The 72,089-nt window shown below is 45.8% G+C and overlaps 1 protein-coding gene across 1 annotated transcript; it reads right to left on the minus strand.

The window, feature by feature from the left end:
• Positions 1-14,750: 14,750 nt before the first annotated feature.
• Positions 14,751-42,072, minus strand: drg1 (developmentally regulated GTP binding protein 1). The gene is made up of 9 exons (XM_084324358.1): positions 41,878-42,072; positions 40,424-40,547; positions 38,231-38,406; positions 34,074-34,143; positions 32,844-33,013; positions 29,132-29,262; positions 24,649-24,816; positions 21,911-22,033; positions 14,751-15,146 (listed from the first exon to the last, which is right to left on the minus strand). Exons 1-9 carry the CDS (start codon positions 41,914-41,916, stop codon positions 15,047-15,049), a joined length of 1,101 nt encoding a protein of 366 aa, XP_084180484.1. The 5' UTR covers positions 41,917-42,072; the 3' UTR covers positions 14,751-15,046.
• Positions 42,073-72,089: the final 30,017 nt, after the last annotated feature.

Raw genomic sequence — 72,089 nt, forward strand, 5'->3', positions numbered from 1 at the left:
GAGCTCTGTTCCACATAGTGATCATACAGGATCTCTGTTCCACATAGTGATCATACAGGATCTCTGTTCCACATAGTGATCACACAGGGAGAGCTCTGTTCCACATAGTGATCACACAGAGAGAGCTCTGTTCCACATAGTGATCATACAGAGAGAGCTCTGTTCCACATAGTGATCACACAGAGAGAGCTCTGTTCCACATAGTGATCACACAGAGAGAGCTCTGTTCCACATAGTGATCATATAGGATCTCTGTTCCACATAGTGATCATACAGAGAGAGCTCTGTTCCACATAGTGATCATACAGGATCTCTGTTCCACATAGTGATCACACAGAGAGAGCTCTGTTCCACATAGGGACACCTTTTCACGGTTACCGTCGGTAGTGTGATAGTAAAGGGTTAACCTTCTGTAGTGTGGCAGTGAAAGGGTTAACATTCTGTGTATTGTCGCAGTGAAAATGGTTAACCGTTTGGTATTGCGGCAGTGAACGGGTTAATAGCAGTCACTGGGCAGTGTTGTGTAATCATGGGCATTTAATTGAATGCGTGTTTAGCCCTGTGAGTAAGTAACAGCATAGTATCCCATTAGTGGATGGCGTTTTTTTTTTCTTCCACCCAAATCCTACCTGTGTGGTCATCTGTGTTAATTATTTTAGTATTCCTTTTGAGTCGCAAACCATTTCCTATTATTTCTGTTGTGTGTGCCGCCATTTTGGCATTCTAGTCACCCCTGCTCAGCATCTGTAGGCCATGGTACCGCCCACCCATCCTGTTAGAAAACGGTGTTTACAGCTTCCTCGTTGATCGATATCAACCTTCATCGCTCTTCCGTGAAGTCTTCTGCGTTGTGTCATTTGTTGATGTAAGGCAATAGTTCGTTAGAATTCGATCCTCCCCCGTACTGGCTGTAATCACTGTTTCACCCCATTAATCCAGTCGAAAGAATGTACTGGATAAGTTGTCTCTTTATCATTAAAGGATGTTTATTTCCATAAACATAGCATCTCGTACAAAATGAAAGTCTTTGATGGTATGAGAAACTAGATGAGTAGATTCTATCTCTGTCTGCGGCCTGTCCTGTTAGCCGAAGCCTGTCTGTTAGCCTGTAGCTAGCGCTGTATACCGCGTGGTCTTTCCCCTCCCCCCTCCAAACCCTCTTTCAGAGAGCTGGGAGCTCAGCTAGCGGTGTGGTTCGTCTTTCTGTCAAAACTCATCTGGCTCCCCACCTGGAAGACTCACAGCTTAAAGTCTTAAAGTCTCTCTCTCGCGCGCGATGATTTTCTAACGTTGTCCCCCTGGCAACGGCCATCAATGGCTGACCCATATATACACATATAATTACTAGCTCGTCGACTATCTCTTCCTCTGTGAGTGACCTTGGCTCTCTGGCTTATTTCGTCACTATAGCAACCACTCTTGCTCCCTGCTACAGAGGAATGTCTGTCTCTACAGGGTCCGTTAAACAAATATCTATAAAGATATTTACTTTACATACATATCGTTATAACCATATGAAAACCAGTGATATCTTTCACATCTTACTGACTGCTGTGGCGACGTAGTGATAGGCTGCGTTGTGTTCAGGCCTCCGTTATACCTTCATCTGTTGTCCTGCTGCGTTACTGTGTTGGGAATCTAAAGAACCTAGTCTAGGTAAATTTTCTCGATCTGTGACAATGTCATTTGCCGTTTGCTTATATTGCATTATTGTCGTGTTTACTGTATATGAAAATGTACTGCTGCCAATTAGCCGTCAAGAAGGCAGACTTCATAACTGCCTAGTCTCGCAAGCAAAGACCTACGACTCCTGGCAACTCCATCAGACCAGCCTCTACAGCTTCTCTCACACACCCAGACCATGGACCGCGGAACCGGTAGGGCCAGTATGGCCATGGCCCTACCTACTTTGGGGTGTATCAAACATCAAACATTATGTAAACATTTTAATATATCAGCAAATACATTTACGTTCTTAATGTATTGCACTTCTGCACGCTTCCCAGGTTAATTTCCACTATCTGTAAGCCTACGTAAAAAAAATATGTATAAAAGAAAACGTGAACTAGTCTATCACAAGCGACAAATTCTGTTTCCTAATGATTGATTGGCTATTGTGTCATGTGAGCACACAGAGGTATTAGCTCACACTAACGTGCATCGTGGAATGTTCAGGAGGAGTAACAGTGACGTCAGCGATTTCACAGACGCTGTAGTGTCATTCATAACAACACTGGCTGATACTATCGTCCCCACAAAGAAGGCGAGGGTGTTCCCAAACCAGAAACCATGGGTGGACAGTACCATCAGAGCAGCCCTGAACTCTCGCACCACTGCTTATAACCGGGGCAGAGAGTCAGGAAACATGGAAGAGTACAAGACAACAGTCTACACTCTGCGCAAGGCTGTCAAACTTGCTAAGAGGACGTATGCCGACAAGATGGAGGCACAAATGGCACAGAATGACACAAGAGGCTTATGGCAGGGACTGAGGGCTATAACTGACTACAAAGTCAGCGCCCCCTCAATGGGGAGCGACGACGCCTCCCTTGCGGACCAGCTCAACACCTTCTATGCACGGTTTGGTGCAAACAGTGGCACTGCTAGCCCAACGGCTAGTGACGTCACTGGTGCGCCGGCTGTTGTGGGGGGGGGGGGGGGGGGGGGGGGGGGGCGCTCTCTCATTGACGGTACACAGTGTGAGAAGAGCATTTATGCAGGTGAACACCAGGAAGGCTGCTGGCCCAGATGGTATAACAGGACGCATACTTAAGTCCTGTGCCAACCAGCTTGCCCCAGTGTTCACCGCCATATTTAATCAATCCCTGGCAGAGTCGGTGGTCCCTGCCTGCTTCAAGATGTCTACCATCATCCCTGTACCGAAGAAACCCTCCCCAACATGTCCAAATGACTACAGACCGGTGGCACTCACCTCTGTGGTCATGAAATGTTTTGAGAGGCTGGTCAAGGACCACATTTGTGCCTCCCTCCCCAGTGATATGGACCCTATGCAATTTGCATACAGGACAAACAGGTCCACTGACGACGCGGTCTCCCAGGTACTGCACAGCACCCTCTCCCACCTTGACCGTCAGAAGGGGGGCTATGTGAGACTGTTGTTCATTGACTACAGCTCAGCGTTCAACACCATAGTCCCCACCAGACTGGTGGACAAGCTGATCGAGCTGGGTCTGAGCTCCGCCCTGAGCGCCTGGGTACTGGACTTTCTGAGTGAAAGACCCCAAGCGGTCAGGATGGGGGGTCAGACCTCCAACACCATCACCCTGAGCATCGGGTCCCCCCAGGGCTGTGTTCTAAGCCCCCTGCTGTACTCACTCTACACACACGACTGTGTGGCCAAGTTCAGCTCCAACTCCATAGTGAAGTTCGCAGACGACACAGTGGTGGTGGGGCTGATCTCGGACAACGACGAGAAGGCCTACCGGGAGGAGGTTGAGGTACTGGAACAATGGTGCCAGGACAACAGCCTGCTCCTGAACATTGGTAAAACCAAGGATCTGATCGTGGATTATAGGAGAGGACAGCAGGAGACGCACACACCACTGATGATTAACGGGGCTACCGTGGACAGGGTGAGCAGCTTTAAGTACCTGGGGGTCCACATCTCAGAGGACCTGACATGGTCAACACACATAGACACAGTAGTAAAGAAGGCGAAACAGCGCCTCTACCACCTGAGACAGTTAAGGAAGTTCAGAGTATCGGGGAAGATACTCCAGTCCTTCTACTCAGGAGCTGTAGAGAGCATCCTGACCGGAAACATCACTGCCTGGTATGGAAACAGCACGGCACAGGACAAGAAGGCCCTACAGAGAGTGGTGCGCTCAGCCGAGCGTACCACGGGTATTGCACTACCCCCCCTGCAGGTTCTATACAACAAGAGGTGCAAATCCAGAGCCTGCAGGATAATGAAAGACCCTCACCACCCCAATAACAGCCTGTTTCAGCTGCTGAGGTCAGGCAGACGCCTGCGAACCCCAGCTACTAGGACAGAGCGGCTTAGGCTCAGCTTCTTCCCCCAGGCCATCAGAGCCATGAACAATGAACATTGAGTGCTCAGAACATTGAACTATCCACACACAAGCAGACATGAACACACACACGACACGCACGCTGTGCACGCTCACACACGAGCAGCCACTTAACACTTTAACATGAGCGGGCACACACTCATGTCGCACACACGCACACTTATGGCCAAAGGAAAGGACACTTTAAATTAGAATAACAGGAACAGTGTATTGCACTACCAAAGCTAACTAGCATGTCCCATATGCTCTGTAAATAACTATGTACAGATACCGAGATGTCACTCCATGTTACCTGTTACCTGTTTACTGCACAATGTTGTTTTTTCATTTTTTGATTCTATTATATGTTGTACCACTGTATTGCACATCGTTGCGGGCAAGACCACCCGCATTTCATTGTATACCTGTATGCCGTGACAATTAAAACTCTTGACTTGACTTGACTTGATCCATTTCAAATAGCGCGCTAGCCGCTGACTGCTAAAGCTTAAGCAATAATAATACGTTACCATTGATTGAACGATGAAGCGTCGAAAAATAACTGATTTCTTCGGGTCAAAGTTAACCACCGTCACTCCAGCCAACGATGAGCTCTCTGAGGAACCAGCAGTAGAAGAATTTCCAACTGTCGTTTATCCAGCTAGCCCCTCTTACGTTAGCCTCACCCCAGCAGGACCAGCCGACAAAGAGCATCCCTCTGCAGTGCTCCTGCGGCTGCTGCTAGTGTTAGCACAGTTAGCCCCTCTGCTGCTAGTGTTAGCACAGTTAGCCCCTCTGCTGCTAGTGTTAGCACAGTTAGCCCCTCTGCTGCTAGTGTTAGCACAGTTAGCCCCTCTGCTGCTAGTGTTAGCACAGTTAGCACAGTTAGCCCCTCTGCTGCTAGTGTTAGCACAGTTAGCCCCTCTGCTGCTACTGTTAGCACAGTTAGCCCCTCTGCTGCTAGTGTTAGCACAGTTAGCCCCTCTGCTGCTAGTGTTAGCACAGTTAGCCCCTCTGCTGCTACCGTTACCAGCTGTTCTCGCAGGTACAAAACGGATACAAGGAGAAAGGACATCTCAAAGAAACCGGTCTGTTCATCCCAAGTGGTTCAAGGACCACAGATGGCTAACGTTTTGTCAAACAACTAAACAAGAGCAAAACTTTTCTGCACACAATGTCGCCTTTGGACAATGAAAGGACTCGGTTCGGGTTTAACCAAAACCAACGAGAATGCATTTTCAGTGCTTGGATTTCAGAATTGGAAAAACGCTGTACATTATTTTCGAAAACATGAGAGTATAGCAAATACCACAGAGGGAGGCCATGGCTTACTACCAGGTACACGTTTTATTCCCAGCAACCTAGCACAGGTGAGTGTTGAATTTCTTTTATCCTATGCAACTGGTTGACCGCCGCGTCACAATATTACGCTTTCTAATCATACTGGCTGGTTAAGTAATGCATTGCATATTATTTATGATACTATTTGATTAACATTATGCAACTGATTGACCGCCGTGTCACAATATTACGCTTTCTAATCATACTGGCTGGTTAAGTAATGCATATTATGATACTATTTGATTGTGACTAAATGTAGGCTAAATGTGTTACGAGCATGTGGCTTGGTTTGGGCGGAGGGAGTAACGTCACATAATTTTGGCCAATTGACCCTACCCATTCCAAATGCGTTCCGCGGTCCATGACCCAGACCCTCCATCAGACCAGCCTCTACAGCTTCTCTCACACACCCAGACCCTCCATCAGACCAGCCTCTACAGCTTCTCTCACACACCCAGACCCTCCATCAGACCAGCCTCTACAGCTTCTCTCACACACCCAGACCCTCCATCAGACCAGCCTCTACAGCTTCTCTCACACACCCAGACCCTCCATCAGACCAGCCTCTACAGCTTCTCTCACACACCCAGACCCTCCATCAGACCAGCCTCTACAGCTTCTCTCACACACCCAGACCCTCCATCAGACCAGCCTCTACAGCTTCTCTCACACACCCAGACCCTCCAGATGTGGCGGAAGCACTGGTTTCCCCTCCCCATAAGATAATCCCAATGGAAAAACATGCACAACAGATCGCTAACGCTGTCGTGTTCCCTGACGAAGACGGACAGGAGCACTTGGATTGGTCCCCGGGCGCGGCGCTCCCGGCTGCCCTTGGGGGGGAAGGACGACGGGATGGGAGGTGCAGAGAACATTTAGTCAGCGACTCAGTGCATGTGTGTGTTCCTCCAACATCCTGTCAGCTCTACCATTGAGTGAGACTCTCTGCTCCCCCCCTCAGATATGGCAATCTCAACTCTCCTTTCAGCCTCCTTCAACAAGCTGTCCCCTCACCAGGAAGCCTGCCAGCCGCTCAACACCCTGATGGATGCAGTTAGAGAAGACAGAGCCTGAGAGCTGCAGAGAGAAAGTGCAAAAGATCCACCGGAGACCAGGCCTGGACTGGCCATCTGGCATACCTGGCATTTTCCCGGTGGGCCGACGCATCTTTGGGCTGTTATGATTTGATAAAAAAAATATATATATATATATATATATATATTTATAATAAAAAAATATATATATATATATATATATATATATTTTTTTTTTTTTTTTTTTTTTTTTTGGTCAACGACCGGCCCACTACTAGGCTGGGACAGCGGCCCATTGGTACTGACTGACACTGGGCTGGCCCAATCACATCTCTTACTAAGCACCCCCCCACCAGTTGTGCAGGTACATGAGCTGAAGGCGTGTTTTTGCGGACCTCCCAAACTTTCAAACTTTAGACTGTTTTCTTTATACGTTTTTCTTTTTCTTTCTTTCTACCACAATACACGGCCACTGATGGATCCATGGGACTTGGTAAAGCACTATGGACCCAACTATGACCACTGATAAAAACGTAACTACACTAGCGTTATAAGAGCTAAACATTGCTACCTACAATACAAGTGCATTGGTTTAGTGCACTTCCGGTTGCCACTGAGCGGAAATGTTTGTGCGGACCTGTTCTCCCAAACTGGTAAGCAAATGACTGTTTTTACGCTATTTTCATTTTTACGTTACTATTATTATTATTATTATTTTTTTTTTTAAACATTGATCTTAACTGATCACTATGACTTTATTGCTTTTATCGTTATATATGCCTATAATTGTGTACAGCACTTTGAGCTACATGACATGTATGAAAGGTGCTTTATAAATACTTACTTACTTACTTACTTACTTACTTACTTACTTACATGACTGAGATGGGGCTGTGGTACATGACTGAGATGGGGCTGTGGTACATAACTGAGAGAGGGCTGGTACATGACTGAGATGGGGCTGTGGTACATGACTGAGAGGGGGCTGGTACATGACTGAGAGGGGGCTGTGGTACATGACTGAGAGGGGGCTGTGGTACATGACTGAGAGGGGGCTGTGGTACATGACTGAGAGGGGGCTGGTACATGACTGAGATGGGGCTGTGGTACATGACTGAGATGGGGCTGTGGTACATGACTGAGAGGGGGCTGGTACATGACTGAGAGGGGGCTGTGGTACATGACTGAGAGGGGGCTGTGGTACATGACTGAGAGGGGGCTGGTACATGACTGAGAGGGGGCTGGTACATGACTGAGAGGGGGCTGGTACATGACTGAGAGGGGGCTGGCTGGTACATGACTGAGAGGGGGCTGGCTGGTACATGACTGAGAGGCGGCTGGTACCATGTATTGTGCATCATTGTAGGTCAAACCATTAAAAAGGGCAAACCATTAAAAACGGCAGCCATTTTGGATTTTGGTCTCTCACAAATTGTCCCTGCCTTTTTTTTAAATACACCCCGGCTAAATTTGTTTATTAACCCTCCTAGATGACAAATCCATTGAGAAACTAAGTGCCACAGATGACCCAACTACTAGGTCCATATCGTATCATCATAATATTATTAAAAAAATCATTAGAATAAGGGTTCCCTTGATAAAGATGCATGAAAAGGCTGTATAATATACAACACCTGTAGCTCAACTGCAAAAACTGCTTTTTTGATTAGATTTGTATTTGGAAATTAAAAACACATCATAAAAACAAATTGACCAAATTGACCAATTTGTATTCCTGAGGATATCACCTAAAAGCATTCATTAAAACACTTATTTCCAAGGTGGTCCTTGATGGAAGACATAAAAACACAGCACATATAGACTATTCAACTGCAAATTGTTTGCTCAACTGCAAAAATGTATGCCTACATATGTATTAGCCTACAGGGAAAAACACATTCACAACAGGCAGCAAAGTTTATTTTCAGCCAAGTATGGTAATAACTAGTAACTATTAGGATATATATGGTATGGATTACTTACTCTTATAACGTATTACTATCTGTGGTAGCTCTAGTCTCCACCTACACAAATTGTTTTTGTGCTGTCCATTGATCATGCACCTTCACGTGGTAGGCACATTAACTGTAGGTCAAACTCCCCAAATTGATTTAATTGCCATATAAATCACATACAAAGATCTAACTATTACTCCTCTCTGAACATGAATATAAAACAAGAAGGTGATCTATTAACTGTGTAAACCTTATGCAATATTCATCATTGATATTTGAATACTTGAAATCTGTATGAACTGAGTAGTTAGTATCAAATGAAATAAGATGGAACAGCTCCATGCATTCATTGAATAAACAACTATTTGCTCATTACCAGTATGCTATTGTTTAAATTGTACAGCTTTTTGCACATCTTTGTCAGGGAATTCCAACAATTCTGGACCTGAATGTACCAGTTAATTGTAATCATCTCTCTCTCCTTATGTCTAGTCAAGCCAGGTTGTGGAGGAGAGAGACAGGGATGAACAGGCTATAGACTACGTTGCCCATCCTGAGCCTGCTATGATGCAGGTGTTTTTACATCACCACCCAAAACAAGATTCAGCCAAGAGCGAGTGAGTACACTGGTCCACTTGCACTGGTACACTTGTCCATGGCACTTACTACCCAGCTTTGTAGTGGTTTGGGGGAATAGTACAGTAGGTACGCATATTTAAGGGGACCGCAAGGATGGTGTACTGGTGGGTGGTGTCCGACTGATTATACGGCGACCGTCGGTTGTGTGATAGTAAAAGGTTAACCTTCTGTCGTGTGGCAGTGAAAGGGTTAATGACTTCCGGCCCGTGGCCTTAACCTCCGTGGTTATGAAGTCATTTGAGAGACATGTTAAGCAAGAGCTCTTGGAAAAAAGTTGTGTTGCCTGGACCCTTGGCAATTTGCATACAGGGCTAAGAGAGGAGTGTCTGATGCTACCATCACCTTATTGAACCTTCTATTTAAACTAGTGCTGTCAGGCGATTAAAACAATTAATCTAATTAATTACAGGATTTGTAATTAATTAATCTAATTAATCGCATTTTAATCGCATAACCATTTTATGCCTGATATTCTATATTCTATAATCATATTTCAAATTGCATGTGTCCGGATGGCAGAATTCAGTACTGTATCTACAAAACCTTCTGTTTAATCATCTTCCATCTATTAATTTGCTTAGATTTTTCAGGTCTGGTCAATTTGTTATTCACAGTCAAAGATAAAAAAAAATGTATTGATATTCTCATTTGGTTCATTACAATTTACTAAAAAAAAAAATTTCATTCAATCAATCACCGCGCAGATTGATTGATTGAATGAAAATGTTATCAACAGATTGCAGAATGGGTACAATACAGTACGGCTCAATACACACAATTGTTAAGGGGATGCAGACCAGAGAAAGACTTTCGTCTTGTTTACATCAGGGTCCCCCATTTTCAATTCATAATGAATTGTAAGTAAGGGTGCAACTTGCACCGTGCAATCCATTCGTTGTGGATCTAATTTCTGACACTGGGAATACATTCCCTGAGATTCATAGATGTCCCTAGAATCAGATACCAAGAACATGCAAATGGACCATATTAAAAAAAAAAGTCTGTAAATGTGTATTCTACATTCTTATGGAATGAATGAGATAAAATAAATATATTATCATTTTTCTTTTTCCTTTTTGTAATTCATTTTGAGTTAATTTTCATAACGTGATAATTTGCTGTGTAATTAATTAATCTAATTAACGCGATAAACTGACAGCCCTAATTTAAACACCTGGAAGTCAGCAAGAAACATGCTAGGCTGCTTTTTGTTGACTTCTCATCAGCCTTTAACACCATTCAGCCACACATACTAGTAGACATTTTTTTTTAAACAACTTTGGCTTAGACTCAGGTATTATTGGTTGGGTTCTTGATTTCCTCACAAATAGAACCCAGAGGGTACGGGTGAATGGGGAATTGTCTGGTGTACTAACATCATCCACTGGCTCACCCCAAGGTTGTGTTCTTTCCCCACTCTTGTATATCCTGTATACTAATGACTGTAGAAGTCAACATGCAAATAGTCACATCATCAAATTTGCAGATGGTTCTGTAGTTGTTAGTCTCCTGAGTGACAATGAGGCCAGCCATGGCCCAGTTGTAGATTACTTTGTTTCCTGGTGTGAAGAGGCATTTCTACAACTAAATGTCACAAAGACTAAAGACATGTGCATTGATTTTAGACGATCTTCACCAGCTCCTCAGAGTAGTGTCATTAATGGCCAGACAGTGGATTTGGTGACACTTATAATATCCCGGTTCCATTATTGACAATCGTCTGACATTTTAATACTGAAATGGTCTGTAAGGTCAGCAGCGCCTCTTCTGTCTAAGGAAGCTAGCCACATTTCAGGTGGATAAGTCCTTGATGATTTTGTTCTATAGGGCCTTCATAGAGTCTGTTGTTGTCCTTTGCTGCCATTTGTTGGTATGGAAACCTTGGCATTAAACAAAAGAATGCCCTTGACGGGATTGAGGGGGGCTAGCAAGATTGTAGGGGTACAATTCAGCCGTCTGGCAGGGTCTCAGGAAGGCGTCATCTGTTAGAGCAGACAGCCTCACCCCCTAAATCCGGAGTATCAATTATTGCCTTCCGGCCAACGTTTGGAGACCCCTGCAGCTAAAAACAGAACTTGTAAGTCGCTTTGGATAAAAGCGTCAGCTAAATAACTAAATGTAAATGTAAATGTAAAAACAATAGATACAAAGGAGGAGGCAGGAGAGGGCGGCTTTGAGGTGGATGGTTGTGGTTGCTTGTTTTACTGTTGTCATGATCTGATCCTGCGACCATGTACTGCACATGTCTGTCTGTGTTCTTCTTGTTATGTATGTTTGCTGTGTTTTTTTGGAGCTCCTATTTATCTGCTGTAACATGAATTGCCCAGTTTGGGACATGCTAATAAACGTGACCTTGCTGGTAAAGGGTTGTAAATGAGAATTGGTTCTCAACCGACTTTACCTGGTTAAATAAAAAAAATACTGTCGGCACCAAGATGTATTCCTGAACATTCAGTGGATATGAACAGGAGTGTCCAGAAAGGTGATATGAACATATGAACAGGAGTGTCCAGACAGGTGATATGAACAGGAGTGTCCAGAAAGGTGGTATGAACAGGAGTGTCCAGACAGGTGATATGAACAGGAGTGTCCAGACAGGTGGTATGAACAGGAGTGTCCAGACAGGTGGTATGAACAGGAGTGTCCAGAAAGGTGATATGAACAGGAGTGTCCAGAAAGGTGGTATGAACAGGAGTGTCCAGACAGGTGGTATGAACAGGAGTGTCCAGACAGGTGATATGAACAGGAGTGTCCAGAAAGGTGATATGAACAGGAGTGTCCAGAAAGGTGATATGAACAGGAGTGTCCAGACAGGTGGTATGAACAGGAGTGTCCAGACAGGTGATATGAACAGGAGTGTCCAGACAGGTGGTATGAACAGGTGTGTCCAGAAGAAAGGTGATATGAACAGGAGTGTCCAGAAAGGTGATATGAACAGGAGTGTCCAGAAAGGTGATATGAACAGGTGTGTCCAGGAAGGTGGTATGAACAGGTGTGTCCAGGAAGGTGGTATGAACAGGAGTGTCCAGAAAGGTGGTATGAACAGGAGTGTCCAGGAAGGTGATATGAACAGGTGTGTCCAGAAAGGTGATATGAACATGAGTGTCCAGGAACATGATATGAACAGTGTCCAGAAGAAAGGTGATATGAACAGGTGTGTCCAGAAAGGTGGTATGAACAGGAGTGTCCAGACAGGTGGTATGAACCGGAGTGTCCAGAAAGGTGGTATGAACAGGTGTGTCCAGAAAGGTGATATGAACAGGAGTGTCCAGACAGGTGATATGAACAGGAGTGTCCAGACAGGTGATATGAACAGGAGTGTCCAGACAGGTGATATGAACAGGAGTGTCCAGACAGGTGATATGAACAGGAGTGTCCAGAAAGGTGGTATGAACAGGAGTGTCCAGACAGGTGATATGAACAGGAGTGTCCAGACAGGTGGTATGAACAGGAGTGTCCAGACAGGTGATATGAACAGGAGTGTCCAGACAGGTGGTATGAACAGGAGTGTCCAGACAGGTGATATGAACAGGAGTGTCCAGACAGGTGATATGAACAGGAGTGTCCAGACAGGTGGTATGAACAGGAGTGTCCAGACAGGCTCATTAACTCCAATGATGTTTACAAAGGAAAACCCTGCTTTCAGGCGTCGGTCGGTCTGTGCTGAGCTAGAAATACAGAAAAAATGCAATACATGCGTGTATATAAAGTACACTACACACACAAACCTTTGATTGCATGTAACAAAATCTATCATCCTCAGGTTGACAAACCGAGCGAGTATGTCATCGGTTTCACACTTTTGTTTTTACAAGTTTATTTCTTTTCAACAATATGCTGACAGTTTAGTTCTTGCAGAAAAGGCAGGTGGGGGTGTGGGTGATGAGTACCTCAGACAACCAACAATAGAAGTCCATTCTAAGTTCTCAGAGGAACAATGTTTTCAAACTTTATTCTCTAAAGATGGTAAGTCAAAGAGTGTTGTGTGCATTCATAGTTAAAGACAATAGAGGTTGAGTATTTTCTGGTGATATCACATTCACACTGTCCACATTCTCAAGTGATTTGGATTGAAATACATGGGCTGTCCAAAACATTTCTAAACCGAGTTATATGGTTCAGCTGCTCTGTAAATTAACCATCTTTTGCAATGACTATGATGAATTAGAAGACATTTTTTTTCAACCGATTTCACAATAGAAATGTAATGATTAGATATCTGGGCATTTCCAAAAGCAGGGTTTTCAAATCGGCAGGGTTGTGCTCATTTCAGCTCATGAGTTTGAAGACAGACATTGAAGTGTGTTGGTCACGAACTGGTCCAAGCTGCAAAGTAGAAAATCGATGATTACATACATTCTTTTTTACTGAGGTTAAGGGTTAAGGTGGGAGGTGAGGGCTCCACTGAGGGTAAGGTAAGGGTTAATGTGGGAGGTGAGGTTACCACTGAGGGTAAGGTAAGGGTTAATGTGGGAGGTGAGGTTACCACTGAGGGTAAGGGTTAATGTGGGAGGTGAGGTTACGGTAAGGGTTAATGTGGGAGGTGAGGTTACCCACTGAGGGTAAGGTAAGGGTTAAGGTGAGGTTTCCACTAATGGTAAGGTAAGGGTTACGGTGAGGTTTCCACTAATGGTAAGGTAAGGGTTACGGTGAGGTTTCCACTAATGGTAAGGTAAGGGTTACGGTGAGGTTTCCACTAATGGTAAGGTAAGGGTTACGGTGAGGTTTCCACTAATGGTAAGGTAAGGGTTACGGTGAGGTTTCCACTAATGGTAAGGTAAGGGTTACGGTGAGGTTTCCACTAATGGTAAGGTAAGGGTTACGGTGAGGTTTCCACTAATGGTAAGGTAAGGGTTAAGGTGAGGTTTCCACTAATGGTAAGGTAAGGGTTACGGTGAGGTTTCCACTAATGGTAAGGTAAGGGTTACGGTGAGGTTTCCACTAATGGTAAGGTAAGGGTTACGGTGAGGTTTCCACTAATGGTAAGGTAAGGGTTAAGGTGAGGTTTCCACTAATGGTAAGGTAAGGGTTACGGTGAGGTTTCCACTAATGGTAAGGTAAGGGTTAAGGTGAGGTTTCCACTAATGGTAAGGTAAGGGTTAAGGTGGGAGGTGAGGGCTCCACTGAGGGCAAGATAAGGGTTATTAAGTGAAAATGATGAGTTGTGGTGTTGCAGCCTGGCAGACAGATGACCTTGACAAGCCCCTCATTCGCTTCCCCAGGCGCCACTCTGGTGTTTGGCACAGATTGCTAGTAGGAGGCGGGACCCCGTCACAACAAGCCATATATATTGAAATTATTTTATTGGGAAAACCACATTGAGATACAGTATCTCGTTTTCGAAAGGGTCCCATATATAGACGATGTTTCTAAAGCCGATTGAAAACCCAAACAAAACATTTAGTTTGTTTCATGAGGATGTAATAATATGCCAGAGGGACCCTTCGTCAACCCTATTACATTCTTGGCTTTTAAAAATCTGTGTTTACTTTAATGATACATTTTTAAAAGGTCTTCTGAAAATGAGAATTTTCACTGCGGTTTATAACGACGCGTTTAATGGTTGATATATTAAGTGTCTTCACCTTAACGAGTAGTTTAGTCTCGTGTGGAGTATAATAAACATCTGGAACCCTAAGTCTCTTCACCTTAACGAGTAGTTTAGTCTCGTGTCGAGTATAATAAACATCTGGAACCCTCAGGAGGGAAGACAAACCTCTGCTGATGACATCATTCCTTTTGTTTCAATACAATGCAACTCGTTTCAAGGATTTAATCAAAACGAGCAACATCTTGAAATACGTGGAAAGACCGGCCTCATTTCAATATATATATATATATATATACCGTCTTATTAAAGATTTGCATGGAAATGGGTGAGGTTCTCTCAACAGAAGACTCAGAAATACAGATGATTGTTTTTTTTTCCTTTTCAATATTAACATTTAGTAAGCAAAGAGTTGATCACAGCCACAGTCTGGTGTAGTAGGTTCTGCTCTATTGTCTTGTCGTCCGAGGTGCGTTTCGTGTGAAGGAGAGAGATCTTTTATTTCTTGACCAGCTGGATCACATCTTCGTCCTCCATCACGTGGTCCTTCCCCACCTTCTGGGGGTTGTGCTTCACCGAGGCGCCCCACACCAGCGCACTGGAGACAGAGAGAGAGAGACACACCGTCTTTTAGGGCCGTCTTAAATACAGAGAGAGAGAGACACCGTCTTAAATACAGAGAGAGAGAGAGACACCATCTTTTAGGGCCGTCTTAAATACAGAGAGAGAGAGACACACCGTCTTTTAGGGCCGTCTTAAATACAGAGAGAGAGACACCGTCTTTTAGGGCCGTCTTAAATACAGAGAGAGACACACCGTCTTTTAGGGCCGTCTTAAATACAGAGAGAGAGAGACACACCGTCTTTTAGGGCCGTCTTAAATACAGAGAGAGACACACCGTCTTTTAGGGCCGTCTTAAAAACAGAGAGAGAGACACACCGTCTTAAATACAGAGAGAGAGACACACCGTCTTTTAGGGCCGTCTTAAATACAGAGAGAGAGAGACACACCGTCTTTTAGGGCCGTCTTAAATACAGAGAGAGAGAGACACACCGTCTTTTAGGGCCGTCTTAAATACAGAGAGAGAGAGACACACCGTCTTAAATACAGAGAGAGACACACCGTCTTTTAGGGCCGTCTTAAATACAGAGAGAGAGAGACACACCGTCTTTTAGGGCCGTCTTAAATACAGAGAGAGAGAGACACCGTCTTAAATACAGAGAGAGAGAGACACACCGTCTTTTAGGGCCGTCTTAAATACAGAGAGAGACACACCGTCTTTTAGGGCCGTCTTAAATACAGAGAGACACACCGTCTTTTAGGGCCGTCTTAAATACAGAGAGAGAGAGACACCGTCTTTTAGGGCCGTCTTAAATACAGAGAGAGAGAGAGAGAGAGACACACCGTCTTAAATACAGAGAGAGAGACACCGTCTTTTAGGGCCGTCTTAAATACAGAGAGAGAGAGACACACCGTCTTTTAGGGCCGTCTTAAATACAGAGAGAGAGAGACACACCGTCTTTTAGGGCCGTCTTAAATACAGAGAGAGAGACACACCGTCTTTTAGGGCCGTCTTAAATACAGAGAGAGAGAGACACACCGTCTTTTAGGGCCGTCTTAAATACAGAGAGAGAGAGACACACCGTCTTTTAGGGCCGTCTTAAATACAGAGAGAGAGAGACACCGTCTTAAATACAGAGAGAGAGAGACACACCGTCTTTTAGGGCCGTCTTAAATACAGAGAGAGAGACACACGTCTTTTAGGGCCGTCTTAAATACAGAGAGAGAGAGACACCGTCTTTTAGGGCCGTCTTAAATACAGAGAGAGAGAGAGAGACACACCGTCTTAAATACAGAGAGAGAGACACCGTCTTTTAGGGCCGTCTTAAATACAGAGAGAGACACGTCTTTTAGGGCCGTCTTAAATACAGAGAGAGAGAGAGACACCGTCTTAAATACAGAGAGAGAGACACACCGTCTTTTAGGGCCGTCTTAAATACAGAGAGAGAGAGACACACCGTCTTTTAGGGCCGTCTTAAATACAGAGAGAGAGAGAGACACCGTCTTTTAGGGCCGTCTTAAATACAGAGAGAGAGACACCGTCTTTTAGGGCCGTCTTAAATACAGAGAGAGAGAGAGAGACACCGTCTTAAATACAGAGAGAGACACACCGTCTTTTAGGGCCGTCTTAAAAACAGAGAGAGAGACACACCGTCTTAAATACAGAGAGAGAGAGACACACCGTCTTTTAGGGCCGTCTTAAATACAGAGAGAGAGAGACACACCGTCTTTTAGGGCCGTCTTAAATACAGAGAGAGAGACACCGTCTTAAATACAGAGAGAGAGAGAGACACCGTCTTTTAGGGCCGTCTTAAATACAGAGAGAGAGAGACACACCGTCTTTTAGGGCCGTCTTAAATACAGAGAGAGAGACACCGTCTTTTAGGGCCGTGTTAAATACAGAGAGAGAGACACCGTCTTTTAGGGCCGTGTTAAATACAGAGAGAGAGAGACACACCGTCTTTTAGGGCCGTGTTAAATACAGAGAGAGACACACCATCTTTTAGGGCCGTCTTAAATACAGAGAGAGAGAGACACACCGTCTTTTAGGGCCGTGTTAAATACAGAGAGAGAGAGACACACCGTCTTTTAGGGCCGTGTTAAATACAGAGAGAGAGAGACACCGTCTTTTAGGGCCGTCTTAAATACAGAGAGAGAGACACACCGTCTTTTAGGGCCGTCTTAAATACAGAGAGAGAGAGACACCGTCTTAAATACAGAGAGAGAGAGAGACACCGTCTTTTAGGGCCGTCTTAAATACAGAGAGAGAGAGAGACACCGTCTTAAATACAGAGAGAGAGACACACCGTCTTAAATACAGAGAGAGAGACACACCGTCTTTTAGGGCCGTCTTAAATACAGAGAGAGAGAGACACACCGTCTTTTAGGGCCGTCTTAAATACAGAGAGAGAGAGACACACCGTCTTTTAGGGCCGTCTTAAATACTTCGTTCGATGGGCGGCACGGGATTCGAATGGAAAAAAAAATCGAATATATAATATTTTTTTTAAATTAAATAAAAAATCAATTCTTTTTTTTATCCCCCCTCCCACCTGCAAAATATTGCGCCTCCAATGCAACGAACGAAGGTTGCAACATAATTATGTAATGTTGTTGGCTGTGTAACGGAGAGCAGCCGCCCAGGCAGCGCAGCTCCCGACTCATTATTCAGTTAATTAATTAATCCAATCCACTTTATTTATAGAGCACATTTAAAAACAACAAAGTTGACCAAAGTAGTGTACAAGTCCCACAACATAAGATAAAATTTTTATTTTTTAAATGATTAATTCTAATTTTTTTTATCTCGAAGCTTAGAATTTAAATCGAATCTCGGCCCGAAGCTTCGATTGCCATAAAAAGCTTTGAAGGTCAGCCCTACCGTCTTTATCATAGTTTTAACTCTTATATTTTAACAAGCCTAGTTGACTTAAAAGGTGCTATATATTTTAATAATTTAAAAGAAACGATACATCCAGAGGCTTTTTGAAAGGTGCGGAATAAAAGTATTGCTCTTCCCCCCAAAACAATTATTCGTCCAGGTTGTTTCTCATTTAAAATATTTTGGCCGGTCCAAAATGTATGTTTATGTTGTAGGCATGTCTCCCCATCCCCCTGCCCACTGCCCATGTGCCCATGTGGAAGGCACCTGGTTGGATCAATGACATGCTGGTGCTCTAGTGCAACATTTAGTGGCTGAATGTGAATCTATAACATAACCTCTTGAGCCAGAGCCCTATTTTCTGAAAATCCACCTAAAAATCCACACCTAAGTAAATGGAGGATTGCGCCACTTCTACAAGGTCCATTTGCATGTTCTTTCTTATCTAGGGACATCTATGGACCTCAGGGAATGTATTCCCAGTGTCAGAAATATTGTGTCTGTTACTAGGCTTGAGTAAATTGTAATGAACCAAAAGGAGAATATCAATTAATTATTTTTTTTTCATCTTTGACGGTGAATAACACAATGCTCAAATTGACCAGACATGAAAAGCTCAGCACCTTCTTGAGATCATGTGTACAAAAAATATAAGCAAATGAATAAAGGGAAGATGATTAAACAGAAGGTTTTGTAGATACAGTAGTGAATTCTGCCATCCGGACACATGCCATTTGAAATATGATTATAGAATATAGAATATCAGGCCTATAAATTACCTTATTATAGCCAAGTCGCACATCTGTGCTGCACTGTATCCATGTCCCCAACCACTGCACTTTACCGTCTTATTGTTGTCTCACTGTTCTGTCCTGTTTTGCACTTACTTATTTATTTATTATTATTATTATGTTTATTCCTATTTGTGAAAAAATCATGCACTGTAATGTCGAATCACGTTCCATTTGTACCTGTACAATATGGTGAATAAAGTAATCTGAATCTATGGATCAGGCCAAATCTCCCCTTTCCAATGGCAGAGTTCAATCTGGATTTAGTATCACCAGGTGTGCAGCAAAAACGTGAATGAAATCTACTGTAAGTACAGTTACTTTACTAGTTTATAATGTCGATTTCTCCGCCATTTTTCATCAGATAGCAACACAGAAAGGTAGATAAACTAACTGTGTTCTAATTTATGCCAATAATGTTCAGGTTTGTGGGAGATAATCCTGAAAGATATGCGAAATAAAAAAGTAAATCCACAAGACGGATGATTGACAGGAGCTGGCTTGAGCTGGGTAATGTCGTTTTTCGAAATTCCAAGGCCATAAAAAATGTATTTGAATTTATTCATAGTCTGTAGAGATGGATTTATGGCGTGATGTCATTTTCTGTCCACCACCGGACCGCTCGGGCTTAAGAGGTTAAGAACACACTCAAGAAATAAAAAAGAGTAAAAAAATATATATATATGTTGGAACTTTGGAACGTGTTGACCTGACCGAGGTCAACAGAGGCTGCTGTGCATGGAATGTTTATGTGCTTCTCTTTCTTCCAACATGGCTGCCTGTAACCATTGGTAACCACTATCAAAAGACAAAATGTAATTTCTGTGCAGTGGTAGAGCAGGTAAAACAGACTTTTTTTCTTTTTTATCTACTTTTTCTCCCCATTTTTCTATTTTTCTCCCGTCCCCAATTTCGCATTGTCCAATTCTACCCTCCCCTGTCTCGAACGCTGTTAGACCATGCCTCCCACAAGCCGGCTGCAATGTGGACGAAGCCTTGCATCACGTGTCCCCTCCGGTACTCGAGGAGGCAGCCGTCGCATCTTTTCACCTGTACAGCGCGATCTCTCAGCGGCGAGGGTCTGCGTGGGAGGGACACGCCGCCCTCGTCGCTTCCTGATTCTACTGTGCAGGCGCACCAACCGACCTGTAGGTCGCTGTCCACAACGTCCAATCCCCACCCACCAGCTTCCCACCCCCTAATACTGCCAATTGTATTAGTATGAACGACCAGCCAAGCATCTCCTGCGTTGGTGGCGAGCGCCTTGCCCACTGCGCCACCTAGCCGCCCCTAAAACAGACTTGTTTGATCTAGTAATACGACTCCAAATTATTACATTTCTGTTGATGGGGGCAGAACTCATTAGAAATGTCTGACTTATGCACTAAATTTGTCTGACTCTTAACTAGGGATGCACCGATCCGACTTGTTCAGTCCCGATACCGATAGTCCAATTTTTTTTTTTACAAAAAAGTATCCACGTTTTTTATTTTGTTTTTAAGAATTGTAAAAGGATCACAAGTGTGTTTTTGATTTGTTGTAAACAAAGACAGAAAATAAACTTCATTCATTCAATTAATAAACTGTATGCCTCACTGTGTGGAAGAGACTGGGATCATTCTTTTGTGCAAGGCAACATCAGCCTTGACTTAAAACATTACTTCCCTAACTTAGTGAAACTAAATGTAACAAATTAACACAGATATAAATGTACTGAATGGTTATTTCTTATTTGATTTCTTATTTATAATTTTTTTTTAAATTAAATCAGATATTTTTTTTTACAGATACCCGATCCAGCTATTTTACCGATATCGGCGGCTGATACCGATACCCAATATCGGATCGGTGCATCCCTACTCTTAACCACTAAACCTGCACAGACTACAACGTATATTATGACCGATAGGGTATACACTCACATCTACACCTTGTGTCTACCGATAATCTTTATTCATAGTATATATTAGGACTGACCCAACTAGTCGACTAATCGATCGAAAGGAGCCGTAGTCGACTGCCACCCTCTTAGTCTAATGCAAAAAAAAAAGAATAATAATATTATTATAATATATCTTTTATTATATTATTATATATATAATTCTTTCCAAAAGCAAAGAGGCCTAGAAGCGTGGCTAACGCTAATGGCGCGCATACCAGAGGCTAACTGACTAAGAAAACGGACACAGAGGCACTGAAAGAGGATTTCACCCATCTAATGAACACACTAGACTAGACAAATATCAAGATGTATCCATCAGTGGACCAATTGTCGACTCCTTCAGACATTAAGCACCCCCACAGCCCGAATGGAATGAAATTTATTTTTAAATCTAATAGTTATTTTTTGCATTCGGGGGGTATCGGTACATTTTGGCCAATCAAAGTAGACTATACAAATCCTTAGTCAGGGACAGGCCTAGGGGTGTAACGGTACACAAAAACCACGGTTGGGTACGTACCTCGGTTTTGAAGTCACGGTTCGGTACGGGTTTTCGGTACAGTGGGGGAAAGTTTGGCTTTCCATGTTGCACTCAGGGGTGATGTAGTGTGCAGTAACTAATTGTACTTGTAGGGCTGTCAACTAATAATCGACTTGTAAAGAAAAGAAAAAATTATAATAATTATATTAGGTTGTGAAAAAAACAGCCCCCGGTGGGCGGTTAACATACCGTTGTATTCGTTCGGTACACACTGAAACGGTTCAGTTCGGTACGGATACTGTACCTTTACACCCCTAATATATATATATATATATTCAGAAACTATTTTTCATTGCCTATATTTATTGGAACATATCTTATGACCAATACTCTTCAGCACCTTTTTGTTTATAGTGTTTAATTTTCTCATTTATATTCAGATTTACTTTAATTGTTTAATTAATATTTATGTCCTGCCCATACCTGTACCTGCCCAATGCTGCTATGACGCCTGAATTTCCCCAAGGGGATCAATAAAGGAATATCTTATATATTTTTCATACATCATCACATAGCAACTGTTGTTTTGCACATAGCCTAGCATCGTCTCTTCCAACATGGTGGACAAATGGGCCTTCTCAACATTCTCTGCTCCTGTACCTTCGCTGTGTTTGAACAGGAGGAACAGGTTGATTCTGATACTTACTATTTTAACTCTTTGAGGAGGTTCTTGTGGATCTTGAGGCAGAAGTCTTCTACTGACGTCATGTCGTCGGGTAAAACCACTGGCGAGGTGTAGTCAGGAAGCTGGCCTTTAGGTTTGGTGTAACTACAGATATAAAAACACAGTCACCTAATGGACTACAGATCTAAAAACACAGTCACCTAATGGACTACAGATATAAAACACAACGACAAAGTGGACTACAAATATAGAAACATATAGAAACAATCACCTAATGGACTACACATATAAAAACACAATCACCCTATGGGTTACACATATAAAACCAGTCACTTTAGTCCTTTGCTGGTGAACTAGCATGACGTGGCTGGTATCAGTGGATCAACATCTACTTCCTTTACTGGTGAACTAGCATGACGTGGCTGGTATCTATGGATTCCTCAACATCTCTACTTTCATATGACACCACTATCTTCACACAAGCTTAACAAATTAGCCTGCTAGAGACATATGGGTCAGACTCTAGTTAGCATGCTAGAGACATATGGGTCAGACTCTAGTTAGCATGCTAGAGACATATGGGTCAGACTCTAGTTAGCATGCTAGAGACATATGGGTCAGACTCTAGTTAGCATGCTAGAGACATATGGGTCAGACTCTAGTTAGCATGCTAGAGACATATGGGTCAGACTCTAGTTAGCATGCTAGAGACATATGGGTCAGACTCTAGTTAGCATGCTAGAGACATATGGGTCAGACTCTAGTTAGCATGCTAGAGACATATGGGTCAGACTCTAGTTAGCATGCTAGAGACATATGGGTCAGACTCTAGTTAGCATGCTAGAGACATATGGGTCAGACTCTAGTTAGCCTGCTAGAGACATATGGGTCAGACTCTAGTTAGCATGCTAGAGACATATGGGTCAGACTCTAGTTAGCATGCTAGAGACATATGGGTCAGACTCTAGTAAGCATGCTATTAGCTATAATTTCATTAAGCTGTGGTAAGTTAGGCTTTTCAGCCCTTTTGAGAGACACAGGCTGAAAACTCTGCTGTTCCAACAAATGTCTAGAGAAAAGTCAGGGAGAGATTGAATGAAATTAATACTAAACAGAACCACCACAAAATACTGTGGATCAACGTAGGGTGTCTTTACCTGTTGTCTAGTGTTAGTCCTGGTATCAAGTGCTCAGTCAATCGACGACAGAATAAAAACACATCTCTATTTCCCATTTCCGAAAACCCCTAAACCTGGCAGTGTTAGTGCCTCGCTTTACACTCACTGGTGATTTAACCCCTAACCCATGCTTACATGCGGACCAGCTTGAGATAGTTTAACCCCTAACCCATGCTTACATGCGGACCAGCTTGAGATAGTTTAACCCCTAACCCATGCTTACATGCGGACCAGCTTGAGATAGTTTAACCCCTAACCCATGCTTACATGCGGACTAGCTTGAGATAGTTTAACCCCTAACCCATGCTTACATGCGGACTAGCTTGAGATAGTTTAACCCCTAACCCATGCTTACATGCGGACTAGCTTGAGATAGTTTAACCCCTAACCCATGCTTACATGCGGACTAGCTTGAGATAGTTTAACCCCTAACCCATGCTTACATGCGGACTAGCTTGAGATAGTTTAACCCCTAACCCATGCTTACATGCGGACTAGCTTGAGATAGTTTAACCCCTAACCCATGCTTACATGCGGACTAGCTTGAGATAGTTTAACCCCTAACCCATGCTTACATGCGGACTAGCTTGAGATAGTTTAACCCCTAACCCATGCTTACATGCGGACCAGCTTGATAGTTTAACCCCTAACCCATGCTTACATGCGGACTAGCTTGAGATAGTTTAACCCCTAACCCATGCTTACATGCGGACTAGCTTGAGATAGTTTAACCCCTAACCCATGCTTACATGCGGACTAGCTTGAGATAGTTTAACCCCTAACCCATGCTTACATGCGGACCAGCTTGAGATAGTTTAACCCCTAACCCATGCTTACATGCGGACCAGCTTGATAGTTTAACCCCTAACCCATGCTTACATGCGGACCAGCTTGAGATAGTTTAACCCCTAACCCATGCTTACATGCGGACCAGCTTGATAGTTTAACCCCTAACCCATGCTTACATGCGGACTAGCTTGAGATAGTTTAACCCCTAACCCATGCTTACATGCGGACTAGCTTGAGATAGTTTAACCCCTAACCCATGCTTACATGCGGACTAGCTTGAGATAGTTTAACCCCTAACCCATGCTTACATGCGGACTAGCTTGAGATAGTTTAACCCCTAACCCATGCTTACATGCGGACTAGCTTGAGATAGTTTAACCCCTAACCCATGCTTACATGCGGACTAGCTTGAGATAGTTTAACCCCTAACCCATGCTTACATGCGGACTAGCTTGAGATAGTTTAACCCCTAACCCATGCTTACATGCGGACTAGCTTGAGATAGTTTAACCCCTAACCCATGCTTACATGCGGACTAGCTTGAGATAGTTTAACCCCTAACCCATGCTTACATGCGGACTAGCTTGAGATAGTTTAACCCCTAACCCATGCTTACATGCGGACTAGCTTGAGATAGTTTAACCCCTAACCCATGCTTACATGCGGACTAGCTTGAGATAGTTTAACCCCTAACCCATGCTTACATGCGGACCAGCTTGAGATAGTTTAACCCCTAACCCATGCTTACATGCGGACCAGCTTGAGATAGTTTAACCCCTAACCCATGCTTACATGCGGACCAGCTTGAGATAGTCCCAGAGCTTCTCCAGCAGGTCGTCAAAGTTCCATCTGTGGTGAGCTGAGATGGGAACACAGTGAGGAACCTTGTAGATGATGTCCAGCTCCTCGATGGAGATCTGATCGATCTTATTCAGCACATAGATGCAGGGGATGTAGATTCTGAAAGTTATGAAGGGTTAAAACACAGTCAGTAGGGTTATGAAGGGTTAAAACAAAGTCAGCAGGTCTGTGGGTCTGGTAGGACAGTGTTACAGTCTGGGGTTTAAAGGAACATGCCAACCTTATGCACTTACCGTCTTCTCTAGAGTCAAGAAGATGGATACTAATTTCCTCTGTGTTTAATAGAAAGCTATCCGGCTGCAAGCTAGCCTAGCTTAGCACAAGTTAATGGAAGCGGATATGAATTCTAGCCCAGCTGTTGGCCAAAAACACCTCTCCCGGAATGTTAAGCTATGTTAGTGGTCCGTATCCGCTTCCATTCATTTGTGCTAAGCTAGGCTAGCTTGCAGCCGGATAGCTTTCTACTGAACACACACAGAGAGGAAATCTGTATCAATCTCCTCGCCTGACTCTGGAAAAGATGCTAAGCATATTTTCTCATGATGGTGGCGTGTTCCTTTAACATAATGTTAGGGTTAATGTTGTTCCTTTAACATAGTGTTAGGTTAGGGTTAATGTTGTTAATGTGTAGGTTAGGGTTAAGTTTCTTCCTACTCTCTCTTACCCTTAGCAGCTCTCAAACCAGGAAGTAATGCGTTCCCATTGTTTGTTTAAATCATAAAATAGTTGTAATTATCATGACGTATTATGAAAAACAGGGGCATTGTAGCCGTTACTAAATTAAATGTGCATCAAAAAAGGTAACAAGCTCTGTTGATCTATTGATGTACAGCAGTAAACAGAACAGCATAGTCCCACAATGCCTCTGTTCATCACAACCATGAAGTATGCACGGTTCTGTGACTCGTTTGAGTTCTATCACTTCTGGAAACGAGCAAAAATCTGGTGTTGACTAGATGTACCATACTTATTAGTAGGGATGGTGTTGACTAGATGTACCATACTTATTAGTAGGGATGGTGTTGACTAGATGTACCATACTTATTAGTAGGGATGGTGTTGACTAGATGTACCATACTTATTAGTAGGGATGGTGTTGACTAGATGTACCATACTTATTAGTAGGGATGGTGTTGACTAGATGTACCATACTTATTAGTAGGGATGGTGTTGACTAGATGTACCATACTTATTAGTAGGGATGGTGTTGACTAGATGTACCATACTTATTAGTAGGGATGGTGTTGACTAGATGTACCATACTTATTAGTAGGGATGCACCGAATGGGAAATTCTTGGCCGAAACCGATACTGAAAATAGGAAACAGTTGGCCGAAAACCGAATGCCGAAAGGCCGAAAATGATAGAAATATATATATAATGTATTTTTTTTTCAGCTACCTGATTATGACAAAAGACATGATTATGGCAAAACTTTACTTAAATAATATTAATAATCACTATTATGGGTCCATAAAACATTTATTCCAGCACTTTTGAATGCATACATACATTAATTCCAGACCGACTGCTGAAAGATTGTACAATTTAAACATTTTCTCTTTGCATACAACAAAATGTGCATTAAAGTCAAGTGCATTTTCTTTTCTCTGTAGGATAACTACAACAAAGTGCATTCAGAACAAAGCCAAGGTGCTTTAAAACTGCATAAAGATCTGCATAAAGACACACACACACACACAGGAGAGGGAGAATAGCTTATAGCAGACTTAATGATGTTACTGTAGTGGCTACTGTCATAATTCACAGCGTTCTAGCCTACATGGAAGGACTGTTGTATTCACTCCCGTGACTCTTAGCGGGGGATGACGTAGCTTAAGAGAGACTGGTGGAAGTGATGAATGGAAGCACTGTTAGCTAGCTTAACGCTAACGTTAGTTAAAAAGGTTTTTAACCGCGACGGGCATATAGTAATGCCGAGGATATAAATCATGTTAACTCTTTCATTGCCACACGACAGAAGGTTAACCCTTTACTATCACACAACCGACGGCGATGCTCCATCATTAGCATCATCCGCGGAGCTAATGATGCTAATGGAGCATCGCCGTCGGTTCTATATTGTCACAGTGAAAGGGTTAACTGGCTGTCGTGTGGCAGTGAAAGGGTTAAAGACGCATTTATTGGACGCGTTGCTCTGGGAGTTTACATAGAAACAGTGCGACTCCCGAGTCCCAAGACGAGTTATCACAGGCTGCAGAACGCAGGACTGAAGAGCTTGGCTCACGTTGCACATGTAATGACTGAAGCCGCGTTTTGATCACGTCATCACAACAACACGTTAGGTAGGTTACCCTGTTCTTTGACATTTGGCGAAATTTTTTCGGTGCTAAAACCCTTTCGGCCGAAAGTGCCTTTTTTAACCATTTTCGGCCGATAATTTTCGGTGGCCGATTATTCGGTGCATCCCTACTTATTAGTAGATGTACCATACTTATTAGTAGATGTACTATACTTATTAGTAGATGTACCATACTTATTAGTAGATGTACTATACTTATTAGTAGATGTACCAGGGGTGGCCAACCCGCGGCTCGCGAGCCGCATGCGGCTCTTTGCCCGTCAATGTGCGGCTCTTCCATCCATAAAAAAAAATTAAAAAACAAAAAAAAACATTTTTTTTTACTTTTTTTTTTTACTTTTTTTTTTTATGTCACTCATTCCATAAGGACGTAGAATAAACATTTACAATTTTTTTTTAAATGGTCCATTTGCATGTTCTTGGTATCTGAATCTAGGGACATAATGGATCAGTGTCAGAAATAGTGTGTCTGTTACTAGGCTTGAGTAAATTGTAATGAACCAAAGGAGAATATCAATTCTATTTAAAAAAAAAAATTATCTTTGACTGTAAATAACACCATGCTAAAATTGACCAGACCTGAAAAATCTAAGCAAATGAATAAAGGGAAGATGATTAAACAGAAGGTTTTGTAGATACAGTACTGAATTCTGCCATCTTTTTTATAATGTAAATTTCTCCACCGTTTTTTGCAAGACGTTCACAGAAAGGTAGAGAAACTAACTGCGTTCTGTTTTATGGCAATAACGTTCAGGTTTGTGGGAGATAATCCCAAAAAATAAGAGAAATTAAAAAGTAAATCCAGAAGTCGGATGATTGACAGGGGCTGGTGTGAGCTGGGTAGGGTAGTTTTTCGAAATTTGAAAGCCCTGAGTCTCTTCCTACAAAAGACTACACTCACTTTTGGCTGTGCCACTTCCTCCTGTCAATATGCGCCGGTTTCCGACTCAATGACCTGAGATTTCTATAATCTTATATTTCACTAATAACAGTTAAAATAATTGGTAAACAAACATAATGCTGAAAATATACACTTTTACTGTATATCTCGGGCTTAAGAGGTTAACCCTGTGAGGCCCAAATTAAAAAGAAATTAGCAACTTCAGAGGCCAGAGGGTGGGACATATAAACACATTTACTATCAAATAGCATTGTGAGGCTGAACAACAGGACCAATTGACTATACATGTGCTTAAAGGGGAACTATCTTATAAATGGCTTTTTTCAGTGTTTACCATTGTTTCTTAGCTATGTGGACTTATATTAATAGGATATATGTCTCTAATTCTCATATTGGCGAATTCTTCCAATTCTCCTCTCACAATATTCACCCTCACTGAACTGAGTCATCTGAAAATGTGCATATCTGTGATGTCAGAGATTTCTCAGCTGCATAATAATGTGGCAGTTGATGTGGCAGTTGGCACCAGGCCACACAGTGGTTGGAGCCCAGCCTCAAAACGGCTTAAGATCTTGAGGTAGAAAAATGCGGTTTTTAGTACTTGATTAGAAATACAAAACAATGCATTTTTTTTTGAAAAAAACCTAGGTGTTCCATAGACTCACAGGAATTGTGTAAAAGTGCCCAAATAGTGAAAGAAATAGTAAAATAGTTCCCCTTTAACATTTTTTAAATAAACATTGTTTTTTTTAAATGGCTAAAAGTGATTTTGTAATTTTGCAACCGTGGGTCTCACAGGGTACTTTTAACCCTGTGAGGCCCAAATAAAAAAGACATTAGCAACTTCAGAGGCCAGAGGGTGAGACCTATAAACACATGAAGGGTGCCGTGACTGAAAAAAAAGGTTGAGAAACGCTGGTATATGGTGTGGCTCTTTGTGGTACCACAGTCATTTTTTTGTGGCTCTTAGTCTCTGACTGGTTGGCCACCCCTGTACTATACTTATTAGTAGATGTACCATACTTATTAGTAGATGTACCATACTTATTATTAGTAGATGTACCATACTTATTAGTAGGTGTTGGGTCTTTCCATAGACTACCGGTATGTTGACAATAGGAAAACAAGTAAATTACACTGGCGGGGGGGGGGGGGGGGGTAACCATAGTAACAGGCGGCGGGCTGCTTACCGGTTTCCTTCCACCACGTCGATGAGGTCATCAGCAGTGGAATCGCTGCGCAGGGTGACATCAGCGTTATGGATCTTATACTCAGCTAAGATGCCTTTCACCGCCTCAGAGTCCAGTTCAGTTTGAACACACTGTAGAGAGAGAGAGAGAGAGAGAGAGAGAGAGAGAGAGAGAGAGAGAGAGAGAGAGAGAGAGAGAGAGAGAGAGAGAGAGAGAGAGAGAGAGAGAAAGAGAGACAAAGAGGGAGGGAAAGAGGGAGCGAGCAGGAGAGACAGACAGAAAGATGGAGAGAAAAGGACAGACAGAGAAAGAGACAGACAGAGACAGCGATAGAGAGAGAAAGACAGGGGCAAAGAGGGAGAGACAGAGGGAAAGAGAGGGAGTGAGCAGGAGGGAAAGAGAGGGAGTGAGCAGGAGAGAAAGAGAGGAAGGGAGGGGGAGAGCAGGAGAGAGAGGGGGAGAGAGAGCAGGAAAGAGAGAGTGTGTGTGTGTCAGTAGCAGTTATGTGGATTGAAATAATAAACATTAAAGCCAGGAATAGTTGTGATGAACTAACCGCTCCCTCTGGTGGCAAGTAATAGGTACTGTCTCTGAGGCTCTCACTGGGCCCATGCCCAGTTAATTGCAGACCCTGGGTCTACACCCTCCCCAGAACGACAGTGGGGCAATGCGCGCAACGACCAGGAAGGGAATTGGCATAACGACTAAATGTATTTACAAAAAAATGTAATTAAAAAAATTGATAATCGCTCATTCAAATGAAGATTGATTCAGAATCGGGAAATCGATTTTTTTTAACCCAGCCCTAATTGAAAATGTTGTGGCCCCCACACATAACATCAAATTTCACACTTTGTCTTTATAATATTTACCACCACCCGCCCAAATGTAGTTAGAATAAAAAAGGTGGCTTTTGGGGCTCAATGTCGAAAAATAAATTCACTTCCCATGGTGGCATTTTCTTTTTTAAACGGACCCCGCCATCATGTTTAAAAATGACTTGTATGACTGCCTTGTATCTTTGTTGGACCCCCGGAAATATTAGTAATAGTTTTTGGAAGATTGTGCATGCAGAGAAAAGAAAGAAAGAAAAGGCCTCACAATGGGCCTCATTCACAAAGCGATATAAGAACAGATTTTTTCTTTCTTAACTAGCATTTCTTCTTATTTAGTTCTTACCTGGGATCAGGGTTCGAAATTAACGGGGGCTTGGGGCAAAATGCACTCGAAAATATACCAAATGCCCTCGAAAATCAGTTAAGGGGGGCAAGAAAAGCCCCCGACAGTTTACTAATTATATATATAATTATATATATATGTTCTACAGTGCGAGCATTTCACTCGTATTTGCCCCTAATAATATGTGTGTGCGAGAACCGGAAAAATCATTTACTCGCAGTGGCGCATAAACGTCCAATCACAGTAGAGTTTCCTGCGGTGACGCGGCTGGTTTCACGAGAGAAATGAAACGATAAACACAGTACGCGCTGGAACAGAAAGTCACCAAGTTATACATTCAGAATCAGACAACGCTAAAGATTCAGCCAGCCATGAAGCCCATTCATTTTTTTTTAGCAAAAGAGAGACGAGGAGAAAGAGGAATCCGGCGAGGCAGCTAATGTTACTGAGGCGTTAGCGAAGTTAGCACACGCACATAGTCTGTGGGCCAGCCAGTGACTTTGGTGGTGTGTGCTATTGCACAGATGTGTGTCCCGTTCCCGTTTGCACACGCACATACACACACATAGTAAGCCATCACTGGGAACGCTCAGAGGAAAGGGCCCGGGGGGGCTGAGAATATCTGTGTCTATCTGTGTGTGTGTGTCTCGCTCTCTCTCCCTCTCTACATCTCTCTCTCCTGAACCTATTTCATTCAAAAGGAAGACATTGATGGACAGTAGCTATACGTATAAATTATAGCTCAGTTGTAGCTGTAACAGAATAATTGTATTAACTATTAATTAACTATTATTCAATAGCGTTTCAATTATAATGAATTAAATAATTGTATAAAGAATTTTCCTATCTATATCAGTGGTTCCCAAACTTCTTGTTTATGCGGACCACTAGATTGTTACCAAGAACATTTGCGGACCACCTTGTATGCAAACAGTAAAAATAAATAAATAAACTGACTTTGAATGGATTTGAGAGCGAGAGCGCGCGCGCGAGAGAGATGTGCCATCCAGTCTGACTTGGAGCACGCACTGTACTATGCGCACTGCCAGCCAGGCTTTTATGCAGAGATATTCAGACTCTAGATCTATTTGCATACAGTACGTGTGTGTGTGTGCGAGCGCTGCGGGAGGTGGCCAGAAGTGGGCAACTAGATGGTATAAATATGGAATATTATCTATTCCACTATATAGCTATAGGTGCTGTATGATGACAATACATTTGAATCTGAGCAAACCGCTCCAGCACTACCTATTGAATACGGGGATCCGCTCATGCAATGCAGACCCAGTTGTGCACATGGCTCTCATATTATAATGAGCCCGCAGGGCGTGTCTGTATGCAAATGAATTGCGTGAGAATGTGCATTTCAGTTTAGAATGAGTGGGATTTATCATTCGACACACCTGGGTAAGAACAGATGCGGCTGTGGTTTTTCTTATTTGTTCTCTTAACAGACAGTTAAGAAACAATATAAGAAAAATAATAAGAGAGTATTTGTGAATGAGGCCCAATGTGTAGGTTCCTCTCCCATCTCGGCTGCTCCATTACTAGCAAGGTCTCCCCTACATTTTCAAAAGCCTAGAGAAAGTCTTAACTCATCTCATCATGAGTTATGCATGGCAATTTGATCATATTTTTCATTGCATGCGTGTGCAGGTTAATGTCTACATGCATGTGTGTCTCATTAGGTCAGGGTGTGTCTCAGAGATATTAATGTCTACATGTATGCGTGTCTCAGAGATATTAATGTCTACATGTATGCGTGTCTCAGAGAGAGATATTAATGTCTACATGTATGTGTCTCAGAGGGAGATATTAATGTCTACATGTATGTGTCTCAGAGGGAGATATTAATGTCTACATCTATGTGTGTCTCAGATATATTAATGTCTACAATATGCGTGTCTCAAAGATATTAATGTCTACATGTATGTGTGTCTCAGAGATATGAATGTCTACATGTATGTGTCTCAGAGAGATATTAATGTCTACATGTATGTGTGTCTCAGAGATATGAATGTCTACATGCATGTGTCTCAGAGAGATATTAATGTCTACATGTATGTGTGTCTCAGAGATATGAATGTCTACATGTATGTGTCTCAAAGATATTAATGTCTACATGTATGTGTGTCTCAGAGATATGAATGTCTACATGCATGTGTCTCAGAGAGATATTAATGTCTACATGTATTTGTGTCTCAGAGATATTAATGTCTACATGTATGTGTGTCTCAGAGAGATATTAATGTCTACATGTATGTGTCTCAGAGAGAGATATTAATGTCTACATGTATGTGTCTCAGAGAGATATTAATGTCTACATGTAAGTGTCTCAGAGAGAGATATTAATGTCTACATGTATGTGTGTCTCAGAGAGATATTAATGTCTACATGTATGTGTGTCTCAGAGGGACATTAGAAGACGTACTGTATGCGTCTCAGAGGGACATTAGAAGACGTACTGTATGCGTCTCAGAGGGACATTAGAAGACGTACTGTATGAGTCTCAGAGGGACATTAGAAGACGTACTGTAGCTGTGAAGTTGATGCCTCCCTTGTCCTTCTTCTTGAAGCCGATGTTCGGAGGGTGTTTGTTCAACCTGATGCCAAAACCTTCCAGCTCGTGTTCTATCAGCTTCTTATGACCCAGAGGCTTCAGCACATCCAGGATGATCAGGATCAGATTACAGGTCCGAGCCACTAAGAGAGGAGAGCAGCGGAGGAGAGGAGTGGAGAGGAAAGGAGAGGAGGAGTGGAGAGGAGAGGAGTGGAGAGGAGGAGAGGAGAGGAAAGGAGTGGAGAGGAGTGGAGAGCAACGGAGGAGAGGAGTGGAGTGGAAAGGAGTGGAGAGCAACGGAGGAGAGGAAAGGGGAGTAGAGAGTAGAAGAGTGGAGAGTAGAGGAGTGGAGAGGAGTGGAGAGGAGTGGAGAGTAGAAGAGTGGAGAGTAGAGTGGAGAGGAGTGGAGAGTAGAGAAAAGGAGGAGAAGAGGAGAATGAGGGGAGAGGAGAGGAGGGGGAAGGGAGGAGAGAAGAGAGGAGAGGAGCGGAGGAGAGAGAGGAAAGGCGAAGAGGAGAATGAGGGGAGGAGGAGTGGAGAGCAGCGAAGGAGAGGAAAGGGGAGTAGAGAGTAGAAGATTGGAGAGTAGAGGAGTGGAGAGGAGTGGAGAGTAGAGAAAAGGAGGAGAAGAAGAGGGCAATGAGGGGAGAGGAGAGGAGGGGGAAGGGAGGAGAGAAGGAGAAGAGAGGAGAGGAGCGGAGGAGGTGAGGAGAGAGAGGAAAGGCGAAGAGGAGAGGAGGAGTGGAGAGCAGCGAAGGAGAGGAAATGAGTGGAGAGGAGGAGAGGAGTGGAGAGCAATGGAGGAGAGGAAAGGAGAGGAGGAGTGGAGTGGAGAGTAGATGAAAGGAGAAGAGGAGAATGAGGGGAGAGGAGAGAGGAGGGGGAAGGGAGGAGAGGAGTGGAGAGCAGCGGAGGAGGTGAGGAGAGAGAGGAAAGGAGAAGAGGAGAATGAGGGGAGAGGAGGAGTGGAGAGCAGCGGAGGAGAGGAAAGGAGAGGATAGGAAGAAAAGAGAATGAGGGGAGAGGGAAGGGAGGAGAAGGAGAAGAGAGGACAGGAGCGGAGAAGAGGATAGGAGGAGAAAAGAGGATAGAGGACAGGAGAGGAGAAAATAGGAAAGGAGAGGAGAAGAGAGGACTAGTTAAATCCAGGGCAGGATACAATGAGGAGACAGTGGATGACGTCAGGTTCAGTCTGCTTCCTACCTGCGATGACCTGTCTCCCTCTTCCCTTTCCATCCTTTGCTCCTTCTATGATACCTGGGAGATCCAGGAGCTGTGAGGAGAAGGAGGAAGTGTTAGGAAGGACAGTAGAACTAATGAACCAGAGGTCATGGTTCCAGGCTGAGATGTTCCCACTGTGCCTGAGTCAGAGGTCATGGCTCCCTGTACCTGAGTCAGAGGTCAAGGTTCCTATTGTACCTGAGTCAGAGGTCAAGGTTCCTACTGTCCCTGAGTCAGAGGTCAAGGTTCCTACTGTGCCTGAGTCAGAGGTCAAGGTTCCTACTGTCCCTGAGTCAGAGGTCAAGGTTCCTACTGTCCCTGAGTCAGAGGTCAAGGTTCCCACTGTCCCTGAGTCAGAGGTCAAGGTTCCCACTGTCCCTGAGTCAGAGGTCAAGGTTCCTACTGTGCCTGAGTCAGAGGTCAAGGTTCCCACTGTGCCTGAGTCAGAGGTCAAGGTTCCCACTGTCCCTAAGTCAGAGGTCAAGGTTCCTACTGTGCCTGAGTCAGAGGTCATGGCTCCCACTGTCCCTGAGTCAAAGGTCAAGGTTCCTACTGTCCCTGAGTCAGAGGTCAAGGTTCCTACTGTACCTGAGTCAGAGGTCAAGGTTCCCACTGTCCCCGAGTCAGAGGTCAAGGTTCCTACTGTCCCTAAGTCAGAGGTCAAGGTTCCTACTGTGCCTGAGTCAGAGGTCAAGGTTCCTACTGTCCCTGAGTCAGAGGTCAAGGTTCCTACTGTCCCTGAGTCAGAGGTCAAGGTTCCCACTGTCCCTGAGTCAGAGGTCAAGGTTCCCACTGTGCCTGAGTCAGAGGTCAAGGTTCCCACTGTCCCTAAGTCAGAGGTCAAGGTTCCCACTGTCCCTGAGTCAGAGGTCAAGGTTCCCACTGTCCCTGAGTCAGAGGTCAAGGTTCCCACTGTCCCTAAGTCAGAGGTCAAGGTTCCCACTGTGCCTGAGTCAGAGGTCAAGGTTCCTACTGTCCCTGAGTCAGAGGTCAAGGTTCCTACTGTCCCTGAGTCAGAGGTCAAGGTTCCTACTGTCCCTGAGTCAGAGGTCAAGGTTCCTACTGTGCCTGAGTCAGAGGTCAAGGTTCCCACTGTGCCTGAGTCAGAGGTCAAGGTTCCCACTGTCCCCGAGTCAGAGGTCAAGGTTCCTACTGTCCCTAAGTCAGAGGTCAAGGTTCCTACTGTGCCTGAGTCAGAGGTCAAGGTTCCCACTGTCCCTGAGTCAGAGGTCAAGGTTCCTACTGTCCCTGAGTCAGAGGTCAAGGTTCCTACTGTGCCTGAGTCAGAGGTCAAGGTTCCTACTGTGCCTGAGTCAGAGGTCAAGGTTCCCACTGTCCCTGAGTCAGAGGTCAAGGTTCCTACTGTCCCTGAGTCAGAGGTCAAGGTTCCTACTGTCCCTGAGTCAGAGGTCAAGGTTCCTACTGTGCCTGAGTCAGAGGTCAAGGTTCCCACTGTGCCTGAGTCAGAGGTCAAGGTTCCCACTGTCCCTGAGTCAGAGGTCAAGGTTCCTACTGTCCCTAAGTCAGAGGTCAAGGTTCCCACTGTACCTGAGTCAGAGGTCAAGGTTCCTACTGTCCCTGAGTCAGAGGTCAAGGTTCCTACTGTCCCTAAGTCAGAGGTCAAGGTTCCTACTGTCCCTGAGTCAGAGGTCAAGGTTCCTACTGTCCCTAAGTCAGAGGTCAAGGTTCCTACTGTCCCTAAGTCAGAGGTCAAGGTTCCTACTGTCCCTGAGTCAGATGTCAAGGTTCCTACTGTACCTGAGTCAGAGGTCAAGGTTCCTACTGTCCCTGAGTCAGAGGTCAAGGTTCCTACTGTGCCTGAGTCAGAGGTCAAGGTTCCCACTGTGCCTGAGTCAGAGGTCAAGGTTCCCACTGTCCCTGAGTCAGAGGTCAAGGTTCCTACTGTCCCTGAGTCAGAGGTCAAGGTTCCTACTGTACCTGAGTCAGAGGTCAAGGTTCCTACTGTCCCTAAGTCAGAGGTCAAGGTTCCTACTGTCCCTGAGTCAGAGGTCAAGGTTCCTACTGTACCTGAGTCAGAGGTCAAGGTTCCTACTGTCCCTGAGTCAGAGGTCAAGGTTCCTACTGTACCTGAGTCAGAGGTCATGGTTCCCACTGTCCCTGAGTCAGAGGTCAAGTTTCCAGGCTGAGATGTTCTCACTGTACCCGAGTCAGAGGTCATGGTTCCCACTGTACCCGAGTCAGAGGTCATGGTTCCCACTGTACCTGAGTCAGAGGTCAAGGTTCCAGGCTGAGAGGTTCCCACTGTACCTGAATCAGAGGTCATGGTTCCAGGCTGAGAGGTTCCCACTGTACCTGAGTCAGAGGTCATGGTTCCAAGCTGAGAGGTTCCCACTGTACCTGAGTCAGAGGTCAAGGTTCCAGGCTGAGATGTTCCCACTGTACCTGAGTACAACTCGCCGCTGTCACCCCTGTCCTCAAAAAACCCACTCTTGACCCATCCAGCCTCTCCAACTACCGCCCCATATCCAATCTTCCTTTTTTCTCAAAAACACTGGAACGTATTGCTGCCTCCCAACTCCACTCCCATCTCCAGTCCAACACCCTCTATGAACCCCTTCAGTCTGGCTTCCGTCCCGCTCACAGCACCGAAACTGCACTGGTTAAGGTCATCAACGACCTCCTCATCTCCGCTGACTCCGGTGCCCTCAACATCCTGATCCTACTCGATCTCAGTGCAGCCTTTGACACAGTGTGTCACTCCATCCTCCTCCAAAGGCTGCACCAACTGGGTGTTGAGGGCACAGCACTTGGCTGGTTCTCCTCCTACCTCACAGACGGACACCAATTCATCTCCCTCTCCGGCCACACCTCCTCCCCCTCCCCAGTCACACAGGGGGTCCCCCAAGGCTCAGTCCTTGGCCCCCTGCTCTTCATCTGCTACATTCTCCCCCTTGGTCACATCATCCGTAAATACCACCTCAACTTCCACTGCTACGCTGACGACACCCAAATCTACATCAGTACACAATCCCCCCCACAGCCCACCCCTCAGTCACATCGAATCCTGCATCACCGAACTCCAAACTTGGATGACTCACAACTTCCTCAAACTGAACAGTGACAAGACTGAACTTCTCATCATTGGCACCAAAACCACCCTCACCAGATCCGGACCCATCACACTCACCATCAACGACTCCACCATCACCCCCTCGCCCCTAGTCCGCAACCTTGGTGTCCTCCTTGACCCCACCCTCTCACTTGACCCCCACGTCCGCTCCATCGTAAAAATATCCTACTTTCACCTCCGCAACATCGCAAAAATCCATCACTGCCTCTCCCCCCCCGCTGCTGAATCCCTCATTCACGCCTTCATCTCCTCCCGCCTGGACTACTGCAACTCCCTCCTCACTGGTATCACCTCCCGCTCCCTCCATAAACTGCAAATGGTCCAAAATTCAGCCGCCCGCCTCCTTACTAACACCCGGTCCCGCGAACACATCACTCCTGTCCTCCACTCCCTCCACTGGCTCCCGATCAACCACAGCATAAACTTTAAAACACTACTCCTCACCTTCAAAGCCCTCCACAGCCTGCCCCCCCCCCCCCCTACCTGACTGATCTCCTTCTTCCCTACCGCCCCACCCGTTCCCTCCGGTCCTCCTCCACTGCCTCCCTCACTGTCCCGACATCCAAGCTTAAAAACTTCGGAGATCGGGCCTTCTCCCGCACTGCACCCCGACTCTGGAACTCCCTCCCCCAGTCCATCAGAGACTTCAAGACCTTCAAAGCTCGCCTCAAAACCCACCTGTTCTCCCTTGCCTTCAACCCCCCCCCCACCTCTAAACCCCCCCCCTCCCGTCCAACATGATTGATGTCTGTCTCCAGTCTTTTTTTTGTGCCATCAGGCTGTCTCCCCTGTTCCCCCCATGGTCTCATGTTCCTTTTGTTTTTGTTTCCTTGTTGTTTTTGTTTTTGTTTCTTTGCTTTCGTTTCTTTGTTTGTACTCCTGCTCCCGACTACTGTCAGCGACTTCGGGTTACTGAGAAGCGCGATACAAATTAAATGAATTATTATTATTATTATTATTGAGTCAGAGGTCATGGTTCCAGGCTGAGATGTTCCCACTGTACCTGAGTCAGAGGTCATGGTTCCAGGCTGAGATGTTCCCACTGTACCTGGATCTTGGCTCCCTTGTAGCGGATGACTCCCGGGACGGTGGTGAGTGTGGTGAACTCGTAGGCAGCCACCTCAGAATAGACTCCAGCCAGGTTACTGAGCAGCGTGGACTTCCCCACCGAGGGAAACCCTACGAAGCCGATACGAGCGTCTCCCGTCTTCGCCACATCGAAACCTACATGATACAATGAGCACAAGAGGAACTCAAAGCGCTGCCATGTAATATATATACAGGGTTCCCACAGACATTGCAAAATGAAATTCAAGCACTTTCAAGTACTTTCCTAAGCACTATTTTTCATTTTAAACTGGCATTTAAAATGATACAATTCACTATTATTAAATGCTGTTTTTATAGAAAAATAATCGTATCCAATATTTATGGCGTAAAACCAATTTCCGACAATTAGTTACACTTTAAATTAAAAAATATATATATATTTCTTGATTCAGAACAATTTGATCATGGATGAACAAAACATTCAATGCGAATGGTTGATTTCAATTTCTAGGACTTTTTAAGCACCTTGTTAAAAATGCGCTGAATCGTTTTCAAATAAACGCTAGATTATCGATAGTATATGTGTACTTATGCACGCTAAAGAAGCGGGCTGAAAAATCGATTATCTTATTTCCTGATCAATGCACAGTGCAATACTCCAATTCAGCCATTGGCAATTCAGCCGTTGGGTGGGGGGCGCTGTTGAGCGGGCCTGTGACCGGACCTGAAAGCGCCCCTGGCTCTGCGGCTCTGCAGTTGCATACTATTGGGATTCGTTGGGAGCAGCATGGAGTCTCGACTCGGGACTTATTTTATTTTATTTTAGCAGCAGTTATCAATATCGACCAAGAGGACAGCGCGATCTAAGGGACATGTTTCATTACTAGTCAAGTGTCATTACTTTAGTTATCAAAGGTGGAATCTCTGGACGCAATGACATTATATAGTTTAAAGCTAAACTACGTTTTTCTTTCTTGTTAGAAGAGGGATAACTTATTCAGTTAGATTTGATTTGATCTTTATTTATCTAACATTTTCAACCATAAACACACACATTTGTAATAACAAAAAAAACGAACGAAATAAAATACAAATACATTTAAATATATTTTCCTATGGAAGGAATAATCAACATGGCTCCAATTGGTTGACTATAACAGCACCGTGACCAAATATCCCTATACTAGCACCTTGTTAAACACCTTTTTTTATATATATATATTTATTTATTTTTAATCATAATTATTCTTGTGAAATCTTTCCACCTGGGAGCCTTTTGAGTTTTGACTAAATCAATTTATTCTCCCTTTCTCTGAATGGTGTTTCTTATGGAAATAACAACTATAGACGACAAAACGTTTCAGCGTGTTTGATTATTATTAGCCATATAAACTGCTCTGATCTATATATCGCCCATACTACATAAATGATTTAACGTCGGCCGCGGACTTATAAACCCCCCCCCCCCTCCGGTCACCAGCAGATGATGAGGCATGACGTTTAGGACCTTGTACAATTGAAATTTTTTATCCGACGTCAATCGGTATCAAACTACATTTGATGATCTAATATATGTATTTATGGCTATAACTCACGTTCTGCAGAATGCTGCAGAAAACGATAAAAACATATTTATACTTTAGACCGTATTTTAGTATGAATATGTGAATGAAAAAGTAGAACGTTGCTACGTCCTAAACGATAGATACTTGACGTTGAATGGGCCATAGTAATGTCAATTTAGCAATACAATTTAAAAAGTTATAGCCCTGCAAAGAAGGGGAACATCTCCATAGACTTACAGTGGTGGCAGAGAGGTGATTAAGATCAGAATAATCCCTGGCAGATAAAGGGTTAATGATGTGGTCTCTCTCTCTCTCCAGTACATTAATGATGTGGTCTCTCTCTCCAGTACATTAAGGATGTAGTCTCTCTCCTGGTATCTCCAGTACATTAATGATGTGGTCTCTCTCCTGGTATCTCCAGTACATTAATGATGTGGTCTCTCTCCTGGTCTCTCCAGTATATTAATGATGTGGTGTGTCTCTCTCCTGGTCTCTCCAGTACATTAATGAGGTGGTCTCTCTCCTGGTCTCTCCAGTACATTAATGATGTGGTCTCTCTCTCCAGTACATTAATGACGTGGTGTCTCTCCAGTACATTAAGGACGTGGTCTCTCTCCTGGTCTCACCCTCTCCGGTGCCGCCTCCAGTGCCTCCTTTAGGGGTGATCAGTTCTCTCCTCAGCTTGGCCAGCTTGGCCTTCAGCAAACCCAGGTGATGAGCTGTGGCTTTGTTCTTCTGGGTCCTGGCCATCTGAGGGCGACAAGCATCCGTCAGAAGCTCCACTATCACCGGTGAGGTTATCAATATATATAGTGTCACATTCCATTTGTGCAATACTGTTTTATACACTCACTTTTACTCATAAATCCTCAGTCATATTTGTACTGTAATAATAATAATAATAATAATACATCCATCTTATATAGCGCTTTTCCAGGTGCTCAAAGACGCTGTACTGTATATATATAGTGTTATATATTTGACTTGACTTATCTTACTTCATTCTACCGTTATATATTTGATATTAATTTATATATACGATTTATATTCCATTGTACCATTGACCTTGTGTTAAGTAACATATGACCAATAAAGACCTTGTTAACATACATAGAAAGAAAGAATACAAAGAATACTTGAACTTGATAACACTGTATAATAAGTTATAACAATGTACAATAAGTGTATATACAGTACCAGTCAAAGGTTTGGACACTCATTTAACTGAATGAGGTGTCCAAACGTTTGACTGGTACTGTACATGTGTATATATATATATCCACACCTACTCATATTAGTTAAACCAATGGCTAGAATGGTTTATTACCAAAGTGTAAGTATAAGTATACTTGTACCACTATAATACTGTACCTATATTAGCTTAGCATATTTACTCTGTAGCTTCGTCATATATATACTCCACATATTGACATAAGTTATACAGCTATGCACTTTACTGTTACTTTGCGCTCTGGTTAGATGTCAATTTAATTTAGTTTTACTCTGTACTTGTGTACATTGTATCTATTTTAATCGAATGAAGGCGCCTACAGATCCCCCTAAGGATTTCAAATGTACCATTTCTACATCAAATGTATATACTCTCTTTTCTAGACTCTTTTTGTATCACAAACAGTACTGTATTTGTAAATCTGGTATGTCATAAATGTATAGATGTAGCAGTACTGTCCATCTGTATGTCATGTATGTTATGATGAATTGAAAATGGGGGACCCTGATGTAAACAAGACGAAAGTCTTTCTCTGGTCTGCATCCCCTTAACAATTGTGTGTATTGAGCTGTACTGTACCCATTCTGCAATCTGTTAATAAACCTTTCAATCAATCAATGGATTTAATCCAGACTGTATGTCCACTGGCCAGTACACACACAGAGCCAGGACAGAATGGTTTATATTTCATTCATTCATACTAACTGAATATCTCAACTGTCTATCTGTCCCAAGTATTATTATAACGATGCTTCTAACAAACAGTGTGTCTGGGTCCAGGCTAGCCAACAAGCTAACACGGCTAGCTAGCATGTTAGCATGTTGGCTAGCTGCTGACAGTTAGCTCACCTCGGCCTCAATGTCTGCTATTTTCACGAGTAGACTCATCTTGTCGGCGGTCTAAAAAGTACAATCCTCTTCAATGAATTGAATCTCAACTGGGACAAGGATGCTGGACAATCCTTCAGATTCGGTCAGAAGTTGAAGTGCGCACAGAGCTCAAACCGGCACGCATGCCTCGTTCTCCGAGAAGCGCTCAAAAGGGGACCAAGTTCGTCCGCGTTCTTTTTTTTCGTAGCCGCAGTTTGCGGAGACGCTCTCTGATTGGCCACTGACGTTTCTGGTCATGTGACATGTGCGCCCAATCGCGTGACGAGCTGTGTCTTTGCCCATTTCCGGGTCTAACAGCAGCAATGAATGAATGAATGAATGAATGAATGAATGAATGAAAACTTTATTTAACAGATTGCAGAATGGGTACAATACAGTACGGCTCAATACATACAATTGTTAAGGGGATGCAGACCTGAGAAAGACGTTTGTCTTGTTTCCATCAGGGTCCCCCATTTTCAATTCATATAGAAACTACCTAACGCCTAGTTTATCACTGGTTACGCTTTGATTGATTGATTGAAAAGTTTATTAACAGATTGCAGAATGGGTACAGTACAGTACATCTCAATACAATTGTTAAGGGGATGCAGACCAGAGAAAGACTTTCGTCTTGTTTACATCAGGGTCCCCCATTTTCAATTCATCATAACATATATGACATACATGACATACAGATAGACAGTACTGCTACATCTATACATTTATGACATATCAGATTTGCAAATACAGTATGTTTGTGATACAAAAGTGTCCAGAAAAGGAGTGTATATACATTTGGCGTAGAAACTGTACATTGGAGGAGGTTGGTGGGGTGGGGTTGGGTGGGTTGGGTGAGGGCTGTACATTGGAGGTGGGGAGGGGGGGGGGGGTTGGGTATGGGACACACACACATTTTACACTGTACATTGGAATATTGACAAAGCCTTACTTGGTCATTTACTGTACAACTAGGTTAGGACATTTGTAGGGGCCAGTTTCGAATTGCAGTCTCACGTAGGTGTTTTTTGAGAGTGTTTTTGAAGGTGGGTAGTGATTCACATTCCTTTACAGCTTTAGGCAGGGCGTTCCACATTGATGTGGCATAATTGCGAAACGTGTTTAGTCCCTTGTTTGAGCCGAATCTGGGTTTTACATGATTTGTGGAGCTCCCTCTGGTGTTGTGATCGTGGTATTCACTGACCTTTGGGAAGTATTTTGACATGTACATGGGTACCTTGGTCGCGTAGTGTATCTTGTAGACCAGGCCCATTGCAAGTTGCTGTACTCTGTCGTCTACTCTAAGCCATCCTAGGTTGTCAAAGTGGGCAGGGGTGAGGTGGGTTCTAGGAGTCAGGTCAAGTAGTAGTCTGACTAGCTTGTTTTGAGATGTTTGTAATTTGTTTTTTAGTGCCTTTGAGGTGCTTTGGTACCATGAGGTGCAAGCATAGTCGTAGTACCCTTGAATGAGTGCTCCTGCTAGAGTCTTCAGGGTATTCTTGTTTACCAGAGAGGAGATCCGGTACAAGAATCGCGTTCGTTGGTTGACTTTTTTTATTACATTGGATGCCATTTTGTCACAGGAAAGATTAGCCTCTAGGATGGAACCCAGGTAGGTAATTTCATCTTTCCTTGTGATAATATTGTCACCCACTGTAACCGAGAAGCCGTCGGTCTTGCTGAGTTTGTTATTTGTTATTAGTCGCTTAGGCGACTCTTTCGAAGTTGGTTAAGGTTAGAGTTTGGAATCAGGGCTGGTGTTCTATCGCCATGCTCTAAGACAAACTCTAACCTTAACCAACTTCGAAAGAGTGCCTAAGCTTAACCAGTGTAGAAACAGGCGTTGGCCAATCAGAGAGCGTCTCCGAAAAATGCGGCTAGGTTTAAAAATACGAAACCTAGCCGCATTTCTCGGAGACGCTCTCTGATTGGCACTGACTGAATGAATGAATGAATGAAAACTTTATTTAACAGATTGCAGAATGGGTACAATACAGTACGGCTCAATACACACAATTGTTAAGGGGATGCAGACCTGAGAAAGACGTTTGTCTTGTTTCCATCAGGGTCCCCCATTTTCAAGTCATATAGACATTTATGACATACACAACATACATGACATTTATGGCATAGGGACATATAGGTATAGTTAGTACTGATACATTTGTGACTTAAACGGTATTCAAATATACAGTACTGTTACCCCTAGATCCTGACAGAGTATATACATATGATGGGGAGGGGACTGTACATTAGGAGGGGGTGGGTGGGTGGGAGAGAAATATACATACGGCGGGGAGGGAATATATACATGCGGTGGGGAGGAGACTGTCTATTAGGAGGTGGTGGGGGTTTTGGGCATTTACGGTGGCCAGTTTCGAATTGCAGCCTCCCATAGGTGCTCTTTCAGAGCGGTTTTGAATGTGGGTAGGGATTCACATTCCTTTACAGCTTTGGGTAGGGCGTTCCACATTGATGTGGCATAATTGCGAAACGTGTTTAGTCCCTTGTTTGAGCCGAATCTGGGTTTAACATGATTTGTTGAGCTTCCTCTGGTGTAGTGGTTGTGGTATTCACTGACCTTTGGGAAGTATTTTGACATGTACATGGGTACCTTAGTCGTATAGTGTATCTTGTAGACCAGGCCCATTGCAAGTTGCTGTACACTGTCGTCTACTCTAAGCCATCCTAGGTTGTCAAAGTGGGCAGGGGTGAGGTGGGTTCTGGGGGTAAGGTCAAGTAGTAGTCTGACCAGTTTGTTTTGTGATGTTTGTAATTTTGTTTTAAGCGCCTTTGAGGTGCTTTGGTACCATGAGGTGCACGCATAGTCGTAGTACCCTTGAATGAGTGCTCCTGCCAGAGTCTTCAGGGTATTCTTGTTTACCAGAGAGGAGATCCGGTACAAGAATCTAGTTTGTTGACTTTTTTTATTACATTGGATGCCATTTTGTCACAGGAAAGATTTACCTCTAGGATGGAACCCAGGTAGGTAATTTCGTCTTTCCTTGTGACAATATTGTCACCCACTGCAACTGAGAAGCCGTCGGTCTTGCTGAGTTTGTTATTTGAACCGAAGAGAATGGACTCTGTTTTGCCCATGTGTAATGATAGTTTGTTATCAGCGAGCCATATGCAGATTTTGCCTAGTTCCGAGCTGAGGGTTTTTTCAACCTGTAACTTGTTCTTGTCAGAGACCAGCAGGGCTGAGTCGTCCGCAAACAGGAACAAGTTGTAGTCACAAGCTGACGACATGTCATTTGCATAAATTAGGAACAGTAGCGGTCCTAGTATGCTTCCTTGTGGAACACCACAGCTCACTGGGAGGGGGGGGATAGGGTACCGTTTACCTCCACCATCTGTTCTCTCCCCTCCAGGTAGGATTGTATCCAGCTCACTGATAGACTATCAAAACCAATTGCTTTTAGCTTGTCAATCAGAATGGTGTGATTGACAGTGTCGAAGGCCTTTTGTAGGTCCAGCATGACCATGCCGCAGTATTTGCCCGCGTCCACCTCTTGTTTGATGTGGTCGTTCAAATAGAGAAGGCATGTGTCAGTGGAGTGGGATGTTCTGAAGCCAGATTGGAATTCGTAGATTCGATTTTCTTTCGCGACGTACTTTTCGACCTGTTCGTATACTATTTTTCCCATGACTTTCGAGATGGATGTAAGGATAGAAACAGGGCGGTAGTTGCCTGGGTCTAATTTGCTGCCATTTTTGTGCAGGGGTGTTACTCTCGCAATTTTGAAGTCCTTGGGGACGTGTCCCTGTTTTATGGAGAGGTTTATTATGTGTGTGATGACTGGGGTGATGGCGGCTGCTGAGTCTCTGAGGAATTTGGAGGGGATGTTGTCATGGCCAGTGGCCTTGTTCGGTTGGAGGGCGCTCAGTTTTTTGAGTACCTCATCTGTAGTTACCATTTCCAGTTTGAAGTCGTCTTTGTGGACGCCTAGGTTCTTGTAGTATGCTACTATGTGTTCTACCCCATAATGCCCTGAGTGGGAGGGTAGTTTGTTTACCAGTGTTGTGGCTATGTTTGTGAAGAAAGTGTTTAAGTAATTGGCTACATCCAGCTTGTCTGTGATGAGCGTGTTGTCCGTCTTTATGTTTATGTTTGAGAACCTGGTTTTAAGTTTTTTACTGCAGCCTAGTTGATTATTGAGTAATTTCCAAAGTTCACGTGGTTTATTGTTGTTTTCCTCAGCTTTGTCATTGATGACATTTTTTTAGCAGTTTTGATCATGGAGTTTACGTAATTTCTTAGTCTGTTTCTTTCTAGTTTGAGTTCAGTCACGTGGGCTTGGAGTTCACTGCTCGTGCTTTTGGTAAGCTTTGACTGACTTTTACGAAACTCAGAGCATTTTTTGTCTCTGGCTTTCATAGCGGTCAGTATTTCAGTGTGCCTCCACGGCTCAGCGCATTTTTTTTACCCTGGTGGTTCTTAGGGGGGCCATGTTGTTTAGTATTGTTGAAAATTTGGTTTTGAAACCAAGCCAGGAATACATACGTTTACACTTCATCCTACTCCTGCTTGTTTGTTTTTTAATCTGTTTATTACTTGTTTTCTATTATAATTTATTTTCAATTTATGTTCGAAATAAATAAACGCATCCATTCAGTGCTCTCTCCTCTCTCTCCGACATCCTACACAAATTAAATGTTTCAGAGTTTATTCTTTTGGGGGATTTAAATTGGGATTGGCTGGCTTCGGCCTCTGAACCTTTTAAAGACATATGTGATTCCTTAAATCTTACACAATTGATTTCTGCCCCAACTCGACCCAACCACAAAGCGCCGCAAAAATCCACACTATTGGACATTATTATAACAAACTGTCCACACAAATACAACGCCACAGGGATTTTTTGTAATGAGGTGAGCGATCATTGTGCAATTGTGTGTGTACGCAATACCAAGCTTCCTAAAACCAAACCACGCTTTATATTTAAAAGACTTTTTAAAAACTTTGAAGAACAAGCTTTCTTGCATGATTTATATCATAGCGACATTGAGAAAGTTTCCCTCATGTCTGATGTTGATGCTGCTTGGGATTATTTTCTGATGACATTTATGTCTATTTGTGATAAGCATGCCCCCATCAAAAAGTATAGGATCAGTGGAAGAGATAATCCTTGGTTTTCAGATAATATATCAACTTCTCTGAGACAAAGAGATGCTGCATGGGCAAAAGCTAGGAAATCGAATGCCCCTGCAGACTGGATCTCTTTTAGATCTCTCAGAAATAAGTGTACACGTTTGATTAGAACATCAAAATCCGAATTCTATTTGAAAGCAGTCACTGAAAATCTGAATAATCCAACAAAATTTTGGAAATTGGTTAAATCTGTAGCTGGTACAAGTGATTGCGCCAGCCTTCCAGACCACCTTAAGACAGATGGCAGTGAGATCAAAGATAAAAGTAACATTGTAAGGATTTTTAATGAACATTTTATCTCTGCTGGATCCATTTTGAATAATTCTGATACTGTGCCCTACACCTCGGCGGGACGCCCAATGGTGCCCCCGGCTGTAAGCTCTGTTGTGAATCCTTTCCACTTTAAGCCTATCACTGTCACTGAAGTCAGTAAAGCCCTGAAAGACATAGACTGTAAAAAGTCAGCAGGTCCGGACAACCTACACCCAGTCCTCCTAAAGACAGCTGCTGATTTTATTGCTGAGCCCATTGCCTCAATTTTTAATCTTAGTTTTGTGACTAGTACCATCCCCAAAGTGTGGAAGTCTGCTTTTGTCCTTCCATTATTAAAAAGTGGGGACCCCTCAGATGTTAATAATTATCGCCCCATTTCTAAGCTCCCTGTCCTGGCCAAAGTTTTTGAATCCTTTGTGAACATTCAACTAAAGCAATTCCTATTAGAAAATAACATCCTAAGTGAGGTTCAGTCAGGCTTCAGGTCTGGACATGGTACCATAACTGCAGCTATGCTAGTGGCTAATGACATAATCAACACACTTGACAATAAACAACATTGTGCAGCATTGTTTGTTGATTTATCAAAAGCATTTGACTCCGTAGACCACAAACTATTACTGGATAGACTGGACAACATTGGCATTGGACAGGAAGCGGTAAATTGGTTCAGAAATTACCTCTCAGACAGAACACAATGTATATTTGCAGAAAACTACAAATCAAGTTTTTTAGAAATCAACAAAGGTGTTCCCCAAGGGTCTATTTTGGCTCCGGTTTTATTCTCTATTTTTATAAATGACCTGGGGAAAAAAATCCAGACAGCCAAGATGCATCTTTATGCGGACGATACAATCCTGTATACAAGTGCTCCCTCCCTTACTCAGGTGATTGAGAACCTCCAGACTGCGTTTAATTGTTTTCAAACCTCCCTTTTTGATCTTAAACTAGTTTTAAATGCAAATAAAACTAAATCCATGATGTTCACAAGGGCTCGCTCACAGCCAGTGAATCATGTTCATATCGTTACGCTAAAGGGAGCAACCATAGAAAATGTTTCATCCTACAAGTATCTTGGGCTATGGCTGGATGAAAAGCTATCTTTTAAAGTGCATATTGGAAACCTCACAAAGAAACTTAAACTAAAACTTGTTTTTTTCTTTCGCAACAAACGATGCTTTTCTTTTGAGGCCAGAAAGAAACTTGTTCAAGCCACATTCCTGTCTGTAATTGACTATGGTGACATAATATATATGCATGCTGCCTCTTCAATGCTAAAAAAGCTAGACAGTGTGTATCATGCTTCTCTGCGCTTCATCACTAGTGCCAAAGGGCTTACTCACCATTGTGTGCTTTACCAAATGGTAGGATGGACCTCTCTGTACGTACGGAGGAAATCCCACATGTTTGTTTTTATATATAAGGCCATCATAGGGAAGCTTCCCCTATATCTTTCCAACCTAATTAGCTTTGCCTCTAGCAGCTACCATACCAGGTCCACAAGATGGCTACTTTTAAAAAAACCGAGAATAAACACTGAACTAGGAAGAACGGCTTTTTCAAGCTTCGCACCTTGGGCATGGAATGGGCTACAGGACCATATCCACTTAGATACCCTGGTCTCCCTCTGCGAGTTTAGGTCTGTATTACATAACTTCCTACAGGAAGAGTGTCGCTGCTTTCTCTAGTCGGGTCCCAGCTGCAAAACTGCAGAGTTACTGTATTGCCCTGTATTTTACTGTCGTACACTTTTACTGTTATGTAGACTGTTCTGTTTTGTGTTTTTATGTTTACGTGTGATGTATTGTGTATTGTGTACATGCACTTTTATTATGTTCTTGTGTGATGTACCGCACATTTTATTGCTGTCTGATGTTTTCGGGTGTTATTGCTGTCATCTTGGCCAGGTCTCCCTTGCAAAAGAGATCTTGTATCTCAATGGGACTTCCTGGTTAAATAAAGGTTAAATAAAAAATAAAAAAAACTAGAGCAGCACAGCCTCCATTCGCCCCAATGACAGATGTTGAGGTTTTAGCTGAATGTGGCTATCTTTTCTTTTTACCATAGAAATCAAGGTGATTATTGGACTTTATCTTAGAAGTTGAAGGTGTTATTGTTAAAGTTAGAGGTTATATATGATTGCTAGTAACTGTCTAACTATGCAAAACTGTTTCCACTAGAGGGCGCTATAGGCTGAGCCGCTAATGCTACCGCCAGGTGGAGGGTATTTAAGGAGATATCTTCTCCCCCTCTATCTCTTCCCACCTGCCTCTCACGGAGAGGAGAACTCATGTGCTGCTGTGTGCAATTGTAAATAATAAACCACGCCGATTAAAGGCTGAAGGGAGAAACCATGTCTCATGAACATATTATTGTCGCCCCATAGCCAGACTCTGTCAACAGAAACACTTATGAACATCTTGACACTAAATCATTGTTTTGTTTTTGTTTATTTTTTGGACCCGTACATGGCGGCACGGTGGTGTAGTGGTTAACACTAAGGTCCAGGGTTCGATTCCCGCTTGGGGACCAGGTTTCCACGTTGCCAGGTACCCAGGTGGGGTATCTCCCAGGTGTGGAGTTTGCATGTTCTCCCCGTGCTCGCAAGGGTTTCCCCTCCCTATAAGATAAACCCAATGGAAAAACATGCACAACAGATCGCTAACGCTGTCGTGTTCCCTGACGAAGATGGACAGGAGCACTTGGATTGGGCCCCACGCCGCAGCCCCTATCTGCTCCCGGCTGCCCTTGGGGGGGAAGGACGACGGGATGTATCAAGCGCAGAGAGTCAATTTCATCGGCAACCCCACAAAAAAAAACGTTCCTGTGTGTGCCGCCCATCGCATGTGTGTCACTGCATGATAATTAAAGACTTCTTCTTCAGCGCAAAACATTTCTTTCGATTTTTTTATTTATTATTATTATTTTCTTTAGACTTGTCCAACTATCTCACAGTGTTAAGAATAGTGTGTAAAAGTCCTTCCCACATAGGAGACATCTCATGTTCATGTCTTTGCTGCAGCTGTAGGACAATGAATGGACTATTAATAGATCACTCCTAGCTTGTCTGTGGTTCATGCAGCTGTGGTTCCCATGAACAAATGCAGTGGATTTTAAATTTTAAGTGTCAATACAAAAATAATAAAAGCTTAGCAGGTCAGTTTACCCAATGTCACCAGTGTCAGTGCATTCTCTGTCATTCTTCCAGTCATCTAGAATGATGAGCAATTTGGCTTTTAACAAAACATAAAATCCTTTGGTGAAACGCAATTTCCCCATTAAGCCCACATGCAGCATTAAGGACAACATTACTGGGAAAAGGAAAAGACAGTTATATATCGTAATAGCTTACGCTCTGCTCGTAGTGGAACATATCCCATATCCGGTCTAATTAAGCATTACATCACGCGCAGGAGTGGTTTGTGAACAATAAACCATGCCTAGGGGTGGTCGTTAGACCCCCCTAGGCATGGTTTATTGTTCACAAATCACGACTGCAAGTGGTGTAATGCTTTTATACAACTGCCATATTCATCCAACCTTATTGCTATACAATAAACACACATTAATCGAAGATTTATTGAAAAAACCATCCGCCAGAAAAAGTAGTTCCCACAACTACAAAAAAGACAAGTTGCCTCCATGTGGAAGCAGCTTGAAGTGCATCCAACCAACTAACACATCCAACTGTGTATTATTGGAATGATTAGGGATGGGTATCGTTAGGATTTTATCGATACTACTACTCTTATCGATACTGCTTAACGGTTCGGTACTTTATCGATACTCTTATCGGTTCTTTTTGGTTCTTTTTTTGCAAGAAAAAAAGACAATTAATTAAGAACAGAATCAACATTGCTTTATTATTTATAAATACAACTTTATAAATAAGTATTATAAATAAATATAATTTCTTCAGCAACAACAATGTTCTTTTATATAACTTTATAAATAAATATAATAAATTAATATAATTTCTTCAGCAACAGCAGCAACAATGTTTTAAATGTGTCTGACTCTGAATTATAGACTTTTTATAATAAACAACAAATGCAAAAGGCTAACAGAACTGTGACACTCGTTCACCCTATCCTCTGTCATCCTTCCTCTAGCTGCTAGGGAGAAAGGACTTTGGGTGGTGGAGGGAGGTAGAGGGAGGATGTCCCTCTACCTCTAGGGCTCACTGGCCTGGGACATAGTGGCTGACGCCTCAGCTTGACGATCTATAAAAAGTTTAGATTGTAGTATTTGTAGCTAAACAATTGTTTTGTTTATTAGCCTATTTGTAATAATTCGTTATTAGCCTAGGCAACTCCGTATCTTGGCTTACGGTTACGGCTGCAGTGGATGCAGATGGAACACTGCGCGCAAGGCAGTCGAATACGCGCATTTCTGCACACTAATATCATGTTTTGCCAACAGATGTTTTGATAAATTGATTTGCTCGTATTGCCACCCTTACTGGCAAATGTTTTGTTGCACTTGTGGCAACGTGCATTGTCGGCATTGACCCTTGTAAAGTATATCCATACTTTAGAACGCTTCGCTCTATCCGCCATGATCACGACTCAGTGCATGCAGAGCTGCTGTCTGTGTGCAGAGCGCTATAGCACGGGGCGTCGGGGACACTTTCATTAAGGAGTACCCGTATGTAGGACCCGTATGTCTATGTGTAGCACTAGCGAGCGACTCGCGAGGAGTGTGTGTAATAATTGACTCGCTGGCTGCGGCTCGCTTCTCGTGCAGAGACAGAGAGAGGATCGTTCGCAACTTTTAAATAATAATAATAATAATAATAATAATAATAATAATAATAATAATAATAATAATAATTTCTCTAGAGTATCGATAGCAGTACCGAGGACGTCAGAGCTTATAAATACTCCGGTATTTTCTAATATAGTACCGGTCCCCGTTTAAAACCGGGGTCCGGGGGGCATCCCTAGGAATGATTGAGAGAAGTTGCCTCATGTGGAAGCAGCTTGAAGTGCATCCAACCAACTAACACATCCAACTGTGTATTATTGGAATGATTGATTGAACATTTTATTACCAGATGCAGAATGGGTACAATACAGTACGGCTCAATACACACAATTGTTAAGGGGATGCAGACCTACTTTCTATAGAACTTCATTCTTAGATGCTTCTATAGAAAGTAGGTAAAACAAATTAAAAAGTTTTCTTTGCCCTATATGAAAAAAAGTTTTCTTCGCCCTATTTTTTTATTTATTTTTTTAAACCTACTGTAGAGGGCCTAAACTTAACCAGTTGGAAACCAAGCGTACAGTAATAAAATTAGCAATCAATCAATAAATCAACTCAATAGGCCATGCTCACTTAGAACAGCGCAGCACCCAGCTCTCTCTCAGTCTGACTATCCCCCGCGTTGCAGACAGGAGTGTGTGTGTGTGTGTGTGTGTGCGTGTGTGTGTGTGTGTGTGTGTGTGTGTGTGTGTGTGTGTGTGTGTGTGTGTGTGTGTGTGTGTGTGTGTGTGGGGGGTGTGTGTGGCGGTGGGTGGAGACTAGAGCCAGCGCTGACAGTCGAAAGGAAAAAGAAATTGAAAATAAAATTGAAAATTAATCAATCAATGCGATTTTTCTTTTGTTACACAATGATTCAAGACCCATCAATTACATCATCCAACATTAAAGCACTAATACATTCGCTGTGACAGAATCGCTTGATATTTAGTCGTTTAGTCGTTATCAACATATCCATTTGTTAAATTATTGTCCGGCATCTTGTGATCCGGCGGAGTGATGTGATGTGATTCGGTTGTGGGCGGGTCCTGGGCCAGCAGCGTGGAATTGTGAAGAATAAACACGTGTAAAATGACTGTTTCAGCCAATCAGAATCGAGAAATTTGCATGCCGTTGTATAATACTGAATACATTTCTTCACATGTACACACCCATCCGCCTGGCCACACCCCCATCCGCTCCTCTACATAAGCGGGGATGTGGCCATACTAACAGCTCCTTCCCTATTTTCACCACCGACAAGTGTCTGTATACACCACTTGAGTTTAGTGCCGTAATAGTTGTTGGAAAGGAGCTACGTGGACATTGTATCTTATTTTTTCTATCTCTCGCCAATTTACGAGAAAAGCTAAGTCATAATGTCTGCACCTTCGGGGGGTTCGAAAGCTCACAACGTCACCCTTCACCAGCGTTTCTCCATTGCCGCGTGCGTCATGGGGCTGCTCTGACTCCACGGTCGTGGCAGTCGGATAGGCCCGAGCGGCGCCCGGTGGTGAGTCTGCCTCTCCGAGGGGCCGTTGAGCCGCCGTCTCCTGTGAGATGGCCTGGTTCCGGCCCTGGTTCCCTCGCCAGTGGACGGTCGCCCGATAGGCCGACAGCTCCTCTGGTGCCTGGGGATTTGCGACGCAGGCTCTTCGCCTCTGCTCGCTCCCGTCGTAGGGCGACGAGCTGCAGGGGCGAACGGCCTGGCTTTGGGGTTGTGCTGGAGCCGAACGAGAGTGCTCTTGCCCTGTCTCCGTTTCCGATAGAAACTGAGATTCACATGGAGGGGGCGAGAGCGTTCTTGTTTGATGCCCCAATGGATTCATATCATTCTCCCCCTCAGGGTTTGGCAGGGAGTGTTGCGTCTCCTTGGGGTCCCTTGTTCTCCGGTTGTTGTAAATTCCCCACTATTTTGCCATACTGTGTATTATTATTTCTATTCAGGCATTACTTTGGACAGCCCAGGGGGTATTCTTGTTCCTAGTCAGGCATCTCTCCAGACAGCCCAAGGGTCCTTAGTCTGGTAATTAAATACAGGTGGTGAATTGTCGGCACCTGTGTTTCCATTTGCAGACTGAGAGTGTGTCCTTGAGGAAGTAAGTTATCACCAGCCTCCAAAATGTAGTGCCTGTGGTTTATGCTAGGTAAATGTCATATGTAGCCTGCATTGTGTGTTGTTGGGGCGCTGTGATTTATGTGTATGATTATGGCTTGGGGTTTGCTGCTTTGTGTTGTGTTTGGTCCGTGCCGCTAATTGAGCTAATGCTAGCCAGCTGGCTATGCTATATGGCATATTTCCATTGGCATGTCAGCACTGGCACTGGCTCGGTTGGCCGCATGGGCTGGGCATGGCACGGGGTAGCGACTAGCCGTGGTCATGCATATGGGTCACCTAGCGGCCTAATGCAGGCAGTGGATAGTGCATGATGCATATGACCTTTACCTCTGCTAATTATGTATTATGTATTATGTATTATAATTCCTTGTTTCTGCTTATGTGTTACAGAAACCACTCTGAAACACCACCATTTTGAGAGATCTCATTCAACAACAGAATCCTAAATAAAAATACAAAAGGACTGTTCTCTTGACTCTTGTGTCTGCTCTCTGACCGGGGTACGCTGTTGTGGATGAAGTGGCTCCAGCAAACATTGCAAACAAACATTATATCTTCAATACCGGTGTTGGGTTAGAACCTCCGACCCTGAGACAAGATGCCCAGCTATCTGCCGCGTCGGATGGTGGTGCCCGACATGGCAGCCTCCCGTACGTGAGGGACGCAAGTGATGTGGAGGGAGGTACGCAAGGGGAGTTGCTTGCCTTGTTCCCCGAGCTCATGGCGGCGGCCGCAGCCGCTAATGGCGTGGCGTTGCAGCAGCCTCTGCCTGCACCTGTTCCTGATGAGATGATAGGTCATCTCTGGCAACGTCGTCCTGTGAGAGAGACGGGCGTTGTCTGCCCATTCTTCCCTTCGATGGAGGCCTACGTGAAACAGGGACAGGTAATCTCCCGTATCACTGGCCTTACCCCCGCCTACGTGCGAGTCACGCGGGTGGTGGGTTTGGTCCAGGGACTAAAGGACAGGGTGCCTCGGCTTGATAGCCCGATGACATCCATTCTTTGTCCCGAAGTGGTGTGGGAGCCGTTGCGGAAGCCGGTTCCCCAAGGGAAATCGGCTAGGCAGATGGCTAACTGGAGTGACCAAGCGTACATCGCCGCGACTCAGAGCCTAGCTGCGACGTCTAACATCGCGCTGCTAGCGCGCTACATGTCGGGGATGATGGCGGGCGGGCGGGTCGGTATTGGATGACCATCAACAGTACCTTCACGCCCAGTCGGCTGGAGCCATCCTGCACCTTACCCAGCTGCAGGCGATAGCCGCCGGGAAGGGGCGCGCCCTGGCCACTCTGTCCCAGCGCCACCTTTGGCTGGAGCAGGCGAGGGTGCCGGAACAGAAGAGGATTCCCCTGCTCACGGCCCCCCTCTCCGATGCTGGGCTGTTCGGGTCGGCCATGCAGAAGATGACGGCTGCCTGCAGAGAGATGGAGGAGGAGCGCGCTGTGCTCCAACCCCATTTCCCCTGACCCGATGCCACCGGTGATGGCCGCGTGCAGCAACGCCGGCAGAGGACCGCGACCGTTGCCTCCGCCACCACCGCCGCCGCTGCTGGGCCTTCGTCCAAGAAGGCCAGGAGTGGAGGGAGTGACTCGTCCGCCGCAGCCAGCCGCGCCATGCCCGGCGGTGACGGTAGGGATCGACGTGACCAGGTTTCCACGTGGGGCAAGCACCGTGCTGCACGCGGCAGGCGCCGCTAGTGACTCTCCCCTGTTTACCCCTGTCCCCTTCCCCTCCCCAACATATAATTTTGTTACTAAATAAAAGGTCCCTCCTGGTGGGGGACTGTTTTTTGTTACAAACTGTGTCTTTATTCACTGTTATATATTGGGGATACGGTGTATAAACCCTCACCTAGCTGTGGGGTTGTGTGTTGTTTAAGTGAGTAGGACAGTTTTCTTGTAAATCGTTCTGGTCGCTATATATATGTGTGCTTGGCAAGGCCTGTGGCTAGCACTCGGTCGAAAGACTTGTCTTCCCTCATCATGAAGAAGACTGTGTTCTTCTTGTAATGGTACATTTTACCGTTTTATCTGAGGGGGTTGTGTGTATTCTGTTACGTTGGAAACATGGCATAGAGTCCACAACTTGGTTAGAGTGTTACCTTACAGAAGTGCTCATATATGTAGCTTGTACAGAGGTCTTGACCCTCTCTTAAACGTCTGTGTTTTTTCTTTAGACATAAAACATGGGTGACGTGTTTCGCACATGAGCCTAAAGCCTTGTATATAAAACCTGTTCGCAAACGAGTTGTCGTCTGCGGCTGGCGTGCATTGGTTTAGCTTATCCTAGTGGATATACGCTTTTCATGTAGCATGCTAGCTACACGGGTATCATCGCTGCTGGTTGTTTTTCATCGTATCCGGGATGTGGGGTCATGAGGGGGTGAACTGATAAACCTCCCTCTCCTTTTTTTTCTGATTGGTCAGGGGGTTGGGCCTACTTTCCTTCTGGCTTCCTGTCGCACTGTTGGGTCAGCGTGTCACAGGGTAGGGAGAGGGGGGGGGAAGGGAGTTCCCTGGTCCCACGCCATATTTGGGCACTGGGCGCATTTCTATTGGTTGTGAGACTTCCGTGAGTTATTTTCAGGCTCCATGTTGTGGACCTCTGTTGTGGTCAAGATGAGTTATGCGGTGCGTGAGAACTTAAAAATAAGTTTTCTGCTCTGCGCTCTGTTGCATATGTCTGTTGCTTTTGGTCACATAGCTCAATGTTACATATATCTTTTCAATTGTTACTCACGTGGGAAGTCTCTCTGGGGGTTCCCTGTCTCCTCTCTTTATACAGAGCAGGGTTGACAGGGATGTTTTCCCTCAGACGCGTCATATGGGACCCATATCTGTGTCTCTTGGCCGGCTTCCTGCCGCTCTCCCAGGCGGCTTGGAGGGAACGTTATCTGGGTTCTTGTTAGAATTACCATTGATATGTTTTGGGTCTCGACGTGTACATAGTGCTGGCCCTGGGTGCTTCTGTGTGGAACCACGCATGGGCTTGCGCGCCTTGGTTGCTCATCATTGAAACAGCGTTTTTATGGGGCAACTAGGATGGAGTTTGTCTCTTCCGAGCGCCAGTGTACTAGGTTAGTCTCGATGAATTCTCGTTCATCTCTGGGGGGAGATAACGGAATAGATCAAGGCATTGGCGGAGGGGTCTCACGCTTTTGGGGTGGGCCACCGGGCACAGTGCTTTTATGTTCTGACCGTCTTGGTGGCGCCCTCTGTGATGTTTTAGATCGACACGCGTACCTACCCTCCTCTTAGGACTGGGGATGGTGGCGTGATTAGGACACAGGACTGGTTCTGGTCACGCCGGACCAGGTCAGTTAACCCGTTGTCCGCCGGGGCGCAGATCTGCTGTTCTGGTACCCTGAAGGACTTGTCCTTTTTTGGGGGGGAAATGCCGGGTTGGCCCGGCCGTTGCAGGGGTTGATGTTATGGAGGTGTTCGTGGTTATGTCACTGCGTGTTATCCTTCACTATTGCTTGGTCCATATTGTGTTGTACCTTGCGCTGTGCTAAAGGTGCCTGGTCCTTCTCCATTCTTTTCGCCCCTCTCTTCTCCTGCTTGGCGGGGCTGGGAGGGGGCTGTCGAGGTGGTTCTTGTACCACTCTGGCATCCCTGTGTACGTCCCGGTCCGCCGGGCCCAGGTCCGGACTCGTTCTCGTCGACCTGTTGGCCTGGGTTAACCCCTTCTTGAGAACTGAAACACTTGTACTGCTGTATAGCCGGTGTATACCCGCAGTTGTGTTTTGGAGTTTTTTCTTCGGGGGGTTATAGGAACAACCGCCTCCTGTTAAACTAAACATAGGGTGGTGGTTGGTTTCCAGGTGTGTTGATAGCGGAGTCGACTCTCGGGTTAGGCCGGGCTTGACCCCGTCTGCCTGCGAGTGTGCCCCCGCACCCTTCATGACGTCTGCCAATCGTGTCAGCCTTCTCTGCCTCGGCCCCTCTAGAGGGTCGGGTTTTTTTGTGGAGGCTGCAACATGGTGCACAGCATACCGAAGACCCTTCCACCGGGTTGCTGTTTTCAGCAGCCCCCATAGGCGCCTGTCTAGTCTGCAGTGCTCCAGGCACAGGTCGAGTCCTTTTGACCTGTTGCCTGGATTGAGGGATCAACCTCTTTGGGGGTTGTCTCCCCGGTGCGCTGCCTGGTCCCCCTGTGGGGGTGTAGCCTCTTTGAGTGCTTCAGGGCGGCGTGTTGTAGGGGGGAAGGGCCTGCTCTTGGATGGGCCCTGTCCGATACGCTGGCGATGTTGGGCGTGGTGTCACTAGTGACCGCCTGGTGGGGTCTCGATGCTGCGGCGTCGTTGGCCTCACCAGGCCCCCTTTTTCGGTGGGGTCCTGACCCTTCCTGGGGCTGGGTCCTCCTTCGCGCTCCACTGCTACGGCCTTGCCACGGGGTTGGGTTCTTGACCTTGACCCCGTGATATTAGGGATTGTAATGTTTTATATTTTTTTTCGTTCGTTCCCTAGTGGCATGTGGGTTGCGCGCCTGTGTAGTCGTGGGTTCTTCTGTGGGAAGGTAAGTCCCACGGTCTGCTCACCCTGTGCGTTGAGTTGCTAAACCCTTTTCGCACAATCGGATCCGATTCCCTCCCGTCCTCCACTAGGGGGGTCCGGGGGCTCAGGTCCTCCCCGGTTCTGATGGTTGTGGGGGGCCTCAGCGGGTACATTTGTCGAGCTTCCGCTCTGCTCAGCTCCTGTGTTCCACTACGAGCAGAGCATAAGCTATTACGATATATAACATACGGTTATCCTATAACCATAGTTATATATGAGTATAGCGAGTGCTCTGCTCGGACTCACTGAGGACCCCGTGGTCTTCGCCTTCGGTGGTGAAAGACTTGGAAAGGAGCTGTTAGTATGGCCACATCCCCGCTTATGTAGAGGAGCGGATGGGGGTGTGGCCAGGCGGATGGGTGTGTACATGTGAAGAAATGTATTCAGTATTAGACTGGATATGGGATATGTTCCACTACGAGCAGAGCGCTCGCTATACTCATATAACTATGGTTATAGGATAACCGTATGTTCAATTCTGCGATAGGCGGGGAAAAAATGCACCAGGGCTTGTCATAATGACATGAATGTGTGAGAGGTCTTAGACACTTACCCCCTAACTGCTCTCTGATGAGCAGGTTCACACCTTGCATGGTCGCCTCCGCCGTCGGTGTGTGAATGTGTGAGTGAATGGATGAATGTGAGGTATAAGTTGTAAAGCGCTTTGGATAAAAGCTCTATAGACCTGTTCACTGTTTACAAACATACCATGTTCGAGCCAATCAGCAATCAATACCAACTGAGTCACGTGACTAAGTTGCCCCCTACCTGCGTGAGCTGCTGCACTAAAAAAAAGTACAATGGAGGTAACGCGGTGCAGTCGAGGCTGTTGTCCTTCTGCTCTGCTTCCTTTTAACGGTTGTGTATATTGGGCTGTTATGCCCATTCTCCAATCTGTTAAATAAACCTTTTTCGATTGTTTCACTCACGTTGAGGTCTCTCTGGGATAAGCCCGACGTCTTCCCCTCTCACATAAAGAGCGGAATTGACACGGTTTATTCCCAGGCTCGTTATGTAGAAACCCATGTCTGTGTCTTTCGGGACCAGCTCCCTGCTGGTCGTCCCAGACAGCGGGGAGAGATGTTGTGGGGCTTTTTCTTGTTAGAAACTCGCCGTCACCGTTCTCGGGTTTTTCACAAGCATACACGCTGTTCATAAATCAGCGTTTGGTCTTACAAGACCGGTATCAGCGCTGGCCCAGGGTGTTTTTCAATGATTGAATCCACCTTCGGGACCGACGCGCCCTGGTTTGTCCAACAACATAAAAACTGCGTTTTGTGACGACCCTCCCCCACATTGTGTTTGCTTGCTCTGCTCTGCATTGATTCACAGGATTGGTGGGGTGAGCTGGCAGCGTCTATGCTTTTACCAACGCGTTCGTGTTTCCGGGTTCGCGTTTCCGGGTTCCCGTTTTGCGCTCTGATTGGCCACTGACCTACTCTAGTACGCCCCCCTCGCTATGAGCGTAGCAGGACGCTGAAATGCAAATGCGTATCACAGTACTGCCTCCAGGAACAGCTGTTTCCGCGTGACTTTATGTGCGCTAAAGTTCTGGTAAGTTTAAAGTGCTTAGAAATGCCGGTAAATGCCGGTTCATTCATGCTTTGAGGCACGCTTCCTGACAGGATTTTACAATATTGTATTTTATAATAACAATTCATGACAGCTTGTATAGCTCAACTGGTTAGTCCCCTGCCTGTGGACCATATCGTCCCTGGTTTGAATCTCTTGGATACTTTTTTTTTCTGTAACGTTAATTAATTTATCCACTCTGGTTGATAATGTAGCAGCCTGAAAATATTGTATATTATTCAGAACTGCTGACTGGTGTTTTATATTCCCTTTGTACACAAAGACATCATTGATATTCCCACGAGCAATGATATGAGTTTCTCTTCCTTCTATCGACTGAAGTATGGACTATACACAGTATCGCTGGACCATAATCAACATCCTTCCCTGTGTGACTAGTAGGCGGGACCAGCAGGGGGCGGTGTCTGACAGAGAGTGTTGGAGAGAGATGGAACGTGATATATGGGAGCGGAAGATGGAAAGAGAACCTCTTCGGCAGTGAACTTGAACACGAACAGTCGCAACGGACGGGGGCTCTGGAGAGCCCTGTTGCAGAAGTTATGCCAGAGGGCCCCGTGAGATAGCAACGGGTGATAAGAAGTACTTGCTAGTGGACACGATGTCCTAGCAGTATCAGCGATAGTGTGTGAACAATTAGTGCAGAGCCAGGCACTAACAATCAGACCTGCACCCGGCTGCCTGCAGCCTACGGGAGTTCGTCCCGTCCAGCAGGGGTCGTCATCGCTCAGCACACGCTCTCAGCCGGCGCTGCCTCTCTGCCAGCTCCGCCTGCTAACATCCTCACCGAGAGCGTTCGACGCCATCTTGCTTTCCGGACAACAGTGGCGTGGCGAGGCGGCCATTTCGGATGAGTACAAATGGGCATTGATGCACCCGAGTTATTATACAGTATACAGTGTGGTGCAGCCTGCGGGCGAAATTAACGTTGCTACTACCATTCCATAGGGGTACCCCAAACAATACATGCTGGCATTAAGATAGGACTTTACTGGTATTTTGTGGGCCCACTCTTTTGTTTTCTGATTATTTCTTTTGAGTGTGATACCGTGTTGGTGTAATAATATTTTCCCATTCAGTGAACCCTGTTATTCCTCCCCTATGTCCTCTCTTCTTTCCCCATATTACGTAGAGTAGAGCAGTATATGTAAACCCTTAGAGAAGGTATTGATATTGTGTCTAGCCCAGACGTGGGCCGCACTTAGTCTGGGTACAACGAGAGCACTTGGTGCCTAGAGCGTAATCATCTAATGATCAGACTGTCATTATTGTGTAACAATAACCATGGTGCAATAATCACCAGACGTAGCTATGGTGTAACTAGGCCAATGATATAATAATACTCAGACTGAATGGGAGCACGGTGTGTGTGTCTTTTATTGAGCCTAATCCTAACCCTTTGATGCGGGTAATATATCTATTATTAACCCCTTCCTATTCAACCTTCCCTTTTCCACTGTAAGGTTTCTGGTGTTAATGAGGGAGGGTACTGCTTGCGGGGGGAACCAAGTTATTTATTTACCATTCGGTCATTAGGTGTGGGGGGGTGCTAAGGGGACAATTGGGGAGAGTGAGGGCGTGTTGGGGAGTACTGCTGACTGCCCAAGAGAGAGGGAGGAAGACCAGAGTACCGGACTAGGTTTGTAAATCCTGGGCCTCATACACCCCCACTGCCAGCCTCCAGTTGACGCTCCTGACCCCAAAGACGGAGGTGCAGCTAGAGTTCTACTGTGTCTCGCTACCTAGTGACCGTGCACCACAGTTCCCACGAAGCAGGGATAATCCACCCTGCTACATTTGGCCTCACGAACAGGATCTACATCCTACTCCACTCCCTCGTAAGTGACGACCAAGAGACCTAAGATGTCAGACAGCGACACCCCGAAGCTGAAGGCCAAAGCCGGGCCGTCCCGGGTGAAGCAAGGAGATGACTCGCCGTCCCCGCTCAAAGAGGAAGGAAGGGAAGCCGGGACGGTGCAGACCTTGACCGCCGAGGTGGAGTTCCTAAAGGGTCAACTCCAAGACCAGGCGGGCGTCCTGGATCACCAGCACGAACAATTAGAGCAGGCCCGACGCCAAGAGTCGCTTGCCTTGGCACAGGCCGTGCTCCAACAGCTTCCTCCCGCGCCCCTCCCGGTGGTGTACGTCCAACGAGAGCGGAATTGCAGCAAATTTGGAGGGGAAAAGGAGAGAGGGGAACCGCCAGTAGAAGACTGGATCCAGGTGATGAGGACCCACCTCCGTGCCAGTAGAATACCTGAGGAGGAACAAGCGGAGGTCGTACAGCTTCACCTCAAAAGCAAGGCGAAACAGACGGTACGCTTCCTGACAGAGGGAACCGTCCCCGACACTGAAGCCCTGTTCTCGCTCCTTGAGGAAACCTACGGGGACAAGGTCCCGGTCAGCATTCGCCTGGGGGAGTTCTTTGACCGGAAACAGGCCGCCGGGGAGACGGTGCGCCAGCTCGCCTACGACCTGCAGGAGAGAATCCGTCGCCTACGACGTCGGGCGCCTGCACAGGTTGCCGACGCCGCCGCCCTGCTACAAGAGCGGTTTGTGGTAGGCCTCAGAGACGAGGCCCTGAGGAGAGAAATGCGGAAGTACATGAGAGAGGACGGGACGAGGCCGTTTCCCCAAGTCCTGAAGGCGGCGATCGATTGGTCGGAGGTGGGGATGCGGCGGTGGGGATGCGGCGCCCCGTGATGCTAGAGAACACGCCAAGTGCTAACCTGCCCCCCGGAATGCTGGTGGCGAACGTGGTGACCGGTGCGGGTGTTGAACCCGACTGACGTTGAGATGGTGCTCAGACCCAGGTCCAGGCTGGCGGAGCTCCACTGTCCCCGTCAAGTGCGGCCTAAGGAGAGGGTGACCGTGGAGGAAGTAGACGGAGGCGTCCGAATGACGGCGATTGAGGCTCGAGACAGCCCGCCAGAGGTAGAGCTGTACGGGAGGGTCCGAGGACTGGCCGTGCCCGTGCAGGCGAATCTGCAAGATCTCACGCCGGCCCAAGTGAGCCGACTAAATCAAGTGCTGGAGAAACACAAGGCGGTGTTCTCCGTGGACGACGGAGACTACGGTTACACAACCACGGTCACTCACTACGTCCCCACCGGTAACGCATCCCCGGTCAAGCAACGGCACCGCCGAATACCGCCTCACGTGTTTCAGGAGGTAAAGCGCCACGTACAAGACCTGGTGGACCAGGGGGTGCTAGTAGAGAGCTGCAGTCCGTGGGCGTCGCCCGCCGTGATCGTCATAAAGAAGGACGGCTCCGTGCGGTTCTGCTGTGACACCCGTCAGGGTCTACCGGAACGGACCGCCTCCTTGTGCGCCCCCGCCTCAGTCGCCCGCGATGGCTACGTCCTGGTCCCAGCGGAAGAAGTACGGGCCCTGCTAGGCCCCGAGAGACCGACCGAGACATGGGAGGTCCCGAGCGCCAGCGCTTGTCGGATAGCGACACAGAAAGGGAACAGCGGGTATGACTGGGCGGAAATGCGGCAGCTACAGGCGGACGATCCCGAGTTGGGTCCGGTGTGGCGGGCAGTGACCCGGGGAGTCCCTCCCACCAAAGTACAGTTGAAGGAGGGAGACCCGAGACTCCGCAAGTTATACGGGCAGTGGGAGCGGTTTCGTCTGCACCAACAAGTACTGTTTCGACGCGTCAGTGACCCCCGGGACAGGGAGGAGGTTCTGCAGCTGGTGGTGCCCACGGCCCTGCGACGGAGGATCTACGAGACCCAACACGAAGATGGAGGACACTATGGAGGGCAAGGGACAGTGGACCTGATGAGGCGAAGTTATTACTGGACCGGGATGACAGAAGAGGTGAAGAAATGGGTGCAGCAATGCAAGCGATGCGCATTAGCCCGGGACGTGTTTCCTAAAGCCCAGGCCCTGATGACCTGCACCAACGTGACAGCCCCCATGGAGGTCCTTGCTACAGTATGGACTTTACCGTGTTGGAAAGGTCAGTGGGTGGCTATGAGAACGTACTGGTACTGACCGACATGTTCACCAGATTCACTATTGCCATGCCGACCAAAGATCAGACGGCGAAGACCACCGCCGCCGCCATCATCAAGCATTGGTTCGTGTATTACGGTTGCCCTGCCCGACTCCATGCCGACCAAGGGCGTAATTTCGAGTCGAGCGTCATCAAGGAACTCTGCCGACTGTACGGAATCTCCAAGAGCCGCACCACGCCTTACCATCCCCAGGGGAATGGGCAATGTGAGAGGTTCAACCGGACGATGCACGACATGCTGCGGAGTCTGCCCGCAGAGAAGAAGCGAGACTGGAAGGAGCACCTACCCGAGTTGGTACTCACGTACAACTGCCATGTGCACTCCTCCACGGGGTACTCCCCCTTCTACCTGCTCTTCGGAAGGGACGCCAGAATGCCCCGAGATGTCCTGGGGGGCCGAGACGTCATCCAGGAGGGAGCGGGGGACCTAGACGAGTGGGTACAGAGTCATCACGAGCGATTAAAGGCCGCTGCCGAGGCCGGCGAGGCCACGGCGAAGCAGGCGTCTCATCGGCGCAAGAGGATTTACGACAGGAAGAGCAGAGGTGCACTCCTGCGGGCTGGGGACCGAGTCCTGATACGCGACCACCGAACCCGGGGCAGTAACAAGATACAGGACAAGTGGGAGCCTACGTCGTACGTGGTAGTGAAGCAGAGCCACGAAGGGACACCCGTGTTCACAGTCAGGCCTGAAACAGGGGGCCCCGAGAGGACCGTGCATCGAGACCAGCTCAAGACCTGTCCGTTTCCAGCTTCCGACCCGGAAGCAAGGGTGAGGGCCCCTCGACAGACCCCTGTGACGCTGCGGAGCTCGTCCGAATCAGACAGTGGAGATGCTTTCGGGTGCCGCCGAGAACCGCATCCTAGGGCGTGTAACCACCCCAGGCCCGTGCGGGACGTCCCTAAAGAGGCAGCGAACGCTGGGTCAGATGCGGAGTCGACCCCATCAGGAGAAGAGGGGGAGGAAGGCGGAGACGGAGTCGAAGAAGAGGCCGCGGGCGGTCCACCGATGGCCCCGGAGGGCGAGGCCGTGGTCCATGACCCACCTACAGACACAGAAGAATCCGACACGGAGTCGGAGGTGGGGGGAGTGGAACCCCCCAGAGTGGAACCAGCCCGGCCCCACAGGAGCACCAGAGGTCGGCTACCCGTTCGGTATCGCCAAGACTACGTGCTCAAGAGTGTGTTTGTTGAACAGTGTGTCCAGCTCATGAAGGAGTGTGTGAAACTGTTAGCATAAGGTACGAGTGTCGATCGATGTGTGAAACTGTTGGTCTCAGGACCGTTTTCATGCATGTGTTTGTTGTTGTTGTTGTTGTTAACTTGCAGAGGACTTAGCAAGTTCAAAGTGGGGGGAAATGTAGCAGCCTGAAAATATTGTATATTATTCAGAACTGCTGACTGGTGTTTTATATTCCCTTTGTACACAAAGACATCATTGATATTCCCACGAGCAATGATATGAGTTTCTCTTCCTTCTATCGACTGAAGTATGGACTATACACAGTATCGCTGGACCATAATCAACATCCTTCCCTGTGTGACTAGTAGGCGGGACCAGCAGGGGGCGGTGTCTGACAGAGAGTGTTGGAGAGAGATGGAACGTGATATATGGGAGCGGAAGACGGAAAGAGAACCTCTTCGGCAGTGAACTTGAACACGAACAGTCGCAACGGACGGGGGCTCTGGAGAGCCCTGTTGCAGAAGTTATGCCAGAGGGCCCCGTGAGATAGCAACGGGTGATAGGAAGTACTTGCTAGTGGACACGATGTCCTAGCAGTACCAGCGATAGTGTGTGAACAATTAGTGCAGAGCCAGGCACTAACAATCGGGTTATAATAGTTACTGTGTGCGGTATAAGTAACGTGCGGCTAACCAAGTATCAAAGTCCTTAACAATCGAGTTATAGTAGCTACTGTGCGGTATAGAGTGCGAGCCCCGAGACGAGCGTGGGCCTGCAATCAGTCTGCTCCGGCTGCCTTCAATCAGACCTGCACCCGGCTGCCTGCAGCCTACGGGAGTTCATCCCGTCCAGCAGGGGTCGCCATCGCTCAGCACACGCTCTCAGCCGGCGCTGCCTCTCTGCCAGCTCCGCCTGCTAACATCCTCACAGAGAGCGTTCGACGCCATCTTGCTTTCCGGACAACAGTGGCGTGGCGAGGCGGCCATTTCGGATGAGTACAAATGGGCATTGATGCTCCCGAGTTATTATACAGTATACAGTGTGGTGCAGCCTGCGGGCGAAAGTAACGTTGCTACTACCATTCCATAGGGGTACCCCAAACAATACATGCCGGCATTAAGATAGGACTTTACTGGTATTTTGTGGGCCCACTCTTTTGTTTTCTGATTATTTCTTTTGAGTGTGATACCGTGTTGGTGTAATAATATTTTCCCATTCAGTGAACCCTGTTATTCCTCCCCTATGTCCTCCCTTCTTTCCCCATATTACGGAGTAGAGCAGTATATGTAAACCCTTAGAGAAGGTATTGATATTGTGTCTAGCCCAGACGTGGGCCGCACTTAGTCTGGGTACAACGAGAGCACTTGGTGCCTAGAGCGTAATCATCTAATGATCAGACTGTCATTATTGTGTAACAATAACCATGGTGCAATAATCACCAGACGTAGCTATGGTGTAACTAGGCCAATGATATAATAATACTCAGACTGAATGGGAGCACGGTGTGTGTGTCTTTTATTGAGCCTAATCCTAACCCTTTGATGCGGGTAATATATCTATTATTAACCCCTTCCTATTCAACCTTCCCTTTTCCACTGTAAGGTTTCTGGTGTTAATGAGGGAGGGTACTGCTTGCGGGGGGAACCAAGTTTTTTATTTACCATTCGGTCATTAGGTGTGGGGGGGTGCTAAGGGGACATTTGGGGAGAGTGAGGGCGTGTTGGAGAGTACTGCTGACTGCCCAAGAGAGAGGGAGGAAGACCAGAGTACCGGACTAGGTTTGTAAATCCTGGGCCTCATACACCCCCACTGCCAGCCTCCAGTTGACGCTCCTGACCCCAAAGACGGAGGTGCAGCTAGCCAGAGTTCTACTGTGTCTCGCTACCTAGTGACCGTGCACCACAGTTCCCACGAAGCAGGGATAATCCACCCTGCTACATTTGGCGTCACGAACAGGATCTACATCCTACTCCACTCCCTCGTAAGTGACGAGGCATCATAGCAGCATGGGGGGGGGGGTACACAGGTAGTGAAAAACAACACAAGCAGTGTAAACAAATAAGTCAATAGAATTGACTATCTAACCAACTGAAATATACAGTATTCACAGTATTCACATAAGGTGCAGTATGCATAAGGTGGTGTTATTGTCCTTTTTGGGACACCAGAGTGGATAGATTATTTAACGTTACGGGGGGGAAAAAGTAAGCAAGAGATTCGAACTGGGGACCATATGGTCCACAGGCAAGGCACTAAACAGTTGAGCTATACAAGCTGTCATGAATTGTTACTGACTAATCTATCATTTACACTTTTCAAGTGCCAATTGCGGTCGTCATCCATTATTTGGCATTAATAAATCAGATATCATGCGTGTGTGCTTTTGTGTGTGCGCTCTCGCACTGACTCGTTAAGCCTTTCCCTACGCATATTCATTTCTGGAGCATTTCTTTATCCACTCTGGCGTGATGGTGTATTGTACTCGCAAATCGCTTCCTGTTGAATGAATCGGTTGAGTGCAGCGCCGACTCTCTACTTACGAGGGGGGGGGGGCGTACTAGCGTAGGTCAGTGGCCAACCAGAGCGCAAAACGGGAACCCGGAAACACGAACGTGTTGGTAAAAGCATAGACGCGAGCTGGCAGAGCAGAGCTGGGGAAGGCTCATCACGCCTAATTGGGGCACACCTGGGTCTGTGTGTCCCAGCCAGGATATGAGAGAGAGGCTGCCTCTGGTTCTCTGGTGAACTCCCCATTTGTTTTTGGTTCTTTGGTTGTCTGGTTGCGTGTAGCTTATTCCCAGCGGAAGAGTGCGTCGCGTGCTTCCGCGTTTTCTCTGATTGGCCATGACGCCCATGTGACCACGGCAGCGAGAGAGAGCTGCAGCGCGGAAATAGGCTGTCTATTGCCTCACGCTGCAGCGCGGAAATAGGCTGTCTATTGCCATTCTCTAAGACAAACTCTAACCTTAACCAGCTCCTTAACAGCGCCTAAACTTAACCCTTCTAACCTTAACCAACTCCGAAACAATGCCTAACCTTAACCTTAACCATGCCTAACCTTAACCATAACCAACTCCGAAAGAATATTGCCATTCTCTAAGACAAACTCTAACCTTAACCAGCTCCTTAACAGCGCCTAAACTTAACCCTTCTAACCTTAACCAACTCCAAAACAATGCCTAACCTTAACCATAACCAACTCCGAAACAATGCTTAAAGTTAACATGCCTAAACTTAACCGGCGAAAGAAAGCATGTTAAAAAAAAAAAAAAAAAATTTAAGGGATTCGAACTTGTCACCAACGGACCGCAGGATCGCTGCCAGTTGAGCTAAGCGTTGAATGAGAAACATCGGGGATTACGGCTACATAATGCCGCAAGCTCTGCCGCTCCGCTCTGCGGCTGCCGCACTGCCGCGGGGCGTGTCGCAGCCAATCAGGGAAAACGTGGAAGCACTCGGCAGCACTCTTCCGCTGGGAATAAGCTATAGGCTGTCTGGTTGCTGTTTTTGGTTATTTAGTTCTTTGGTCCTTTGGTTGCTAATTTTGGTTCATTTGTTTTGGTTGCTTTTCTTTGCTTTTACACCTACACATTCATGCTGCACATACACTCATCCACACACTGCTGACACACTGATACTCATATATATTGGCTGCTCCTTTAGTTACTTATAATAAATTCTTTGTTATTTCCTATTCCTTATTCTTGTTGCAGGCTTGAGCCAGTTCGTAACAGCCGGGACGTTTATTTTTTAATCTCTACCGAGCGCCAGCGCACTATAGGTTAGACTCGAAGACTCGCGTGCATCTCCGGGGGGAAATTATGGGGTAGATCGAACATTGGCGGGGGGGTTTCACGCCCGTTAGGTGGGCCACCAGGAGCTGTGCGTTCTCGTGCTGACCGTCTTGGTGGCGCCCCTTGTGATGTTTTTGATCGACACGTGTACCTAACCCCCTCTCCTCTCGAGAGGGGCGGCGACGTGACAAGGCGCGGGACTCGTCCTGGTCGCGCCAGACTGGATCAGTCTAACCCGTTGCCCGCCGGGTCGCAGATACGTTCTGAAAATGCCAGGGCGGGCCGAACGTCACGGGGGTTGATGTCATGAATGTTGTGTGTCATATAAATGCCACTACGAGTTGTAAACTCCATTCTTTTCACCCCTCCCTCCCTGCTCGACCGGGGGATGGGAGGGGGCTGTGGAGGGGCTGCTTATTATTAGTCAGTTCACTGGCGGAGTTGGTGGACCCCGACTCCGCGAGCTTTGTGGCCTCACGAGATTGTGACATTGTGCGCGGCATACCGAACACCCTTCCCGCCGGGATACTGTTCTTGCAGTCAGCCCCTTTAGGCGTGCCTGTGTAGTTTGCAGTCCTCCGGGCGCAGGTCGAGTTCTGCTCTTGTTACCTGTCGGCCTGGATTAACACTTTGAATGCCCAACCCGAGTTTTCTCTGGTTTACCCCCCGCGGGTTGAATGCCCATAACGAGAATATTCGTTTTTTCTTGTTTATTTTTTTTTATTAGCGATCTGAATTCATATTTTATCAACTGAGTCTACCGTTGGTAAATCAGCCACCCCAGGCGCTCAGATGTGAAAAAAGCGCCCCCTATCGTCTCCCAGATGGTAATTCACCCTTTTGGATTGGACTCAATGAAAATGCATGGGGAAAAAAAAAACGGACTCCACATTTTACTTCTCACGCATGTAACCGGGGCCGATCAGCTTCATGCTGGACCCTCAGCACAGCGTGTATACGCTGTTTTACAGTATACGCGTGGGATCAATAAAAGGATCGATTTTTGGAATGGTCGATCAGGAATTGGAATAATCCATTTGGATACCATCTGATCTCAGGTAAGGAATCTATTTTACCAGTCTTAGGATAATCAGACCTGTTTTCACAGAGATATAAGCTTTCCCCCTATATGTGATATGGCTGTTTTGACTGTGCGAGTGATCAGGAAATAAGAGAATCGATTTACAGCTTGCGGCACCAGCGTGCATACATACACATATACTATCGATAATCTAGCGTTTATTTGAAAACTATTCATAAATAGGCCAAACAATGACAACGTTCTAGAATATTACAGTACATCAGCGTTTATCAGGGATTATTTTTTTTCCTTCTTGAAAACGAGGGCTTTTAAAAATGCTATAAAACGGAAATGAACCAATAAAATAACAATCCGCTTCGACAATGTTGACTGGAAATGGGTCATTGATAATGCGACGGGCAGATTAGACACATAGCCATAATTTAAAACATAGATTAGGCGATATTAACGTTAACATTGAAGTGGTTGCTGGGCATTCAAGGGGGTAAAAAGGAAAACACGGCCGGCTCTGAAAGTGTTAAGGGATCAACCTCCTTGGAGTGTTGTCTCCCCGGTGCGCCGGCTGATCCCACAGGGTTGTGGGGGGGAAGCCTCCTCGGAGGGCCTCGGAGCCTCCTCCTCAGGGAGTTTCAGAGCCTCCTCTGGGGGTTCTTCAGGAGGGGACCTCCCTACAGAGCCTCCTCCTCTGGGAGTTTTCAGAGCCTCTTCTTCAGGGGGTCTTCACGGCATGCCAGGCGGAGAAGGGCCTTCACCTGTAGGGTGTAGGCCCTGTCCGATATGCTGGCGGTGTAGAGGGTGGTGTCACCAGTGAACACCTGGAGAGGTCTCGATGCCGCGGCCTCGTTGACCTCACCAGGCCCCTTTTCTGGGGGTCCTGGCCCCCGGACTCGGCGGTAAGTCCGCCTTGTGTGGCCTGGGGCTGGGACCTCCTCCTTTTCGCATATTGGTCGGAGTTGACCGCTCGCGGCAGGTCAGGATAGTCGGATTGAAACGAATAATTTTTAATCACTTTTTCTCGCTCGCGTCGCTCTATGTCAGGAAGGAGTGTGAGGTGTAAAGGCCTCTGCATGCTACAGCAAATTCAAAGCAACTTCAACACAACATCGGCGCGATTTCAGCGCGCTTGTTGCAGAGAGTCTTGTAGACTGTGTTGCGAGGGCGTTGCGTACCTGTGTCCAAAATCTAATCTAAAGACCCGTTGCGTTGGTATTGCGTAGCAGTGATTGGTTGGTAGTGAATGGGGGCGGGGCTGTCTGTCACTTCTAGTGTTCCTGGCTCGAGACCAAAAGAAAACTTTCTGACAGGAGCTCGAGACCAAAAGAAAACTTTCTGACAGGAGCTCGATAGCTAGTGTATTGTTTCATTACACTTGTTTAATTGTTTGTTTAAAATGAATCAAATGCAGGAACGTATTGCAGAGGAGGTCCGAAAGTACCAACATTTATATAATAGCTGGTCTAAAGACTACAAGGATAGCATTATGACGATGAATTCGTGGAAGGAGATTGGGGAAACAATGGGGATGGACTGGGTTGATGTGGCGATATAACTATATTACACTATATACAAGAACACAAGCGAAAACAAACATAAACAGGGCTATTATTATACTAACGATGTATGGTTGAGAAGGGAAATCCGTTTGTAATTGCTAGAGTGCGCACCTTCGGCTGCCCAAAGTATTCAGGCGGGCTGGGCGCGCTCGAGCCG

Source organism: Notolepis coatsorum (assembly GCF_963971535.1).
Source record: "Notolepis coatsorum genome assembly, chromosome: 11".
NCBI classification, from domain to species: Eukaryota; Metazoa; Chordata; class Actinopteri; order Aulopiformes; family Paralepididae; genus Notolepis; species Notolepis coatsorum.

Coding starts and splice junctions, on each gene's coding strand:
- drg1 (XM_084324358.1), bottom strand. CDS start 41,916: ATGAGTCTACTCGTGAAAATAGCAGACATTGAGGCCGAG. Junction 24,817..29,131: donor GACGTGGTGGAAGGAAACCG/GTAAGCAGCCCG, acceptor CATAACTTTCAG/AATCTACATCCCCTGCATCT. Junction 22,034..24,648: donor TATCTCAAGCTGGTCCGCAT/GTAAGCATGGGT, acceptor TTATATCTGTAG/TTACACCAAACCTAAAGGCC.